A 60,500-nucleotide genomic window follows, 5' to 3' on the forward strand; every position below is an offset into this window, starting at 1 on the left:
ACAGCAGCCACAGACAACATGTACGTGAATGGGGTTGGCTGTGTGCCAATAAAACTTTATTTACAAAAACAGGTGGTGAGCCAGATTTGGCCCATTGGTCATAGTTTGCTGACCCCTATCTTATATGCTAAATATCAATAGATATAGCCAACTTAAAATCATTTTGGGATCTTCAACAACTGTAAGTGTAAAGGGGTCCTGTGACTTAAAAGATTGAAAAACCCTATTCTAACTGAAGTCTGAACACTTTGTCATCTTTACACAAGAATTCAGACATATAGAAAGGTTGTGGGAGGTATATTGGGGTGGGAGTCCTTCATCTGGAGGGCACCAGCTCCACCTTCACATGCCCAGACACCTCTGGAATGCACTTCATCTGCAAAAAGGATCAAGCTTTGACTACTGTGGCTACCGTGAGTCCATCCAAATGAACAAATAAGTGAAATCAACAAAAATCTCCCCGTCGACGACAAAAGTCAGGAGATGCCAAAGTATATCTGTAGGATAACCTCCAACTAGCTCCAGGAAAGCAACAGGGGGTTCTTCTGCCCAGTGATGAGAGTGGCCTACATGGAGGTGAAGCTAACAAGTCAGATCATCGAACAAACAAAACATTTCAGACCTAGTAGCACACAGAAGACTACAGACTGCTCAGGGCATGCCAGTTACAGAAGACTCATTAGGGTTGCTGAAGGGCTGGCTCCTCAGCCCTGAGCTTTTGTTGTATATTTTAATTCAGGAACTGAGCCACACCTGCAAATCCTGTGACAAATGATGTTGTACTAACGTTGAAGAGTGCCAGCTCATCTCCTGGGTTCCAAGCCAACCTGACATAATAGAGTCTTTTTAGAAACCCACTAGAAAAAGTTGGTGTAAGGTCCAAAATATTTCAAGGAATTAGCACTTCTTAATTTGTGAATAAGTTCTGTGTCAATCAGCTATAATAAGATAAAAGCCTATCATTAGAGACCCCAAGAAAACTCAGAGTGGCCACCATCGCCCCATTCTGTGGGACTTTCTGTCCTTGCCTGTATTTTTCCTTCTAGCAATGGTCTGGGAGACAAGCAGAATTTTCTGGTACCTTTCACACAGTTGGCTCTCCTGTCTGCCAATCTTCTGGGTGTTTTCATTTCAGTCCCTCGATGATTTTACTGGATTAACACACCAAGCTGTGAGGTTTTGCAAACATGAAATGTCAGTGCAAACACAGATATACCCAAAATAGCAGCACTCTCTATTTTATAGCAAACATCACCAGCTGCCCCTCAACACACATACACACATCCAATTTTCCTCAGTTGACAAAGCTGTCCAATTGGGCCTGTCTCTTCAGGATTCTGCTTTAGACTCACCAAGTAGCAACACAGAGAGGTTCCAGTGTTTCTTTTGCTCTTAAAGGAGCTAAGCTCATCGGAGAAGCAGGGCATAGGGTAAACACACCTGAGAGCAATAATTTAAGCATATCCTAAGAATGGCCCTATATGGCAGATGCCCCTGAACGTGTGTTCTGAGCTAGGGGATCCAGGAGTAGCCAAGTGGAAGATTCGTTCCTTATCTATGATAAAGATCTGAGCCCCTGGTGTCTCCCGTGGAAGATAGACCATTCAGGGGATTGAGGCCCCGAGTTTGGGTTAAATGAAGGTTGCCAGGTGTAGGTCGTTAGGAGGAGGGTTTTAGGTGAAAATGCTATATAGACTGCATGCTGTTTGCAGGTGGTTGTGGTTCTCATGCCCAGTCCGCTGCTGCTGAATTATCTCCCCTGTTTGTAAGCCCTTAATAAAACTCCATGCCTTGTTTGCTGGCTCAGGGTCTCTTCTTTGGCCTCTTGAACTTGGCGCCTTCCCTATTGGGGTGAATAGGGGTTCACCACAACACAGAGTGAGCAAAATTCACACATGCAAAGCAATGGTAATTGGCATTTAAGGGACAGACCAGGTGGCTTCCATCTGATTAGAGAGAATAAAAGCAGCCTCAAGATGAGACAGAACAGTTTTGAAAGGTGAGGGAGAGCTACCTCCCTAGAGCAGAGTGTCTGCGATGTGGTGCCTGAGCAATTCCTGGAGAAAGGGTGGGTTCATGGGGCTGGCACAAGCTCTAAATAGAGAAGGAGGAAACTGAGAGCCGTGCAAGAGCTTCAGAGCACCCCTGAACTGAGCAGGATAATATGACTCCTTCAAAATTGGATTTTGTGGAGTCAGGAGGTGACATCCAGAAAATTTGAAGCCTGGATCATTGAGGAAGGCTCAAAGGCCAAGTCCCTTGAGTAAGAGGTCCACGCTACTAAGATTCCAAATAAAAGGAGAAATTTAAACCCTCAGCCAACCAGGAAATCAAGGGCCTTCAGGTTGACAAGGCACCCAGGCCATAACCAAATCTACTCTGATGCTCACTAGTTTGGTGAAGCAGGACAAGTTCCTTGGTCTCATCACACAGTTGGCTCTTGGTCTTTTTGAATCTATTTTCTCACTGATAAAATGGGATAATAATTGTATTGTATTAGTTAGCTCAGGCTGCTGTAACAAATACAATAGACTGGGAGGCTTAGACAACAGAAACTTATTTCTCACAGTTCTGGAGGCTGGAAGTCTGAGGTCAGTTCCCAGCAAGGTGGGTTCTGGTGAGGGCCCTCTTACTGGCTTGCAGATGGCTGCCTTCTCTGACTGTGTCCTCACATGGCACACAGCTCTCATCACTGCCTCTTCTTATAAAATCATCAATCCCATCATGGGGTGCCACCCTTATGACCCCATCTAAACCCATTCACTTCCCAAAGACCCCACCTCCAAATACCATTATATCACGGCTCAGACAGAGCTTATGTAGTACAGTGCCTGGCCCATCCTTGGAATACATTGAAGGTGGCTGTTTTTCTTGTTCTTATTTGTTTTAGGGAGTGAGCAGAGGAAGCATGTCTACAGGTCAGCATCCCTGTTCACCCCATCAGAGCTATGTTTGGGCAAGTGGTTTCAATGACATTTCCAACAAAAGAGTTTGTTGCCTTTTACCTGAAGGTAGCCAGTCCTTGCTCCCTGGTCCCCAGAACCCTCCTTCCCAGTATCTATGTCCTAGGTTCTATAGAGAGGTCTGAGTTACAGAGAGGAGCAGTCTTCCTTTAGGGACTAGTATCAGGGCATCCTTGGCAACCAGGAGCCTGTGACTGGAGATGGAAGCATTCTCACTTGGTCTTTTCCACCAGAACATGGACCAGTGGTTCTCAAACTTGAATGTAAACCAGAATAACCTGGAGGGTTTGTTCCATCCCGGGTTGCTGGGCCTATCTCCAGAGTTTCTGATTCAGTAGGTCTGGGCTGCGGCCCAAGAATTTGCATATCTAACAAGTTTCCAGGGGATGGTATTGCCACTGGTTTTGGAACTACACTTTGAGAACCACTAACATAGAAGGTAAAGCAGGGGATGTAGTAGCTCACTTCCTATGACAGTCAAACAGTTTCATAAAACCCATGGATTGGAAGATCCTACTCATGAACCAACGCCACCAGGACCTACTGTCCCAACCCCAGAGCTGCACAGATTCTCAGCAGCCTCTCAGCTGGAATCTACTTTAACCTACCAAGCTCCTGGGGAGAGGGGCGACCAGCACCATAGCTGTGGCTGCCTGCTGTCTAAGCCATTTGAGCTCCTTGTGGGAGGGGCAGCAGCCAGCATTGGGGCTCACAACTGCCTAACACGCTAAGCTCCCTGGGCAAGGGAAGGACAGCACCCATTTCTATAGCTCCAGGCCACACTTTTCCCCTGCTGAAGCAAGGGAGGCTGTACGGCTTGGTCCTAAGACATGTCCCCCACAGCCCAACACACCAGCTGTGGCAGACTGTGGCCAGAGCGCCTCTTCAGGCCTGACCCTGACTCATCCTTCCTCACTGGGTAGGGCTTTTCTGCAGGAACTCCAGTAACTCCAGCCAGAGGTTCAGGGACAGAACCCAGATCTCTCTGGGCTTGAGCACCTAGGAGAAGGGTGGCTGCAATCTCTGTAGACCAGCAGACTTAGCCTTTCTCCTGGTAGTTCTGAGGAATCTGGCAGCCTAGATGAGTGGGTTTCCCCCCAGTAAGGTATACCCCGTCCACCAAGGAACAAAGCACTTCATTAAATAGGTTCTGTTCCCCATCCCACTCAACTGGCTGGGGCCCTCTAACAGGGGTTGTCAGACAACCTATACAGGAGCGATCCTACTAGCATCAGTATGGTGCCCATCAAGGTCAAAGATCCCAGAAGAAGGAACAAGCATTATTGCTGTTCTCCAGCCTCCTTGCATGACATCTCCAGGTGCAGGAGTGAACCAGATGAATAGGGCCTGAAGCAAATCCCCAGCAAACTGCAGCAGCCCTACAGAAGAGGGACCTGACCATTGAAAGGAAAACAAACAAACAGAAAGCAACAACAACAGCATCATCAACAACAACAAAAAACCCCCACAAAAACTCCATCCAAGGGTCAGCAGTCTGAAATATCCAAACTAGACAAACTCACAAAGATGAGAAAGAATCAATGAAAAAATGCTGAAAACCTGAAAGGCTAGAGTGCCTCTTCTCCCCCATATGATCACAGTGTCTCTCCAGCAAGGCCACAGAACTGGACAGAGGATGAGATGGATGAATTGACGGGAGTGGGCTTCAGAAGACGGGTTAAAAAAAAAAAAAAAAAAAACTACACCGAGCTAAAGGAGCATGTTCTAACCTAGTGCAAAGAAGCTAAGAACCTTGGTAAAAGGTTAGAGGAGCTGCTAACTAGAATAGCCAGTTTAGAGAGGAAAATAAATGACCTGATGGAGCTGAAAAACACAGCAGAAGAACTTCATGAAGCATACACAAATATCAATAGCTGAATCAACCAAGCTGAAGAAAGGATATCAGAGTTTGAAGACCACCTTGCTGAAATAAGGCATGAAGACAAGACTAGACAAAAAAGAATGAAAAGGAATGAATAAATACTCCAAGAAATATGGAACTTCATAAAAAACCAAGCCTATTGGAGTAGCTGAAGGAGACAGGAAGAATGGAAAACACACTTCATGATATTATCCAGGAGATAATTTTATCCAGGAGATAAAACCTAGGCCAACATGCTAATTCAGGAAATACACAGAACACCACTAAGATACTCCATGAGAAGATCAACCCCAAAACACATAATCATCAGATTCTCCAAGGTCAAAATGAAGGAAACAAAATTAAGGGCAGCCAGAGAGAAAGGCCAGGTCACCTACAAAAGGAAGCCCATCAGACTAACAGCAGTCCTCTCAGCAGAAACTCTATAAGCCAGAAGAGATTGGGTGCCAATATTCAACATTCTTAAAGAGAATAATTTTCAACCCAGAATTTCATATCCAGCCAAACTAAGCTTCATAGGCAAAGGAGAAATAAAATCCTTTCCAGATAAGCAAATGCTGAGGGATTTTGTTACCACCAGGCCTGCCTTGCAAGAGCTGCTGAAAGAAGCACTAAATATGGAAAGGAAAAACCAGCACCAGTCACTGCAAAAACAAACCAAAATATAAAGACCAATGACACTATAAAGAAACTGCATTAACTAGTGTGCAAAATAACCAACTAGCATCATGATGACAGGACCAAATTTACCTATAACAATACTAACCTTAAACATAAAGCTAAATGCCCCCATTTAAAGGACACACACTGGCAAATTGGATAATGAGTCAAGACCCATGGGTATGTTGTATTCAGGAGACCCATCTCATGTGCAAAGACACACATAGGCTCAAAATAAAGGAATGGAGGAAAATTTACCAAGCAAATGGAAAGCAAAAAAAAAGCAGGGGTTACAATCCTAGTCTCTGACAAAACAGACTTTAAACCAACAAAAACCAAAACAACACAAAGAAAGAGATTACATAATAGTAAAGAGAACAATTTAACAAGAAGAGCTAACTATTCTAAATATATATGCACCCAATATAGGAGCACCCAGATTCATAAAACAAGTTCTTAGAGACCTACAAAGAGACTTAGACTCCCACACAATAATAGTGGGAGACTTTAAAATGCCACTGTCAATCAACTGACAGATCAACAAGACAGAAAATTAACAAAGATATTCAGGACTTGAACTCAGCTCTGAATCAAGTGGACCTAATAGACATCTACCCCAAATCAACAGAATATACATTCTTCTCAGTGCCACATGGCACTTATTCTAAAATTGACCACATAATTGGAAGTAAACACTCCTCAGCAAATGCAAAAGAAATGAAATAATAAGAAACAGTCTCTCAGACCACAGTGCAATGAAATTAAAACTCAGGATTAAGAAACTCATTCAAAACCACACAATTACATGGAAATTGAACAACCTGCTCCTGAATGACTCCTGGGTAAATAATGAAATTAAGGCAGAATCAAGATGTTCTTTGAAACCAACAAGAACAAAGAGTCGCAGGGCGCAGTGGCTCACACCTGTAATCCCAGCACTTTGGGAGGCCAAGGCAGGTGGATCACGGGGTCAGGGAATGGTGAAACCCCATCTCTACTAAAATACAAAAAAATTAGCCCGGCATGGTAGTGTGTGCCTGTAGTCCCAGCTACTCAGGAGGCTAAGGCAGAATCACTTGAACGTGGGAGGCAGAGATTGCAGTGAGCCAAGATCAAAGGTCGTGAGACTGCACTCCAGCCTGGCAATAGAGTGAGACTCCATCTAAAAAAGAAAAAAGAACAAAGAGTCAACATACCAGAATCTCTGCTATGAGGGAAAGCACTGCTAAGAGGGAAACTTATACCACTAAATGCCCACATCAGAAGGCTAGAAAGATCTCAAGTCAACACCCTAACATCACAATTAAAAGAGCTAGAGAGGCGAGAGCAAACTAATCCAAAAGCTAGCAGAAGGCAAGAAATAACTAAGATCAGAGCAGAATCAAAGGAGATAGAGACAAGAAAAAAACCCTCCAAAAAAATCAGTGAATCCAGGAGCTGGCTTTTTGAAAAGATTAACAAACTAGATGGACCACTAGCTAGATTAATAAAGAAGGAAAGAGAGAAGAAATAAATAGACACAATAAAAAAATGAGAAAAAGGACATCACCACTGACCCCACAGAAATACAAACTACCGTCAGAGAATACTATAAACACCTGTATGCAAATAAACTAGAAAATCTAGAAGAAATTGATAAATTCCTGGACACACACACCCTTACAAAACTAAATCAGGAAGATGTTGAATCCTTGAATAGACCAATAATGAGTTCTGAAATTGAGGCAGTAATTGATAGCCTACCAACCAAAAAAAGCCCAGGACCAGACAGATTCACAGCCAAATTCTACCAGAGGTACAAGGAGGAGCTGGTACCATTCCTTCTGAAACTATTCCAAACAATTGAAAAGGAAGGACTCCTCCCTAACTCATTTTATGAAGCCAGCTTCATCCTGATACCAAAACTGGGCAGAGACACAACAAAAAAGGAAAACTTGTGGCCAATATCCCCGATGACCATCGATGTTAAAATCCTCAGTGAAACACTGGCAAACTGAATCCAGCAGCACATCAAAAAACTTACCCACCATGATCAAGTAGGCTTCTTTCTTGGGATGCAAGGCTGGTTCAATATACACAAATCAATACATGTAATTCATCATATAAACAAAACCAAAGACATGATTATCTCAATAGGTGCAGAAAGGACATTGATAAAATTCAACATCCCTTCATGTTAAAAAAAAAAAAAAAAACCTCTTAATAAACTAGGTATTGATGGAACATATCTCAAAATAATAAGAGCTATTTATGACAAACCCACAGCCAATATCATATTGGATGGACAAAAACTGGAAGCATTCTCTTTGAAAACCAGTACAAGACAAGGATGCCCTCTTTCACCACTCGTATTCAACATAGTATTGGAAGCTTTGGCCAGGGCAATCAGACAACAGAGAGCAATAAAGGTATTCAAATAGGAAGAGAGGAGGTCAAATTGTCTCTGTTTGCAGACAACATGATTTTATATTTAGAAAAAAACCATCATCTCAGCCCAAAAACTCCTTACACTGATAAGCAACTTCAGCAAAGTCTCAGGATACAAAATCAATGTGCAAAAATCACAAGCATTCCTTTACACCCACAATAGATAAGCAGACAGCCAAATCATGAATAAACTCCCACTCACAATTGCTACAAAAAGAATAAAATACCTAGGAATACACCTAACAAGGGATGTGAAGAACCTCTTCAAGGACAACTACCTAACCACTGCTCAAGGAAACAAGAGAGGACACAAACAAACAGATAAACTTTCCATCCTCATGGATAGAAAGAATCAATGTCATGAAAATGGCCATACTGCCCAAGATAATTTATAGATTCAATGCTATTCCTATTAAACTACCATTGACATTCTTCACAGAACTAGAAAAAAAAACTTTAAATTTTATATGAAATCAAAGAAGACCCCATATAGCCAAGACAATCCTAAGCAAAAAGAACAAAGGTGGAGGCGTCATGCTACTTGACTTCAAACTATACTACAAGACTACAGAAACCAAAACAGCATGGTACTAGTACCAAAACAGACAATACACCAGTAAAACAGAACACAGACCTCAGAAATAACACCACATATCTACAGCCACCTGATCTTCAACAAACCTGACAAAAACAAGCAATGGCAACAGGATCTCCTATTGAATAAATGGTGCTGCGGTAACTGACTAGCCATATGCAGAAAGCTGAAATTGGACCCCTTCCTTACATCTTATTCAAAAATTAACTTGAGATGGATTAAAGAGTTAAATGTAAATCCCAAAACCATTAAATCCCTAGAAGAAAACCTAGGCAATACCATTCAGGACATAGGCATGGGCAAAGACTTCATGACAAAAACACGAAAAGCAATTGCTACGAAAGCCAGAATTGACAAATGGGATCTAAATTAAACTAAAAAGCTTCTGCACAGCAAAATAAACTATCATCAGAGTGAACAGGCGACCTGCAGAATAGGAGAACATTTTTGCAATCTACCCATCCAACAAAGGTCTAATATCCAGAATTTACAAGGAACTTAAACAAATTTACAAGAAAAAAACAACCCCATCAAAAAGTGAGCAAAAGACATGTGCAGCCAATTCTCAAAAGACGACATTTACATGGCCAACAAACATGAAAACAAGCTCAACATCACTAATCATTAGAGAAATGCAAATCAAAACCACAGTGATATACTATCTATCTATCTATCTATCTATCTATCTATCTATCTATCCATTTATCTATCTATCTGTAATCCCAGAACTTTGGGAGGCCAAGGCTTGTGGAATGCTTGAGCCCAGGAGTTCAAGACCAGCCTGGGCAACATGGGGAGACCCTGTCTCTACAAAAAATTTAAAAATTAGCTGGGCATGATGGCACACACCTGTAGTCTCAGCTACTGGGGAGGCTCACATCACTGCATTCCAGGCTGGGTGACAGAGAGACACCTTATCTCTAAAAAAAAAAAAAAATATATATATATATATATATACACACACACACACACACACACACATATAAAACTTTATTATATATATTTGAGACAGGATTTCCCTCTGTCACCCAGGCTAGGGTGCAGTGGTGTGTGATTTCAGTTCACTGTAACCTTGAACTCGTAGGCTCAAGTGATTCTCCCATCTCTGCCTCCTGGGCAGCTAGGACTACAGCTGTGCACCACTATGCCTGGCTAATTTTTTTATTTTTTGTAGAGATGGGGTAAAAGAATACTTCAAACACCACACACACACACACACACACATATTTGTCTTTTTAGATCATATTTTAGACACTTTCATTCAGCATAAAATATATATCATTTTAACTAAAACCACTCATCCTCTTGAAATATTAACTATTCAATAGTTAATGTAAGCTAAATAAAAGGATTCTTTAAAAACAAACTGTGAGTGGATTATTTCTGCAGTACCACTTGAGAACTTAAAATATTGGATACATAATTGTCAAGTAAAGCACATACCAACAAAAATACACCTCATGAGACAGAGTTCTGAGGAGATGTTTTTTCCTGGCTCTTGCTTTGTTTGTTACCCACACCAGATACATAGGTTTCCCCATCTAAGAATCTACAGATAAACATGATCTAGAAGAATCCTCTAAGCCAAAACTTAAGAAAGACAAAATGACTTGTTGAGATGACTAACTCAAACTCTAAAATGAGAATATAAGCATGTTCTATGGCTGACCCGGAGGAAGCATACACAGCAAACATGGAATTCTGAAACAATAGATGCTGGCAAGGCTGTGGAGAAATAGGAATGCTTTTACACTGTTGGTGGGAGTGTAAATTAGTTCAACCATTTTGGAAGACAGCATGGCAATTTCTCAAGGACCTAGAACCAGAAATACTATTTGACCCAGTAATCCCATTACTGGGTATATACCCAAAAGATTATAAATCATTCTACTATAAAGACACATGCACACGTATGTTTATTGCAGCACTATTTACAATAGCAAAGTCATGGAACCAACCCAAATGCCCATCAATGATAAACTGGATAAATAAAATGTGGCACATATACACCATGGAATACTATGCAGCCATAAAAAGGAATGAGATCATGAAGCTGGAAGCCGTCACCCTCAGCAAACTAACACAGGAACAGAAAACCAAACACCGCATGTTCTCACTCAGAAGTGGGAGTTGAACAGTAAGAACACATGGACACAGTGAGGGGAACAACACACACCAGGGCCTGTTGGGGGGGTGGGGGGTGAGGGGAGGGAACTTAGGATGGGTCAATAGGGGCAGCAAATCACCATGGCAGACGTACACCTATGTAACAAACCTGCACGTTCTGCACATGTATCCCGAAGAAAAAAATTTAAAAAAGAAGAAGAAACCTCAGTGGGAGAGTGGAAAAGAGAGACCAGGAAGGGAAGGAAGGCATTAGAGGGTATGTTATCAAGCAAGTTAATACTGCAGGCAAATGAAGCTTTATCCCACTAGGGAAGGTCAGGAGAGAATATAGAACATTATCTTCAGTTATCCCAAACAAGACCCAAGGAAGCTGAGGTATGCACTCACACATCTCATCAGTCATTCATTGAGGGCTGGCCCCAAGGGATATTAATTCCCCAGTACTTCCAGCTGGCCCAAACAGGTAGAGTGGGGATCTCCAAGAAAGCCTGCAGGCAAAGCATCTCAGGTGCAGGTGGTTGAAAGTCAGACTGGTGTAAATGGAACTGATAACTGTGAGTATCTACAGATGAGGGTACCAATAGCATCTGCTACAATGGGATTTCGGGGCACATTCATTTGATAAATTGTATTTCTCTCATGTTTGAACATTTACAATTTCATTTATTACGCTAATATCAAGAATAAAACATTCATGACTAAAAATACCAGAGGGAAAAGTAAAAAGCAAAATTAAAAGATAGGATGAAATGTTGCTCATAATATCACTTAAACTGCCTAATACAAAACTAAGAACAAACAAGTTCAGAATCATATTTCGCCCAACTTGAAATAGAGGTTACCCACCATGTGGTGTTGGAAGCACGGTCACTGTGGATCTGTCACTCATGTGCCATGAAGTTTCAAATGGTGTGTGTGGGGGCCGTGGGGGAGGATCTTCTCAGTCATGTTCCTGGTGGCTATATGCATGCTCCTGGCAACAGGAAACAAAGGCAGGGGCCTTTCATACCTGGCTTTGGATCACCTCTCCAGAAAATTTGAAAAATTTGAACACTTATTAAAAAGTATTACTGTGCTGGGCACGGTGGCTCATGCCTGTAATCCCAGCACTTTGGGAGGCTGAGGTGGGCAGATCACGTCATGGTCAGGAGTTTGAGACCAGCCTGACCAACATGGTGAAACCCTGTATCTAAAAACACACACACAAAAATGAGCTGGGCGCAGTGGTGCATGCCTGTAATCCCAGCTACTCGAGAAGCTGAGGCTGGAGAATCGCTTGAACCGGGAAGCAGAGGTTGCAGTGAGCCAAGATTGCACCACTGCACTCCAGCCTGGACGACAGAGTGAGACTCCGTCTCAAAAAAAAAAAAAAAAAACTGCAAGTTTCAAGCAGAGACAAGACTGTTACAGGGAAATTAACTGATTTCACTCAACGTTGGACATATACAACATAACCAGGAAGTTTAGTCCTTGTCAGACATCAAATATTTTATTTTTAACCTTTTTCACTTTTTTTTTAATGCCCAATAGTCTAAACCTCCACTCCTGTAAAACAAACTTTTCAAGACAGATATGCGCATACCTACACACACACACACACACACACACACAGCCTCTAAACAATTTTGGGGAGGCCCAAAAAGAGACCAGTCTGTCAACTGCAAACACCATGCAACTTCTTTCATGTTCTTTTCCTTCTCTGAATCTTTACAATAAATTCCTACTTGTTGATGTGATGCCACTGATGTTGTTTAACTCACAACCATCTATTTGGGTTTAAATTATTACACAATTGACAATTTTAGTTCATTTACATTTGATGTGATGACTGATTCTTTTAGATTTAATGTAATGACTGATTATTTTAAATTTTAAGTCTGGAATCTTACTCAATAATTTTCGCTCAACCTACCTGTTCCATAGTTCTTTTTCTCTTCTTTTCCACTTTCCAAATTCAATTGAAAAATTGAAAATTCTATTATTCCAGCTTTTCTTCTATTCATTTAGAAGTTTTGTGTCCTTCTAGTTGTGTCTTTTGATAGCAATATGCATCCTTTGGCTGAACAAAATTTAATACTAATTTCTGCTTTTACCCTCTGATAGATAAGACTTTAGAATACTTTAACTCCATATATCTGCCCTTAAAAATGTACATGGCTTTTTTATATACTTTATACATTTTTATTTGTTTATTAAAGCCCCACAAGATATTATTACTATTGTATTCAATTAATATTTATTTAAATTTACCCGTATGTTTTCCTGTTTTTTCTTTTGATCTTCATTCTTCTCTTTATCTCCAACCCTTCATCTGGGTATTCTTTATTTTTAATTTACATGGGTACATAATAGGTGTATATATTTATGGGGTATGTGAGCTATTTTGATACAGACATACAACGTGTAATAATCACATTATGATAAACGAGGTATACATCACTTCAAGCATGTATCATTTCTTTGTGTTACAAACATTCCAGTTATACTCTTTTAGTTATTTTTAAATGTACAATAAATTATCGTTGACTGTAGTCACTCTGTTGTGGTAACAAATACTAGATCATATTCATTCTATCTAACTATATTTTTGTACCCATTATCCCCCCTACACTTCTCCCCACCCCCCACACTTCTCCCAGCCTCTGCTAACAATCATTCCACTCTCTATCTCCATGAATTCAATTGTTTTAATTTTTAGCTCCCACCAGTGAGTGAGAACATGCAAAGTTTGTCCTTCCGTGCCTGGCTTATTTCACTTAATCTCCTCCAGTTCCATCCACGTTGTTACAAATGACAGGGTCTCATTCTTTTTTATGGCTGAACAGTATTCCATTGTGTACAAGTATTGCATTTTCTTTGTGCATTCATCTGTTGATAGACACTTAGGTTGCTTCCAAATCTTGGCTACTGTGAACAGTGCTGCAACATGGGAGTGTAGATATCTCTTTGACATACTGATTTACTTTCTTTTGGGTATATGCCTAACATTGGGAGTGCTGGATCATATGGTAGTTCTGTTTTTAGTTTTTTGAGGAACCTCCACACTGTTCTCCACAGTGGCTGTACCAATTTACATTCCCACCAACAGTGTACAAGCGTTCCCTTTTCTCTACATCCTCAGCAGTATTTGTTATTCTGTCTTTTGGTTAAAAACCAATTTAACTGGGGTGAGATATCTCTTTGTAGTTTTGATTTGCATTTCTCTGATGATCAGTGCTGTTGAGCACCTTTCCACATGCCTGTTTGCCATTTGCATATCTGCTTTTGAAAAATATCTATTCAGATCTTTTGCCAATTTTTAAATCAGGTTATCGGATTTTTTCTTATTGGGTTGAGCTCCTTATGTATTCTGGTTATTCATCCCTTGTCAGATAGATGTTTTGCAAATATTTTCTCCCATTCTGTTAGTTGTCTCTTTGCTTTGTTGATTGTTTCCTTTGCTGCGTGGAAGCTTTTTAACTTGATGTGATCCCACTTGTCCATTTTTTCTCTGGTTGCCTGTGCTTGTGGAAATATTTGCCCAGACCAGTGTCCTGGAGAATTTTCTCCATGTTTTCTTTTAGTAGTTTCATGATTTTAGGTCTTAGATTTAAGTCTTTAATACATTTTGATTTGATTTTTATATATGGTGAGAGAGAGTGGTCTGATTTCATTCTTCTGCATATGGATATACAGTTTTCCCGGCACCATTTATCGAAGAAACTGTCCTTTCTCCAATACATGTTCTTGGCACCTTTGTTGAAAATGAGTTCACTGTAGATGTATGGATTTATTTCCGGGATCTCTATTCTGTTCCATTGGTGTATGAGTCTGGTTTTTTTATGATTTTTTTCCTTAATAGCAAAATAATATATGTCTTGAAAAACATGGAAAATGCAGGATAGAAAATACAGAAAATACAATTGAGCTTTATGAGCATTTTGATCATCAAACTACAAGTCGCAGTTGCCCTGTCTCTCTCTGTCTCTTGTATGCATGTAGGTATATAAATGGTGTATGGGCTTGTTGGTGTCATGCACAGGCAGTCTTTCTGGGATACTCTTAGGGGGGCTCAGTTCCTCGGGTGCCTTAGCTCTTAATGTCACCCTTGTGCATCGTCTTGTTCCTGAGGATAACCCTGAAGATGAGTCTTCATTGAGCGCCTTCTGGAGGTTGGGAGCTTTTAGAGCAAGGCTTTGCAATGTAGCAGGAGGTAGCTGTGGTCTTACTTGTTTCCACTAGGAACTAGGCTTCCAAGAGGCTAACTCACGACCAATGCCACACAGCTGGTAAACAATGATTCCAATGGTCTGGGGCTCCCTAGGCCTCGTTCTCTCTACCTGGGGCTTTCAGTTCCCTCAAGCCTGATTATCTGCCCTCTTCAAAGTGCTGCTCAGAGGGTCTGGGGCTCAACAATAAAAGGTGGGATGCCTCCCAGGGATAGATGAGGTGGTCACACCCACCAGTCCATGGACTCTTTGGGACAAGCCCTGACGATGACCCTACAGTGAAGCAGACCCTTACCCAGGGTCCTCTTGGCCTCCTGACTCTCCCACCCCAGCCACTGCAGCTCAAGGACTCTGAACTTGGACATGGTGAGGCAGGAGGAGAGAATTTCTGTGGAGGAGGGCATTTCCAGGGTGATGAGGAGACCCTGCCGGCACAGACTCTCCAAGAGCTGATACTCCCTCCGGGACAGCCAGGCCAGGGGAAGAGAGGCCCCTTAAGATCAGCGTGATCTTGCGCATGTCTCAGGGGTAGCGGCTGATGGCCAGCAGGGTGCTGTCGCAGAGAGGGTACAGCCCAGCACCTTAAGCCCCTGCAGGTAGCTGAGCTCCTGCAGGCCGGCGTCCAGCCACTGCTCCGTCACGCGGTAGGTGCCGCCCCACCAGGGAGCGCAGGGCCTGGAAGCGTGACAGGTTCTGCTGGTGCTCGTCGCTGAAGGCAGGGACGCAGTTCAGCATGATGCATTCGAGCAGGGGCAGCACGGTGGGATCTGGCTGCCTGAGGAGCCAGGCCATGGATATCTCGCAGCTGTGCAGCTCCAGAGTTCTCAGGGCGCTGGGCAGGCTGGTGATGGGCACCGTGCTCAGGTCGGCCGCATGCAGGCAGAGGAGCTTCAGGTTGGGGCACTTCTGGCCCAGGGCTCTCATCAGGAGAGGAGACAACTGGGGGGCCTGGAGCCAGAGAACAGGTAGCCGCCCATCTGCAGGGAATGGAGCCAGGATGCCATGTACCTGCCAAGCAGGTGCCGCATGACTTTAAATCGCACCGTGTAGAGCGTAAGGTCGACGTGTCGCCACAGCCACCGTCGTCCACCAGCAGCGGTGACAGGCCCTGAGGAAAGGGATCTGCGGTGAGAACGACCCAGGCCCCCGGGGGACCCGCATCTCCAGGTACCAGGTGCGCCCTCTGCCTGGCCTTCCCCGCCCCCACCCCGCCCCGTCCCCCGAAGGAGGAGAGGGGGATCTGGTCCCAGACCAGGAGGTAAGAAAAGATCTCTCGTGCTGTGTCTGTGTTGATGCCACTACTGTGCCCTTTGGGTTACACTAGATCAGTATAATATGAAGTCAGATAATATGATTCCTCCAGTGTTGTTCTTTTTCTCAGGATAGCTTTGGCTATTCTGGGTCTTTTGTGGTTTCATATGTGGTTTCACAGGATGTTTTTTTCTATTTCTGTGAAGAATGTCATTGGTATTTTGATAGGGACTGCACTGAATCTGTAGATTGCTTTGTAGCTTGGACATTTTAAAAACACTGCTTCTTCCAATCCATGAACATGGAATATACTTCCTTTTATTGTGTCCTCTTCAATTTCTTGCATCAGGGTTTCATAGGTTTCATTGTAGAGCTCTTTTACTTCTTCGGTTAAGTTTATTCCTAGTTATTTCATTTTTATTTGTTGCTATTGTAAATGGGATTACTTTCTTGATTTTGTTTTCAGACTGTTTGCTGTCAGCATATAGAAATGCTACTATTTTTTTGTGCGTTGATTTTTGTATCCTGCAACTTTACTGAATTTATTTATTAGTTCTAATAGTTTGGGGATGTATTTTTTTAGTTTTTTCAAATACAAGATCATATCATCTGCCAACAGGAATAATTTCACTTCTTCCTTTCAAGATTGGATTCCCTTTATTTTTTTCTCTTGTCTGATTACTCTAGCTAGGACTTCCAGTACTATGTTGAATAACAGTGGTGAAAATGGGCATCCTTGTCTTGTTCCAGATCTTAGAGGAAAGGCTTTCAGTTTTTGCTGTGCAATGTATCTATTTGGGTATTCTTTAGACAGAATGAAAATCTTCTATCTAGAATAATTTTCCTTCTTTCTAAAGAACAACCTTTAGAATTTTCATTTGTGTGAGTCTGCTAATGACAAATTTTCCAAAGTTAGTGCTTGCTTGAAAGGTCTTTACTCTCATTAAAAGAAAATATTTTCACTAGGCTTAGAACTTAAGGTTGGCCATTTTCTTTTACAGCACTTCAAAATATGATCCCGTTGTCTTCTGGTTTCCACCATTCCTGTCAATTGTGAGTTAAATTGTTCCTTCTTCGAAGGCAATCTTTTTTTTAACCTGATTTGTTTTTAAACTTTGGTTTTTGGTAATATTGTCATGATATACCTAAATGATTTTATTTATATTTATCTTGTTTTGGATTTATAGGGCTTCTTGTGGCTTGATGAATTTCATTACTTATGGGAAATTCTTATCTCTAATTTATTCAGATTTTGCTTCCACTCCATCCCCTTTCTCCTCTTTTTATGTAACTATAACTACTCATAAGGTAGAACTTTTCACTTCATCCTCATGGTTTTCCCCCCATTCTCATTTTCCATCCTTTTTGTACCTCCGTATTTCCTTCTGGATATTTTTTTTAACCCATCAGCCTGTTCCTAATTCCCTTATCAGTTGTGTCAATCTGCTCTTAAACCTGACAACTGAGATTTTCCTATTTCTATCATTAAATTTTCTCTACCAGATTTTCTGTTTGATTTTTTATTTATAGTTTCCACATCTGAAGAAATTCTCAATCTCATTCTTTGCCATCTTCACCAAAGTACATTTATTTAAAATTCTATATCTGATCATGTCAACATCTGGAGCCTTTGTGAATCTATTTCCATTGTGCTGTCTTTGTCAGCTTTCACTCATGCCTCCTATCTAGATTTTTTTTTTTTTTTTTTGTATGCCCTGAATATTGTATTTACAAAATTCCTTGTAGAAGTAACTTAAGGCCTTAAATGATGATACAATGTTTCTCCAGGAGAGATTTAATTTTCCTTAGCTGGTGCCTGGGGATCACCTGCAAGGATCAACTTCTCATTTGCCTTTCCATGCTTCTAGAGTGCAACCCTTTGTGGTTCCAACTCAAACTGGGGAAAAGAACTACTAGAACTCTTTCTCAACTTTAGTGGGCCCTGAACACCAATCCCTGTTGCTTTACCTTCATAGGGCATCAAAACCATTACACACTGCCTGTAATCTCAGCCCTTTGGAGGTCAAGGCAGGCAGATCATTTGAGGTCAGGAGTTCGAGACCAGCCTGGCCAACATAGCGAAACCCCATCTCTACTAAAAATAGAAAACTTAGCCAGGCATGGTGGTGCACACCTGTAATCCCATAATCCCAGCTACTAGGGAGGCTGAGACAAGAGAATCGCCCGAACCCTGGAGGCACAGAGGTTGCAGTGAACCGAGATCACGCCACTGCACTCCAGCCTGGGCAACAGAGTGACTCTGTCCACCCCCAAAAAAACCATTACACACCCACTTGACCTCTCAGACTCTATTCCCAGGAAAAGAGGAAAAGAAGCCCCAGCTACAGGATCATCTCTCTGAGCCTTGCCCCATCTCTAGATCCTGGCCTTGGGATAGTCACTATCTTGTTAGCTCTCTGGGATCTTTAAGCAGAAAGATGTGCTTCATTTGTTTGTTGGCTTGTTTTCAAATTGTACTGAGCAGAAGGGTCAACCAGAGTTACTTTCTCTACCATTACTGAAGGCAGAATGCACTTAAATATAATTATCTTCTTTATTTTTAATTTTAAATAAGAGGAGCTAGGAAAACAAAAAGCTTCCTAATTCTTCCTATTCCCAAATGGTTCCTCAATTTGTAATTACTTAATCTAGAGGAACTAAATACTCATTTGACCAAATTAATTTCTTTTATAACGCATTAATTCAAACAAGTGGTCGTGTCAGAATACTAATGTGACTTTCACTTCAATCAAAACTGTGCTTCATAGCCACAAAGTTTCTCATTGCTGATATAACCATAAGAATACTAGATATACACCCCATAAGAAAAATTTAACTTTAAGTTGTTCATTGAGATTATGATTTTTTTTTTTTTTTTTTTTTTTTTTTTTTGAGATGGAGTCTCGCTCTGTCGCCCAGGCTGGAGTGCAGTGGCCGGATCTCAGCTCACTGCAAGCTCCGCCTCCCGGGTTCACGCCATTCTCCTGCCTCAGCCTCCCGAGTAGCTGGGACTACAGGCGCCCGCCACCTCGCCCCACTAGTGTTTTGTATTTTTTAGTAGAGACAGGGTTTCACCATGTTAGCCAGGATGATCTCGATCTCCTGACCTTGTGATCCACCTGTCTCGGCCTCCCAAAGTGCGGGGATTTGAGATTACGATTTTAATAAAACCAATTAAAGATATTTCAAAGCTTGTGTAACTATTTTAAACTTTTCAAAATAATTACATAAGTATAGTAGCTCAAGCACTATCTAATTCGAAATTGCCATTCCTGTCCAATAATGAGTTTTTCCAATTTTACTCTACTCAAATTTTAACCATTTAAGAAAAGCTGATTTAAACAAAAAACACATTTTATGATCAGAAAACTTTGATCTTTAGAACCTCTTCAAGTTAGCATTTGAGACTAAGAAATTGCTTTTTAATCTTTCAAATTCATTCACCATTTAACAAACATTTGTTGAACACCAACTATATGTCAAACACACAAGTATATTACAAAATTCCTTTTAAAAATATATCAGACTCTTGCTCATTTACTTTGCTGATTTATGTGCCATGTTAAACATTACTGTCTGTAACACAATCAGTGAAAAGAATATTTCCCAGTTCTCTGTGTAATGTGTCTTTTTAAGACAGCCTTGAAATTTAATCCAATGTCTGCATTACCTTCCTCATAAAAGGGGACAAATGCAATTGATAGTAAATGACATCAACATTCTTTTCTACTCACCCAGCAAAAATTATGACCTGTGGTTGGAATATTTCTAAAGCAAGTCTATAGCTAATTGGAACTTGTCTCTACAGCAGGGTTCATTTGAGAAGTGGATAAGGATTGTAGAAGTAACAGATTAGGTATCTGGCTTGCCAGAGTCATAGATGCCCTTTTAATTGAGGAAATGAAAGTTGAATGAATGTTAGGAAAGTTTTAAGGTCCCAGCTAGCTAAGGCCAACTCAAGTCCAGAATCCATTTCTATCTCCCAGATCAATCTTTTTTGTAGCACACAATGAAATTGAGCATGTTGATTCTATAACTGATGGCTTCTGAATGTGTTTTCACTGATGTGTATATACAAATAATTTTGTTAAATTTTTTGAATGTTTTGAGGTCTGGGGGTTCTTTTCTTTTTATCATTTCAGACAGAATAGAGAAAACACCAATTTCTGAAGACCTATAATCATCAAGTAGGCTCGTGTTCAAGTTGGGAAGACTATTTTTATCATTTTGTGTCTATAAGAAATTCAGCAGTATCTGAGATGGTTCAGATGAACCTTATGTTCATTTTTATGTTTCTTTAATAGCATAATAAATAGGCTGGGAGGAAAGAGGGAAGCATCCCTTCCTTCACAGTGGTGCAGCAAAGTTAGGATTGTCCCAGAGAAGACCATGGCTAGCTGACAAGATTTTCAGCACTTCTTTCCTACTGTATTTTTCGTTTGTCTTCAAATTACAGGTCCCCTTTTGGAAAAGTAAGATAACACAAATAAGGACAAAGTAATGGATGTTAAAAAACGTTTCTGTTGTGTAAGCCTTTTGCCAAGTTATTCTCTACTGCAGTCTCTAGATCAGTGGTTCTCAACCTCAGAAGCACAATAACATATGCTGAGGAGCTTTAAGGAATGCTGATGCCTGGGCCATCCCCAAGAAGCCCGATTTCTTGGTCTGGAGTGGGGCCTGGTCATGGGGATTTTTTTTTTTTTAAGCTCCCGCAGTGATGTGGAGCTGGAGCTGACAGCTACTGCTCTCTGCGTTGCTCTAGTCAAGAGGGACAATTTCCATTAGTAGCAAAAACAGGGAAACTGTTCTTTATAGTGTGGGCTTCTTTCTCTAAATGAATTACAGAAGGGCTGATACTCTCTCATATAAGATAAAGTCCTTTTCTTTTGTTAGAAATTTTTCACTACCTGACTCCTTCAAAGATTGGTCCATGGTCTCAAACCACCTAGCAAAACCTTAGCTGTCCAAGCAGAATTGGTAAGACTCTAGGGTCAGGTTTCAGCCAAAGAAACTTACAAATGCAAGGTCTGAGAACTCTAACTTCCCCCAAACGACCCTTTCATCTATTAGCTCAGAAATCTTATTCAGGACAAAACAAAATAGAGAACAAACTAGAAGAGAAACTTTCATTCAATTTGCCCAGTTTTGATGTAAAATGTCACCTAATTTTACTACTACCAACCTAACATTTTAAATACCATTTTCTTCTGAAAACATGACTTCTTTTCATTTGAGTTTGCATAGGCAATGAAGGAAAATTAGCATGGTTGTATCCACTTTATAGATGGAGAAATGTACACCTAGTTTCTGTGATCTATTCAAAGTCACCAGTCACCGACAGAATGAAAAAGTCAAAGCTATGTTCTTTCTGATGTTCTACAATTCATACTAAAAAATATTCTACCAAGATATTTACCTGAAGATGTATTTTAGGAATCATGATTTAAGGCTAGATCACAAAATTCAGTGAAATTTAAAAGAGCCATAAAAAGAATAAATCTGGAACAAAATAAATCCTGCAACTTGATGGATAGGCCTCTATGGTCTGTAAAGACACATACAAATTATATGTGGTTTTACCCTTTAGTTTTACCATCACTGACTTTCAAAATGAATTTTGTCTCATTATATTTATAATTTCTCTTAACAGATAGCTAATAGAAATAATGTGACAAAATGATAAGTATGAGGGGAATTACAAGTGATTATTACTGAAGAAGGGCATCGAAATTTATTTTCTAGAAAATTTCCAAGAGGATTTACAGACTTCTGTCCCCAAATACTCTGAACTAATAGAGACAGCAAATTAGACTCTTTCAGCATAGTAACTCTACATCGTTTCTGGAGAAGAAACTAAATACGCTTCACACAATCTATCTTGCATTAAGACAATAAAAATGTTCCTCCTCCTAGCCCTCCCTCAAAAAAAAAAAAAAAATCCAAACAGAAGGAATGGTGAGAATAATTATTTATCTCTCCTCATTCTTGGTTTTAGTAGATACTGATGGACTACATTAGTTTCTTCTGCAGAAACTATGTAGTCCAAGCCCAGGAAGATGTTCAACTATAGTTTCAGATTGCGGGTCCAGGTCTCAGTACCTATAAATACTGCTGAAGTGTCTTGAGTACTATTAAGTGAAAGTGAACATCGAGGCTCTGGTGGCCATATACCTTATTGCAGGGCATTGGGGGAGGACTTACCTCTTTTCCCAAACTTTATTTCCATTAAGAGTCAAATAACATAAAGCCCACTGATCCATATCATACATACATCAAAAAGCAATGATAACGTTGCCAACAAGAAATAAATCAAGAAGTGTTCAGGCTCCAAGTAACCCAGAAGGCCCCAAGCTCAACAGGGGAAGAAACACAAACTCCGCTCTTCCATAACCCTCTGAGAATAAGCCCCAGAATGATAATACCTTGGCTGCGTTCAAAACTCAGCTCTCTGGACAAAAGCAACTTTTCCATTCCGCACTTATTTTTTGTAACTCATTCAGAGGTTTAAAGTTAGGCTAAATATATTTTTTTTCCAAAAATTAAAAGATTCTTTTAAAGTAAGCAAATAAGCTTGAAAAATACTTGGGAGAAATAGGAAGCTCTATTTTCAACTAAACAGATTTCAAATTTCTGTACTAAAATCAAACTAAAAAGTTTTTTACCTCATTGCTGCTTCATGACTATTTCCCCTTTGTAGTTTGAGAGATTTATTATATGTATTGAGATATATACAGTACTCACTTCGGAACTAAGCTATTGTACATTTATAGAAATGGTATGAAATCTTCAAAGAGGCTCACATTACTTAAAATCTGCTTGCTAAGTGATTTTTTAGAAGAAAAATGAAAAATTCTTGTCTATGAACAGGGTCTCTCCAAACTCTGATTCTTCTCTAAGAATGCTCTTTCAAACAGGCTATCAAAGGAAGAGACTCTTTTTCCATTGTCCCTTGTCATTAAAAATCTCTCTTCACAAGTTCTCACTAACTAGTTTTACTTAGTATCTGACTTGGATTTTTTTTTTTTACCATTATAAATACCATTATTGCATAGAAATCTTGGAAGATATTTTTGTGACCAAAAGAAACTGAAAAAGGAGAAATTTACAGTGTGGCTTTGGTAATAATAAAGCATAAATTTAACTTTTCATACTTAGGGTAACATATTAATATTTAGTCATGAGATCTGCTGGGGTCTCATCTGCTGTAGATAGCAGTCAAGTTTTAATCACTGTATCGTTTTCTTTCCACCACCCATGAAATACAAGGAATAGCTTTCACTTCATTTTTGTGTACACAAAAGCATGATAGAAAATCTTCTATGTTCTTTTGCTGCCATCCAGTGGTTCTGATTGATAAATGCAATGATGATAAATCTAACATGAGATGGAAAAATATGAGTCTGAAAGAGACACACATACACCTTCAAGAAAGCCTAAAGCATGAAAATCCAAATTGTTAAAAGTGATACATTTTCAATGGGATAGTTACATTATAAAATGTTCCTCTGTGTTGCATGAAGATTGAGGGAAAACCTCCCCTAGATTGTAAGTTCAAGCAAGAGTGGGAACACTGAACTTCGCTCTCCCATTGTCACAGACTAGCAGGGCATCAGCACTTAGTAGGCACTCAAGAAACACTTGCTTACCACAGCTTTTCTCTTAACTGATTCATTAAAATGCTAATTATAATCACGAGCGGGGGAAGCACAATGCAAAGATTTTTGCAGTTGAGTGTAATTTAGCCAATTGTCTCCTGGTGTGGGGATTTCTTACTTTCTATACAGAGCAGTTTTACATAGCGGCGAGCAGGAATTGGAGGGGGAGAGAGAGTTTGTAAGTTTAAGGAAAGAATTATTTTTAAGAAATATAACCAGGTGTATCAATACTATATTTCTTGAATAGTTTTAAGATGGTCTAAGCTGGAGGACAAACTGCCAAACATTATCAAAAATGGCTATTCAGGGCCGGGCAGGGTGGCTCATGCCTGTAACCCAAGGACTTTGGAAGGCAGAGGTGGACAGATTACTTGGGGCCAGGAGTTCAAGACCAGCCTGGCCAACATGGTGAAACGCAATCTCTACTAAAAACACAAGACTTAACCTGCCGTGGTGGTGCGTGCCTGTAATCCCAGCTACTCATGAGACTGAGGCACGAGAATCGCTGGAGCCCAGGAGGCGGAGGTTGCGGTAAGCGGAGATCAGGCCACTGCACTCCAACCTGGGCGACAGAGTGAGACTCTGTCTCAAAATTTACAAAGAAACTAACAAAAAAAAAAGCTAGTTGGAATTTTTCTATTGCTGACACTAGCAATAGAGCACACCATCAAAAATGTGATGTGGCTCCAAATTATGTAGTCGGTATGCAAGTGTAACACTGACACCACTCCAACCCAAACTGAAACCAGCAAGACAAGTGTTTGAAAATTCAGTGCAAGTTTGACCAATCAGCAAATAGAATTCATGACTGACCTAGGTCCTCTCCTCCGGTAAAACCTCCGCCATGTAGCTCCTCGGCCAGTAATTAGGCTTAAAGGGAAGACAACAGTGGTTAAGGCGCAGCCTCCAGAATGGCCCCACATCCTAGGCTCACTAACTGCATAATCTTGGACAAGGCCTAACCTGAGTCTTGATAACTTTACCTGTAAACAGAAAATAATACCCACCTCAATTGGCTTCTTGTGTAGATCACAAATGAGGAACACAGTGCCTGGCAAACTCAGTGTTAGCTGCCATAAATGCATATATACCACATGCACACATACATGGCCTTAACAGACACATACATAGAACAGATACTATTCAGAGCAGAGGGAATGATTGGAGAATCTTTCTACTCCGTTGTAAATCATTTATTAAATTTAATAACCTGTACTTTAGTTACAGAGACTAGTACAAAAAAAAAAAAACATTGTGCCTGGATTCCAGATGTGAAAATGACAATCCAGTGGGAATTTTAAGATCTCACTTATTCCACTTTATTCACTTTATCATAATAAAAGGCAAAAATTTAAAACAATTGAGAAGGGTATCAAAAACAAGACCTCAGTAAATTCAATTTTACTTCCCAACTCACATGTTAACAAGCATTTCTTATATATCTCTGACAAAAATATCTATCCGTGGAAGAGGATTCTTACTCTGCCTTTTAGGAAGTTGAATATATTGAAAATGTCTTCCAATGCGCCAGAGAATTCAAGGAATTTCAAGATGCATTTTAAGTTAAAGTCCGAGTCTTATTCCAAATGAAATATTCTATTTCCCAGCATCTCAGGAGCCAGACCCTAGCTCCTTTCCAATTTTCTCATTATGAAATTTAAGATTTTTCTACATCTCATTTGATTATTTACATCATATTTTTTAATCTCTACAAAAATGTATGGCAGAACCCATAAACAAAAGCTTGAAAAGCAAATTACACCACCACTGAATGCTGGTGAGGAGGGGGTGCAATGGCAACTCGCATTCACTGCTGCTGGGAATGCAAAATGGTATAGCGACATTGAAGGGCAGTTTGGCAGTTACAAAACTGAATATACTCTTAACATAGAATCTAGCAGTTACACTCCTTAGTATTTGCCCAAATGAACTGAAAACTTATGTCCACACAAAAACCTACACATGATATTTACAGCAGCTTTATTCATATTTGCCAAATCTTAGAAGGAACCAAGGTGCTTTCTGTAAGTGAAGGATAAATAAATACCTGGACAATGGAATACTTCTTAGTGCTAAAAAGAAATGAGCTATCAAGTCATGAAAAGACATGGAGGAAACTGAAATGCAATTATTAACTGAAAGAAGCCAATCTGAAAAAGTTACACACTGTATGATTCCATATGACATTCTAGAAAAGGAAAAATTATGAAGACAGTAAAAAGGTCAGTGGTTGGCAGAGGTGGGAGTGGGGAGAGGGATGAATAGGTGGAGCTCAGTGAAAATACTATGTGATACTACAACGGTGGGTACATGTCATTATGTATTTGTCCAAATGATGGAACATACAACACTGAGAGTGAACCCTAATGTAAATGATAAACTTTGGATGATTATGATGTGTCAATGTAGGTTCATCAGTTGTAATAAATGTGCCATTATGGTACATGATGTTGTTACCGGAGAAGGTTGTGGCTGTGTGGGGACTGGGGTCTATAGGAACTTTCTGTGAATCTAAAATTGCCCTAAAAATAAAGTTTACTAATTAATTTTTAAAATTATATACAAAAGGGAAGAGGAACACAGGCAAAAACAAAAAATCCCACACAATTATAGAATGGTTTCTGTAAATGTCAAGGCAGCATGTAACAATTAAGCTTAACAAACCAAGCTTTAAGATGTATTAAGCTGTACATAGTACCTACCACAAAAGAATTAACACGTACATTACCACTATTTCCAAAAGATGCTTTTAATATCTCTTTTCAATGTTACATATTTTAGGCTGGGTGCGGTGGCTCACGCCTGTAATCCCAGCACTTTGGGAGGCCAAGGCAGGCGGATCACCTGAGGTCAGGAGTTCGAGACCAGCCTGACCAACATGGTGAAACCTTGTCTCTACTGAAAATACAAAACTTAGCCATGCACAGTGGTGGGCGCCTGTAATCCCAGCTATTCAGGAGGCTGAGGCAGGAGAATCACTTAAAACGGGAGGTAGAGGTTGCAGTGAGCTGCATTCTAGCCTGGGAAACAGAGTGAGACTCCATCTCAAAAAGAAAAAAAAAAGTATGTATTTTAAATATGTTAAGTTACTGTAAGTGCCTAGCTGAAAGAATGAAATTTAATTACAGGTATTTCTAATGTTACGTATTTAGGCAACATCACATAGCTGGGAAACCTCAAATAACAACTTTTGCTAAAATAATTTTTTTTTTTTTTTTTTTTTTTTTTTTTTTTTTTTTTTTTGAGATACGTTCTCCTTCTGTCACCCAGGCTGGAGTGCAGTGGTGGGATCTCAGCTCACTGCAACCTCTGCCTCCCAGGTTCACGCCGTTCTCCTGCCTCAGCCTCCCGAGTAGCTGGGACTACAGGTGCATGCCACATAGCCTGGCTAATTTTTTGTATTTTTAGTAGAGACGGGGTTTTACCGTGTTAGCCAGGATGGTCTCGATCTCCTGACCTCATGATTCGCCCTCCTCAGCCTCCCAAAGTGCTGGGGTTATAGGCGTGAGCCACTGCGCCCGGCCTTGCTAAAATAAAATTTTAAGTGGTATCAATAACTAAGAAAGTATTAGGTTAGCCTTTATTAGTGTTGTCTACAAATTTTAAAAGGCGATAGATAAAATCTGGCAATTCCGATTATATAAACCCAAATTTCAATTGTTCTTAGGACAAATTCTAAAATGATGTTACATTTTGCCACATCTCTGATGAGGTATAATATTTAGTAATATTCAATTTCCATTATAATCCAGTTACGTTCCAATGAGACAACAGATTATAAACACATTTCCTACAAACTAACCTCCCCTGATGAAAATTAGGTACAATAAAAATCCCTTTCAATTTAGCATTATTAAGACATTCAAGCAAAGATCACACTATCACTTACATATGATAACCCTACGTTTGCCGTGTCTAAACTTACCTTGGTAAGATTTAGAAGTTTCAAAATACCATGGAAGGCAGATTTGAAAGAGACCTACTTCCAAATAAGAGTTCTTATTCTCTAACTTTATCTGGAATGCAACTTGTCTAAAAGTAAACTGAGCCTAAATTTAGGCAACATATTAAATGCCTACAGACTATATATATATATATACACACACATATATATGATAATGAAATATTTGCTACCACATTTAAGTATTCTTATATTATTTCCCCATCATTTAAATGTTGTATTGCTTAAAATTTCAGTAGCTAAATAACTCTTATTCAGGGGAGTACCTCATTGTCATGCTGCTTCTTTGAATGAATTTTGTTGCTGGTCAGTACAACTTTTTTTCTCTTTCGTTTTACCAAAGAAATTATGTTTATGACAAAAACAAAAACATCCACCATGAGAATCTGATGGGGGAAAAAAAATAGAAACAAAAAAATAGAAACAAAACGACCTACTTCACTCCTCCTGGTGTGAGGGACTCTCACTTGTAAACCTTTCCTGTCTTTAGTTCTGTGAGTCTTCCTAACACTCACCTACATTTGCTGTATCACTAGGATATCATCTACTAGCTCCCCAGTCTGAAAACTCAGGATTTAATTTATACTACTTTCTCCCAACTCCTTCCAATTTTTGATAGAAGAATTAAAAAGAATAAATCACCATTACCTTTGAAACTTAAATAATCGTAAAACTGTATTCATCCACCGGTTTTGTACAGCATCTGTGTTTCTTACCACGTAAGGATGCCCCTCTAATCTATTCTCTATTTCTAACTCACTTCTGCCTATTCTATACTTTACTTCTATACTGGCAAGGCCAATTTCATTTACTTTCTTGTTTTATCTATCATTTGATTCTAAACGCTGAAAACCAATAAAGCAACATTTACAATACAAAAAAATAAACTTAAACTGGGCCCAAACTATTAAGAGTATGAACCCACTTTGACCCTAAATCATTAAGGGTAAGAGCCCACTTCTGAGTTCTCGCTTTCTTTTTTTTAAATAGAGATGGAGTCTTCCTATGTTGCCCAGGCTGGTCTCAAACTCCTAAACTCAAGCAATCCTCCCTCCTTGGCCACCCACAGTGCTGGGATTACAGACATGAGCCACCGCACCAAGCCTCTGAGTTCTCTAATACCTAACTTACTTTTTTTTTCTTTCTTTCTTTTTTTTTTAAGACGGAGTTTTGCTCTTGTTGCCCAGGCTGGAATGCAATGACGCAATCTCAGCTCACCGCAACCTCCGCCTCCTGGGTTTAAGCGATTCTCCTGCCTCAGCCTCCAGAGTAGCTGGGATTATGGGCATGCGCCATCACGCCAGGCTACTAATTTTTTCTAATACCTAACTTTAAAGAAAGAAAACTAGGACAGGCGCCGTGGCTCACGCCTCTAATCCCAGCACTTTGGGAGGCCGAGGTGGGTGTATCACTTGAGGTCAGGAGTTTGAGACAAGCCTGGCCAACATGGTGAAACCCCACTGTTTGGACGAAGGGAGGCAAGATGGTGCACTTCCGGGTTCTTCATCGCCCCCCCCCAACTTTTCCTGTGCCCGCGAAAAATGCAACCGGCGACCCGGGAAGGTGCAGATCAACTGGGCATGCGCCAGGTGACGTCAATCCGAAGAGACCAAGATTTACCTGGTCGCACCTGCTGAACGCCCCCCGACAGGCCCGTGCCCCGCCTATTGCCCTCCCACTCCTAGAAAAGCCACTCTTTGGCCAGTGAGCCACACGGCCTTCTCACAGCCCTACTCCTGTCGGGATGTCCAGACTGTGGGAAGTCCGTCGGAGAGCCCCACAGGGGGACTCTGCCACAGACTTATCCCCCACACCTTAGGTTACCAAAAATAAACTTGCAGTTTTGCTCCTACCCTTGCCTGGTCGCTGGTTCTTTTGCGCCCGCTCTGGGCTGTCTTAGAAAAACAAATCACCCATCTCTACTAAAAATACAAAAATTAGCTGGGCGTGGTGACACGCCCATAATCCCAGCTACTCAGGAAGCTGAGGCAGGAGATAATTGCTTGAACCTGGAAGGCGGAGGTTGCAGCCAGCTGAGATCCCACCGCTGCACTCCAGCTTGGGTGACAGAGTGAGACTCCATCTCAAAAACCAAAAAAATAAAAAATAAAGAAAACTGAATACCACACTGTACAGTTAAGAATTTATATACACATACACATTTTTAAAGAAATCTCTTATCTGGATGAATCCAATACGAGATTTTTTAAGTGGTGTGTGCGCATGCAAGAGGACAAATTTCACACTTCTGGCAGATTTTTTCAGGATTTTCGTTATTTGAACCTGACTGTTGCATTACATTAGGGAAAGATCACATGGCAGATGATGATAACAGGCTTGGTGAAAATCTCCTCTCCATGGAAACCTGACAGGATTTTCTTTAAGTACATTTCTTCAAGCACGATAAAGATTAAGAGATGGCATACTCAACACTCAATCATAACTGACAATATCTGTCAGAAAGGACTGAACATTTTGGCTTCAGAAAGAGTATAACAGACCCTTGACATTTCAAGGTGTAAGTTCTAAGATCTTTGCCCAAGTTCAAAAGTATTCTTCAATAACTTTACCCAGGTCCCTGGTTGTCTTCAGAATTACACTTTCATCTTGTGCCAAAGGTTTTTACACATATTTTCACACCCAAATTATTAATCTTCTCAATAGTGTCAACTCATCTAATGGCCATTGTGTGTTTCCTAGGGCTGCCATAACAAAGTATCAATAAGTGGGTGGCTTATACAACAGAAATGTGCTGTCTTGCAGTTCTGAAGGCTAGCAGTCCAAAGTCACAGGATCAGCAAAGTTGGTTCCGTCGGAGGATTATGAGAATCTGCTCCAAGCCTCTCACCTAGCTTCTGGTGGTTGCTGGCAATCTCTGGTGTTCCTTGGCTTACAGAAGCATAATTCCAACCTCTGCCTTAACCTTCACAGGGTATTCTCCCTGTGTGCATGTTATTTGTGTCCCAATTTCCCAGTTTTATAAAGGCATATTGGATTAAGATCCACCCTAATGACCTCATCTTTACTAATAACATCTACTATGGCCCTATTTCTAAATAAGGACACATTAAGAGATATTGAGGCTTAGGACTTCCATGTATCAATTTTAGGGGAACACAATTCAAGCCATAGAAGCCATTTATCACATGATACAAAGTTTGACAACTCCCAACCACTACAACCATGTTTGGGTAACTGCTGAAATCTCCTATGCCTAAAACAGAACGTAGTACACAGGAGGAGTCCAATAAATATTTGTTGAATGAATGAGTGAATAAATGAATCAGGGGAAAAAAAAACTGTGGATGCTAAGAGGTTAGCCAAGCTAAATCATTAGCTGACTATGCCTTCTTGCATGGAATTTAGCAGGAATTAAGATTGTGTCTTGGCAAAATTACAAAATAACTGTATACTCCATGGACCTCTAAAAGTCACTCACAAATAGTAAAAATCACAAGTGTTAAAAGTCACAAATGTCAAAACCCACAAAATCCAGCAACTTTTAAATAATTATCTCTTTCTTAAGGAAAAACAATAAAGTATCAAAACTAGGGAAGCAAATCATTTGTTTAAATAAGTCAAGGAATGAATTATTAGTGAAATTAAAGGCCAGCAAATGAATAAAATACCAGACACACATTAGAAGATGGTCTATAGGCTCTAGCACTAAATCAGAGGTGATTCCTTGTTATAATTTTGCTATTTTAATAACTAAAGTTTTTTGAATAAGGTCCAAGACAAATTGTACTCTATAACGAATTGGGTATAACAAGCTTCTACTCTTTTTACAGTAATATTTTTCAACATAGCATCTCAATAGATAATACCTACATAACAAGAAATTGAAGGCATTCTTTCCTATTCCTCCTAATAATCTCATTCAAATCATATCACTATGAATTGCCTGGGTACTTGGCTTTAAAATATTGTATTACAATAAACTTGAAATTCAAGCTCTGGATAGGTCTACATTCATTTCAGCAGAAGCATCTTGAAATGCTGAATTATCATCTTCAATTTTTTTGTCATTTATTGCAGCTGCCAAACTGAAATTGTACACCTTAAAGGCAACACTAAACTGAAAAGCAAATAATAAAAGTCTCTTAAATGTTTCATTTATAAAAGCTTATTTTTCCCAACATCAAATTTTGTATACTGTCTGAAATATATCACTTTACAAAATTGACATCTTGCATGCAGTTATTCTGCTATGATAGATTTGCTAAACTTCAAGGCTTATTGTGGGGAGGGGGAGTAAAAACTAGCATCTCGTTTCAACCTTTTAAGAACAGATGACTAACACGGAGCTGGTTGCTTTAGGTTTCTACCTGGGCAGGGATTAGGGAGATATAAAGTTAAAAATTAAACCTCAATTGCCAGTAGCTATCACTATAGCTCTCTTTTCTGAACACTTTACTAATCTTTCTGGCTGTGTTAAAAATTACGCCATAATCTCAGACTTCTTGAGGGAATAATAAAAAGTTATGCCATAAATAAGCACTTTAAAAAGGCACATCAAGTCAGAGGGTGGCTATTCCAAAGAGTAGTCTATATGGCTGTATGCCCACTTTGATAGGAAAATCAATCTGCAAACCAAAAAACATTCAAACCATTTTCTTGAAATCCCGCTAACAGGTAATATAATAGCAAATTATTCAAATGAAACATATCTGCAGAATTCCATTATAAAATTCTGTATACTTTCTGCCAATATAATTGTTAATGACAACTATAAAATGCTAATATATAAACTAAACAAAATATGGCTTGTATTTCCAAAACTGGAGATCAGAATATAGGGAAAGATAAATGTTTATATTTGTAAATTATATTCACAACACATTGATATAAAATAGGTTGCTACCAAGATCATTCAGGAAAAGAGTCACTGAATTTATCTGAGCAGGTTTTCTAACTATGCCATTAAGGGAGAAAATGAGATGTCAGTGATTTTTCTTCCCTTTATATACCAAATTTAACTATTACATGAAGCTCAGAGTCACTGTTCACATCTTTCTCAGTTAATGTCACTTTGCAAAGCCAGAATTTCTAGTAATTTATTGAATAAAATTATAATTTTACTGTATGATAAACTGAGTGATTCCCATCTTTTTCTCCAGTGACCTACTTAAGAAAAAAGTATTTACGTTCAATACACTGTCCATTTTTGAAGTCTTTCCTACACTTCTGGTCAATTTTAAATACCTTATTTAGAAATAATGCCAATCCATTTCTTCTTTTTTTCTTTTTCTTTTTTTTTTTTTGAGACGGAGTCTCGCTCTGCCGCCCAGGCTGGAGTGCAGTGGCGCGATCTCGGCTCACTGCAAGCTCCGCCTCCCGGGTTCACGCCATTCTCCTGCCTCAGCCTCCCAAGTAGCTGGGACTACAGGCGCCCGCCACTACGCCCGGCTAATTTTTTTGTATTTTTAGTAGAGACGGGGTTTCACTGTGTTAGCCAGGATGGTCTCGATCTCCTGACCTCGTGATCCGCCCGCCTCGGCCTCCCAAAGTGCTGGGATTACAGGCGTGAGGCACCGCGCCCGGCCATGCCAATCCATTTCTAATCGCTAAGTAGAAGGATTCTTTAATCTATAGCGCGTCTTAAAAACTAATCAACCTGACATAACCTCCTAATTCCAGGAATGTAACATAATTCAAGCTTCAATTTTTCACGTAACATACTCTGTTTTACTAAAAGGATTTCCTACCTTACAACTATGAACAAGAAAAAAATTGTACTTAAAATAATATTAAAATGCAAGATCTCATTATTTAGTACAAGATTAATAGACTATAATTCTAATCTTAAAAATATCTATAGATGCAACTTCTCCAACTTGTTAATTCCCAAAGAGATTAATAAAAGATGTAATTAACACCTAAACTTAGAGCAGACTATCATGTGGAACAAACTGTTAACAATAACTGCACCATAGTCAAATAGATCAACCACACACATCATCCTTTATGGTTCTGAATAAGGTTAATGAGCACAATTTGTCATAAAATTTTCCATAACTCTAAGAAACTGAATTGAATAAAAAGACTATTTTTTTCTTAACACCTTATAAAAAAAGGATAAAGCCTGTAGTTATCATCTTTGGAACCTTGCACCTAGCACTGTATCTGGCAATATAAATGTCATCAAGTATATTTGTCAAAAGAATGAACAAACAAGCAAATAAGCAACCCAATGCACTACAGCCATTCAGCTCCTTCTTATGTGCTAAGTATTTAAAATTATACATAATAAAATGGAATATACTCAAACTTTTATTTCTACTAATAATGAAAGAATTACTCACTTAAGAATACACAATTTAATAGAATGTAGAGTTGGACTTCCATAAACCAATAACTCAGCTAAAACCAATAACGATTTTCTGCAACTGTATGACATTTTTCATTTAAGCTGTTTTTCTTTTATAAAATAGAAAATATACAGAAATCCAAATACATTTCTTTGCAATAACACAAAGACGTGTACACTACACTTGATCTTAACAGTAACACATTACTCATGTAGAAGTTATTTTTTAAAATAGCTAGAAATTTGGAGACAAAGGCAAAAAAAGGAGTAAAATAACTATAAATGTTCATTAATGTTCTTCCACTTCAAAAACTGTCTGACATCAGAGCTAGAAAAGACTTTCTGCATCTATCAGTGACTTCCTCTTCATGTGTCATAGAAAGAGTTCAACATGTTTTACAAAATCCATTACATTTTAAGACCATTTCCAATATCTGCTATCATAAATCAAGAAATCCATTTATTCAAGGTTACTTATGGAGAATTAATCACACAGAAAATTTTAACAACTCCTTTTTCAAAAATTAAAGTACTTTACTATACTTGGCATTCCTACACATAATGATATGGATTCAAACACTGAAAGCATTAAGGGTATGTAATAAAAATTCATGCACTTAGACATTTAAAAAAAGCTTTACTATGTAGTACTCTCTGTAACTAATATTCCAGAAAAATAAAGCACAATATAAACACGATGTAATCTCCTTTGGACTTCTCATCTGCTTAAGTGGCATTATGTAACATAAGACGTTGTTCCAAAACACTTGTATGTACTTGATACAGCCTCAAAAACATGAAATAAAAAAATCTGAAAAAAATGAGATGAAAAAGAACTGCGGACACCACGCATCAGGAACAAAAACTCATGAATTTCTCTATTTGTGGTGACTTCTAAAACCTATCTTCCTAATTTGGAAGGCAAATTTACTCAAAAGATAAAAATACACAGGTCAGTTATACAACATTTTCAGCCTTTATTGAGAGAGTATGGTCATCATGCCAAAATTCGTCCATCAACATACAACCTTATTTCCCATCTAAAGTTAATGAGAATGTATTTTATTTTAAATGGGACATAGAGGCAACATGCCAAGAATTAAAGTACAACCATAAAGTTTTAGTTTCACACTTTGAGTATCAACAAAGCAGTAATTCCTAAAATCATGAAAACATGATAAAATAACTACAGAAAAAAATGAACATTTAAGTCATTTCATGCTTTCTTAATGTCATATAGTGAGAACAGATAAACCTATAATTTCGGCCTACAGATAGCATACATCATAAGGTCATTATTCATTTAAAATAGTACAAATGTTTACAAAGAACATTTCACTTAAATTTCACAGCTGCTTATAAAATGGTATTTGCAAGATTGACCTATATAAAGAAATAAGAGTCTCATCAAAAGAGATGATAAATTATAAATATATAATATATCACAATGTTAAAATCCTCAGTGCAAATCAATAAAGATAACAATCTTTGGAAAGGGAAGTATTTAGCTTTACATATTTACTGTAAATTTTTACACATTAATTCAATAAGAAATACATTTAAACCTTGTCCTGCCACAGAATTATTTTGTGGGGGGGGAAAAAAAAGATGTACTTTTTGAATATGTGTACATCAAAACCAAAAAGTTAACTTTTACTTTTTCCTTTATTGGCAACTTTTGATGCATTTCTTGGTTTTGGTTCCCAGAGGGCATTTTTCACAAATCTTGAAGCTGCACCTCTGTCCAGCTTGCCAGCCTTTTTCTTGTCTGTTATTTCCTTGACTCTGTTCATATATACTCTGATTCTTTCCTTAAAGATAAAAAAGAAAGGCAATAGATTTACTAAGCTGTTCGCCACCACTAGATTTTATTATGCTGTACACCTCGGTTAAATTCAACATATATGTATTTATTGCCTATTAAAGTGCATGGTGCTAGGAAATGCAAATGAATAGGATAAATATGCTCCCTGCTTGCCTAAAGTTCACAGTTGGAGGGTGGGGAAAGACAGATGTTAAAAAGTCATTTCAGAAGTCTTCTGTTTCCAAAGAGGAAGAATCACACTAAGACATGACTCCACAAATAAACATTGAATTGAAAGTTTCTAGGTGGTTATACATTTTTTAAAATCACCATTAACACAAATCTATATATTAACTGTTTTGAATCTAAAGTAAAAAACCGGAGCTTTCACATACTTGCAAAATACAAACTAAATTATCCTGAAATTTTTCTAAACAGGAAATACATGAGGTAGTACTTAACTATCTTTTCATGCTACCATCTAGTGTAACAATTAGGAAGAATGAAAATACAAATTATTCAATTTTATAATTTTGATTGGTAAATACAAGAAATTTTCTACTAAAATATACAGTTCTAATCAGACTTTACAAGATGAGAAACATAATCTGTTGCTGTTTCACTGAAGCTTCTGAGACCATTAATCAGCATAAATGGCTCTTATGCTTCAAATGGAGAAATAAAGTTGAGGCGAGCCATAAAATAGCAAAGTAAAAGACTGATCACTGCTTAAAAACAAGCATCATTAAAATAATCAACAGTTACATAAACATATACAGAAAAATGCAGAATCTGATAATGTTTTCATTGTGAAAGACTGGCAACTCTGCTCCACACTCTCTAGTGACGCCCCATTTCTGTCTGAATAAAGGCACAGTGCTTACAATGGTAGATACTAGCTGCAGCACACACACATCAACCCTGCCTTGGGGTCTTTGCTCTGCTTATTCTTCTGCCTAGAAGGATATTTCCTCAATACCCATACAGTCACTCCCTCTCTTCCTTCTAGTCTACTCAAATGTTAACCTTGTCATTGAGGCCCTGACTTCAGCATTTAAAACTGCAGTCCTATTAAAGCACTCCAGTTCCCCTTACCCTACTCTTTTTCTTTGTTCCCATAACTTTCCAACATACTACATATTCATATATATTTCTTATTTGTTTACTTTATTATGTTTATTGTTTGTCTCCATTAGATACAGTCTGGTGTCTGCCACAAGGGCAGGGATCAGCATTATTCACAGAGGAATCATCTCACTTGGAAATAATGCCTACCTCCCAGTAAGCCCTCAAATATTTGTTGAATGAGTAAACTGACTTTTCCCATTTGTGATATATATGGCAAATAAGTTTCTTATCACACACTAAGTCTGATCAATTAGTATCATTTACACAAGGTCAGAAAAGGGGAACAGGTTTATGCATGCTTTTTATTCGCCAACCCTTATCTAGAATATTAACGTACTACTTCGTAAAGTAGATTCTGAGGTAGAAAGAAAACAAATGACCTTGTCTGTTCACAAAACAGTATCAAGTACTCCAAATAACTTCATATTAATGGAAAAAAGAGAAACTGCATGTAAAGTCCATATTATGAAGTTGAAAACAGATGATACAAGCCATTATTTTCAGATCTGTATATCATATTGCTTTACGCTTTTGCTTTAAATATTTTTTCACAATTGTTTTATTTAAAAATAAATTTATTTCCCCCTGCAAAAACTTTAAAAGAAGGAAATGTCTTAGACTACATGTTGAAAAACTGAACACAACAGATCTGGTTTACTCATTTTTAAAAAATAAATGACCAAGTGCTTCACTAAGTTGTAAATAACATACATATCAATTACCCTAAGACTTGAGAACAAGAATACAATGTCAAGTGTATTTCATATCTATATCTGCCTTATATTTTATAAACACAAAGAATCAATTTATTAATATTCTTATTCATAAAACCAAGTCAAGAAGGTAACTGTAAGTTTGATTTCTAATTTTTCTCTTCAAATTGAATGATTTGATTTAATTTTTGAAGTCAGCAAAAACTCCAAGATACCAGATCTTACATACTGTACTTATACATCTAAATGGAATACAAAGACAAACCTAGAAGATTTATTACAGGTTGTAAATATGTCTAATGCAGAATTACTGGACAGTACACATACAGCTGGTGCCAAAAAAGCTTTTAGCTTTGTTGCTGAACTGGATTCTTTACTGCTGAGAAAATGAATTAATGGAGGAATTGAAAAGGTGGGGGGAGAAACTTTCCCGTCTTTGCTAGTAAATCAACTAGAATATACTTTTAAGAACTATATAGAAGTTTTTTTTTTTAAAGTAGTTCTAGAGATAAACAGGATTTCAAGAATGTATACGAAAAATAATATGTAAGTTATAAATAATTACTAGAATCATAACATTTTCCCATTCTGAGATTTATATAATATATGGAATACCAATTATCTGAAAAAGGTAAGAGAAAAAAAATCTCAAAGATAGTAAGGTCTGGCTCACTTTCATAATTTCAACTCGAATTCTGTTCTCCCTAATTTGTGTGACAAAGGTAGTGTGACAAACTTCAGGAATACAACAGCAAACACATAAAATAAAAATAAATAAAATCTTACCAATTCCTGTTTTACTGGATGTTCCTTAGGATTAACTCCTTGAGTTGCCAAATAAACTAAAATAGAAAAATTTCATGGAATAAAATGGTGAATGTATTAATTTAAAACATTCCAATTAAAGAAACTAGTTGTTCACAAAAAAGGAAAGTCCTACAAACAATTAAACTTTAAATTATTCAATCTCCATGTAATGCTAAATCTATGTGTAGCTCACTGGCATCCAGATTTAAAAATAAATATCTATTAAAATTGTTATGAAGTATAATTGTATGTAAATTGTTAGCATTTTAAAAATAAATCATCTTTCACACAATAAGTAATTTGCTTTCTAATGAATTCCAAAGTAACACACATACCCCAAAACATTGAATTTAATGTGTATGCAGAAACCAAATCCACTTTCGCTTGTTCAAGTGGGTCCAACTGTTAAAAAAGAAAAAGAGAGAGAAGGAAAGACAGAAAGTGAGACAGAAACAAAATACACAAACTTGGAACACCATCTGATAACATTTTAAACTTTTACCAAGTACGACGTATCAAAGAATTTTTTTCACTTCATATAATCCAATAACCAAATGACCTGAAAATAATTTGTAAAAAGAAGTTTTCTTAATGAGTGACTTTTGCCCACAAATTTTCACCTTAGGGTATCATCTTTAGTTAGACAAGGAAAGTGTACAACCCAAGAAAAATTCTTTTGAATTATTTTAATTTCGAGAGTTACGATCTGGGTTTTGTATGTCAAAAGTAATTTATCAATATAAACATTGTACATGATGCATTTATGTATAAGAAGCAGGCTAAGATGCTTAGGCAATACCAAAGACAGAAGAAACATAATGAGATTTGTTTTAGACTGTCAAAGTCAATTTACTGTTTTTGTCCTATAGGGTTTCCAGAAACCCTGATCACATCATTGTAATACTTAAAAGGTCAAAGACAGAGTCTGTCAAAAAGAATACTGTGAGTGCTCCTTTTTTTTCCAAAACCAAGTTAAAAACACAGTCAGGAGGTTATTTCCTAAGGCTGGAGTTGTGTTTTGTTTCCCCCCTAAAAATACCCAAACACTAATAAAATTGAAATAAAGGGGAAAAGGGGCATAGGTCATTAATCTGTTTCTTCTTCCACATGTTTCATAAAATAGCACTCTGTTTTATGAAATTCATTTTTAGGAAATTACATTTTTAAAATACCTTCTGCAACAACTCATTTCTAGAAACAGACATCATGGTCTTCAGCATCTCATCCACAGCACCAATGGAATTCTCAAACGCTGACAAATACTCGTGAATTTCTACTGGATAGTCTTCATTAATTTCTTCACCTGCCATTATGGCTGACTGGAAAAAATTAAATTCTTTGAATTCGTATTAGAGACAGAGCTTGTTCTTTAGTTTATTTAAAAAAAAAAATCAATAGGTCATATCATGTATTTCAAAGGCACTAAGAGTTAAAACCTGAAGATAAACAAATCTTTTTAGAATTTAATTCTAGATTAAATACATTCCAATTTGTCCCCTTCTTAAGTTTCCCGCTGTGGAAGAAGAACCAACCGAAGCCCACTAATGCTATGCACACCAAACTCTCAACATTTTTGTTTTGTTTTGTTTTGTTTTGTTTTGAGATGGGGTCTCCCTCTGTCGCCCAGGATAATGCAATCACTACTCACTGCAACTTCCACCTGCCGGGCCCAAGGGATTCCCCCCACCTCAGCCTCCCGGGTTGCTGGACTACAGGCCCATTGCCACCATGCCCAGCTAATTTTTTTGTATTTTTAAAGAACTTTTAAAGAACTAAAGACATGATTACCAAACATGAGATAGCAATAATCAAAATCCTACATTTTAAAGACTGTTGAATTAGCAAAGCAATTAAAGTTTGATAAACAGATCTCCTAATGATTGCTGAAGAAATGGCAAGCAAAGCACTTTTTTAAGAAAAATATGTATTTCAGTCCTTCTAAATACAGGTGTCGATCTAAGAGCATGTTATATTAAACAAAAAAAGTAAAAATACTAGGTCTAAAATATGTATCACAGAAATCATTTTTCAAGCCTATACATATTTATATTCCTTAAGCTTCTTTAAAATATTAATAAGAAATCCAAAGAGTCCATAAATCATATAAAGCCCATAAGCAGAAAAGAGGAAACTTGAGGCAAATAAACAATATGGTTTTCATTTGTGCTAGTGTATACTCTGACAGCCCATACTTTAAAAATTCACCTATATCAATGTATTATTAAAGTATCTAAGTCCAAATTTTAGAAGCAATTCTAAGCCACAGGTAACATCTTTAGAATAAAAAAGAAATTGTATTAACAGAAATACCTCTTTATCACATAGGTAAGGAGAACAGCATGAATGTGTATGACAGCAAATAGCATAGCAGAATGGAAGTAAAGAGACTCGGGCTTTCCGTCTTGATCACCGACTTTGTCACCTGAGATAAATCATTGAATCTCTCTCGGCCTCAAATTCCTCATCTATAAAATAAGGCAGTTGTTCTAACGATCTGTAAAGTCCCTTACAGTTCTAAATGTCACGATTACTTTTAAGTTTGAAAAGTACTATTTGAGTATTCAGTGACAACATATCAACATTTCTTCTGAATGAGTATATTCCACTAAGACATCTGGTTTCATTAAAAAAATAAAGTGAAGTCTATCTATTACTACTTGAGTTGTGAAGTTACTATCCAACTATTGTGCAACCAGCAATTAAACAAGGCAATAAGAAAACTACACAGAAAAGAATTGATTTCCAATTTCAAAAGGTTAACTGAACATATGCATTTGCCTCTCATCCCTCCCCAAATCCCTACAATATGACAGAAGAAATATAAAAACATGAAAATAAAAATGCTGGAAACCAAGAAAAGCACAGATCTACCAGCAGACTTCAACAGTAGAAACTGTGTAAGCTAAAGAGCAAACTGGGCTGGACATGGTGGCTCATGCTGTAATCCCAGCACTTTGGGAGGCTGAGGCGGGCAGATCACCTGAGGTCAGGAGTTCGAGACCAGCCTGGCCAACATGGTGAAATCCCGTCTCTACTAAAAAATTAGCCAGGCATGGTGGCGCACGCCTGTAATCCCAGCTACTTGGGAGTCTGAGGCAGGAGAATTGCTTGATCCTGGGAGGCAGAGGTTGCAGTGAGCCAAGACTGTGCCACTACACTCCAGCCTGGGCCACTACACTCCAGCCTGGGCAACAGAGCTAGACTGTCTCTCAAAAAAAAAAAAAGAGCAAATGGGATCAGACTGGAAACAGGAAACAAAGCCAAGAAACCTTACAAACAAAAGAGAATGAGAATTTAGAAATATCCCTAAGAACAGAGCCATTAAGGGCTGAAAATAGCTAACCTAATCTCCAGATCTGTGAAAGGACAGCTCCAGCATTTATTGCCTAGATATTTCCTCACTTTATGTAGAATTTTGAACCAATAAATTTGAAAATGTAAATGAAAAAAATGACGTTCTTGGGAAGATATCAATTACCAAAACTAAAAAGAAGTACATAAAAACCATACAGATCATTAACCACAGAAAAAGAATTACACAGTAGTCAAAGACCTACCCTCCAAAGAGGCTCTAGTCCTAGAAGATTTTATAGGTAATTTCTTTCAAACCTTCAAGAAACAGTTAACTCCTATGGTATTTAGCTGTTTAAGAATATAGAGAAAGATGGAAAACTTTTTTCTTAACATACACAAAAATAAACTCCAAATGAATTAAAAATGTAAATGTATAAACATATTAGATTATATCAAATATTTATATCTAAATGAAACCCAAATGCTATAAAAGGAAATGGCTGACAAACTACATAAAAACTTTTTTGAAAAGTCGTACATGGTAAAAGGATACCATAAGCAAAGTTAAAAGGCAAGAGACAGCTAGGAGAAAGTATCTGACAAAATATCACAAAGAATTAGACAGACTAAATAAACAGTTCCTAGAAAGCAATAAAACAAATTAAAATAATGAAGATATCATCACCTATCAGATTGGCAATAATTTTGAAGATTAAGAATGTTCAGTGTTAGAAAGGTTATACACTGAAAGTGGAATATAAATTGGTACAGGTTTTTAAAATGCACATACCCTTTGACTCAGGAAATCCTTTTAAGAATCTAGCCTATAAAAATCCTTGCACATATGCATATAAATTAAAATGTCCTCCTTAAACTTGTCTCTGAATTTCCTCCAGTTTGTCTTGTATCAAATTGTCCCTTTGCTGGACTATTACCCGTAAGTTTAAATGTTTTACTTCTCCATCTAAGAAAGAAACCAAAAAAAAAAATAAATCTTGACTTCATATCACCCCCCAGCTAAGGCCCCATTTTCTCCCTTTTACAACAAACTCCTCAAAAGAGGTGCTTATACGAAGTCTCTAATTCCCCTCCTTCCATCCTTTCTCAAATCTCTTACAAACATAAGACCTTACTTTTCTCTCAAAACTGTACTTAGCAAGGTCACCCACACTGCCACATGGTTAAATTCAATGGTCAATTCTCAATTCTCCTTGAGTGACACTGTTGACTCCCTTCTCTTGGTTTTCTTGGTTTCCCTTCTATCTCACTGGCTCCTTTCTTGGTCTCTTAGATGCAGCCTTCTCACATTCTCAGCCCCTTAACCAAGCTTGAAGTGCCCAGAGGCTGTTCCTGACTCTTTCTTCTCTAATTCACTCCTAGGTGAGCTGAGGATTTTAAATTGCTTTAGTAAACTGAAGGCTCCAACATTTGTTTCTCCAACCCTGACCTCTCCATTGAAATTCATATTTACATTTCCAGCTGCAGAGATACTCAGTGTCTCTGGTAGGATGTCTAATAAATTCTCGAATGGAACCTGCCCAAAGCCAAATTCCTAACCTTGCCTACTGCAGTTTTCATCATTTCATTTCATGGCAACTCCAACTTTCCAATTGTTCAGTCCCAAAATTTCAGAGTGATCCTTGACTACTCTCTCTCACTTCATCTTTAATACACACCCAGAATTTAACCATGTCCTACCACCTCTACTGCTACTATCCTGGTCCAAACCACCATCAAACCATGCCTGAATGCCCTCCTAAATAGCTTTCTTGCTTCTGGCCGAAGTCTATTATCAAGAATATAGAGAGATCATTAAAAATGTAAATCAGATTACGCCATGCTTCTGCTCAAAAACTTCCAAAGGCTTGTCACCTCATTCGAAATAAGACAAAAATGCTTACAGTGCGCCCGGCAAGGTGGCTCATGCCTGTAAACCCAGCACTTTGGGAGGCCAATTCCTCGAGCCCAGGAATTCGAGACCAACCTGGGCAACATGGCAAGACCCCATACCTATAATTAAAATATATATTTATAGGTTGGGTGCGGTGGCTTATGGCTGTAATCCCAGCACTTTGGGAGGTGAAGGTGGAAGGACTGTTTGAGCCTAGGAGTTCAAGACCAGCTTGGGCAACACAGCGGGACTCCAATTCTATTTTTTAAATTTAAAAAAAAAAAAAAATTTATCTTTTAAAAATCCTTACAGCGGGTTCAAAAAGCTCAATACAATTTGCCCTGACTCTCTATCACCTTCTGTGACTGCATCTCCCACTCTCCCTTGCTTATTTCACTCCAGCCACAATAGCCTCATTGTTCTTCCCCCATGACATCAGGCACATGCCTACCTCCCTTTGGACTTCTCTCCTTCCTAGGATAACCTATTCCTCTCTTCCTCCCTTACCAACACCTTCAGAGCTTATTATGTTACCTTCACCAGATCTCCACTCAAATGGTATCTATTGGTATCTCCCTCCCAACCACCCCATTTTAAAATGCACACCACTCCCCCTCACTCCCTATCTCCTTCCCCACCTTACATTCCTCAATATCAACTAACATGTACTTACTTGTTGCCAGTCTACCTCCAAAAGGCAACTACATGAGAGCAGGAATTTTTGTGATTTGTTCACAAGCACTGCCTGACAGTCAATAAACGTTTGTTGAAATAAACTATAACAAAATATTGGAAATAATCTAGATATTCATCGACAGGGAAACAGTTAAATGAATTACAGCATATTCATCCTTGAGAATATTACCTGTCTTCTAAAAATAAAGAAGTAAATCTATATATAGTGACACACAATGAGAAGGAAAAAGTCAGAGAACAGAGAACATTGTATATAACACATAATGTGCCTAATATATGCCATTTGGCTTTAAAAAAAAAAAAACTATATACATACATGTAGAAAAAAGTCTGGAAGGAGCATACAAAAAATAGACATTTTTTTCTGAAAAGAGACAAGGATTAGGGAATAGGTTCAAAGCAGACTCATTTTTTTAACTCTTCATTCTTCATTGTTTATATTTTATTTCAAAAAGCACATATTAAATTTTTAATAAAAAACATTTAAATAAAGGCACAATAAAGTATTTTGGCTTTTAACAATTACTGTATGTATTTTTTAAAAACACAAAAGGTCTTTATTTAAATGTGAATTTTTTCATCAAATTTTCCTATTAGAAAACATTTCTTTTCTTCACAAGAACATAGTAGAGATTTTTCCTGCAATTATTCCCTGTCCCTAAGCCCCAATAAACAAGCAGTTATTTGTTGTTAGAAAAGGCAAGGGGGACTAAAAAATAAAGGCTCTTCTATTATGAGAAATTCCTCCTAATTCAAGCGATTTCTACTAATATTTTATATAGGCAGTTGCTGAATATTTATTCCTTCCACAGAAAAAGTGCAGAAATTTCCCTCCATCCCCTTAGCTACTCTGACCCCAGGATCAAGCAATGACTCTACGGTATCAGCAGCAAACACCTGAATAGCACTGATTATGTGCCAGGCACTATTCTAAGCATTCCACATGCACTTGTTCATCTAACCCTCACAGATGAAGAAACTGAGCCACAATGAAGTTAAAGAACATGCCTAAAGCTGTACATGTTAAAACTTCCAAAGAAGAAAATAACTCACCCAGCTCTGCTCCTCACCTTCCTCCTGGGTTCTATAGGTACTCCTCGCCCTTCCACAGACTCCTTCTAAAACACTGGCTGCAGAGGTAGAGACAGACGGAGAAGGCGTGAGAAAACTTGCTTCTCTTCACCACTCAGGAGAGTGTGGCTGAGACTAAGGACCTGGGTTGGGGGGAGGCTGCCCAGTAACCCTAACAGATGTTACTGCCACTCAGTCCCTCCTCTCACTGGTTATACAGAAGCCAAAGTACCGATAGCAGAAAAGAAGAGTGCATAGCATCACATACAGAACCGAAGTCATCAGCTACCTCTTTTCTTCAATTCTCCACTTTAGGGTGGCCAATCGAGGCAGAAACCTGGGAGGCACCCCAAATCCAATCAGTCCTGGCAATATGGCTTCCTTAATCTCCTCACACCACAAGCTTTCCTCCATTCTCACTGACTAGATTATTTCAACAGCCCTTGAGTAGTGTCCCTATTATCAATTTTTCTCCACTCCCAGTTTTAGAATATTACAAAACATGCTTTAAATAGTCTGGTAATGGTACTCCTCTGTTTAAAATTCTGCAACAGTTCCCTACCACATGGAAGATAGTTCCAAACCTCTCAGCATACAAGCAAGGCCCATTATGACGTGGCCCTTGCTTGTCTGCCTAACCTCATCTCTCATGGCTCCCCTCTTTGAATCCTAGAGCTGTGGCCATGATGGCAGTTTTCCAAATGTGCCATGCTCTCTCACTCTCAACTTGCACCTGTGTGACACTCTAAGCCTGAAATGCCCTTCCAACTCCACTTTGTTCAAATCCTGCTTATCTTTGGAGGTAAAAAATAGGTTTCAGTTCGGCCAATGAAGACTTCTCTGCATGCTCTCCTATGCTCTGTCTGGACAAATATAACAACTATAAGCTGTCATGTCACTTAAAACACTATCTCTTAATGTATTTTTATTTACTTGACTTCCTTTTTGACTACAAGTTCCTTGAGGGGCTGTGTCATGTTCATATTGTATCCCCAGTGGCTGACACACAAGGTGACTGTATCTCTCAATTTGCCCAAGACAGTTCCACCTTATGCCTGTTGTTTCAGCTTACCATCAACTCGGCTCCTTTCTCCGAAGTCCCAGTTTGAACAAAAAATTATATGGTTACCCTAAACAACGTAGGTTCTCTGACCACTTCCCACCCCATTTAGCTGGAGAATAGGAGCATCAGAGGAGTTACCCTTTGCACCAGTCAGGTTTCAACTAGAGAAGCAGAACCAGTAGGAGATATGTATTAACAGAGTTAAGGCAAGAAACTGGTTTACATACGGCAAGCTATCAAGGAAGGAACTCATGCTGGACCTCTTGGCTACTAGCTGAAACTGCTGTCTACAAGTGAAATTTCTTCTTTTGGGTCAGGGAAACCTCAGCTCTGCTTCTAAAGCCTTTCAACTCATTGAATGAGGCCCACCCAGATTATCTAGAATAATCTCCCTTACTTAACTGATTATAGATTTTAATCATAGCTTCGAAATACTTTCACAGCAACACCTACATTCATGTTTGACTGACTATCTGCGGGCTACAGCCAAACCAAGTTGAAACATTAAAAAGACAATCACAGCCAGGAACCATGGCTCACACCTGTAATTCCAACACTTTGGGAGACTGACAGGAGGATCACTTGAGCTCAGGAGTTCAAGACCAACCTGGGAAACACAGACAGATCCATCTCTAAAAAAGAAAATATTTTTAATTAGCTGGGCATGATGGCATGCACCTGTAGTCCTAGCTACTCAGGAGGCTGAGGTGAGAGAATCACTTGAGTCCAGGAGTTCGAGGCTGCAGTAAGCTATGATTAACTACTGCACTCCAGCCTGGGCAACGAAGCAACGCCTGCACCCCTTTAAAAAAAAAAAAAAAGACTATTTCACTAAGATATATTCCTGGCATCACAAATACTATTGCTCTGACAATACTTTCCCACAATAAGCTTGTTATTTTGATTATCAGGTTCCCAAGTAACAGAACTGACTTCAAATTCTAGCTAACAAATGTAGAAGACATGACAACTTAAAAAAGAATCATGACTTTGCAACCCCTAATGAAATTATAGGTTTAGGCAATGACCACCAATAGATCACTAAAAGTAGGTGAAACACATATATTATGAACCTCCTGATACGAGGCAATATAACACACACAGCACCATCTGCAAAGTATTCCCAGCTCCCAAAAAAGCTGAATCTGAACAATTAAGCCTACAGAGCTAACTTCCATTTTACAGGAAATATAAAGGATAGAGGAACAAATTAACACCACAAGAAAGCAAACAAATATGGAGTGAGAAATACGGTACTCTATAGGACAACTGATCAGGTTTCTATAACAAGTCAATGGCATGAAGCAAAAAAAAAATGGGGGAAGAAAGAGGAAGAAGAGATTGAAGAGATTTAAGAGACATAACAACCAAATGAAATACGCAGACCTTGTTTGGATCTTGATTCAAATAAACCAAGTGTAAAAAGATAGTTCTGTGAGAAAGAAATCTGAACATGGACCAAGTATTAGATGACACCAACAAATTATTGATAATTCTGTCATCTATGATAATAGTAATACAGTTATATAAGAAAATTTCCCTGTCTTTTGAGGATGCACACTGAAGTATAGAGGGGTAAAATTACGTAACATTTTGAATTTGCTTTAAAAAAAAAAAAAAAAAAAGTAGCCTCCACGAATTATTACAACTTTTGAGAGAAAAGATAAGAACCTATGTACATTATCTCTATAGTGAAATTAGATGGCTAACTCACAAACTAGCCTTTAGAATACAACTCAGTTCATATATAGGGGAATAACTAAAGAGAAGGTGTCATCCAGAATATTTAAGCAGCTCCATTATATCTCATTTCAATTCCAGACATAACTAGGGTGAGGAAGAGGAAGGTTACTGGGTGCTCACTATATCTGTGATACTTGCTGAACATATAGTCTCAAATGAAGTTTGTATTACTAACACTTCCAACAAAAGGCTGACATTCTAAAGTGTCTATTTATTTCAAGAGTATCACAAATTCCTTATTTTTTTTTTGAGGTAGAGTCTTGCTCTCTTGCCCAGGCAGTGGCTCAATCTCAGTTCACTGCAACCTCTGCCTCCCAAGTTCAAGCAATTCTCCTGCCTCAGCCTCCCAAGTAGCTGGGATTACAGGTGCACACCACCACGCCCAGCTAATTTTTGTATTTTTTTAGGAGAGACAGGGTTTCACCATGTTGGCCAGGCTGTCTCGAAATCCTGACCTTGTGATCCGCCCACCTCAGCCTCCCAAAGTTCTGGGATTACAGGTGTGAGACACTGATCCCAGCAAATACCCTTTTTAAAAAAAAAAAATCCTAATTTCTTATATTTTTACCTGTCCCTTAAAAATGTGTGCAAAATAAACAAATAAATAAACACCCAAGAGTAATGCCAAATAAAAAACTAAAAGAAGACATATGCAACACAAAGATTTTTTAAGCCTCTATGAATCAATTTAACAATAACAAAAAAAAGTACACACAATCGAAAAGAAAAATGGGCAAAGAAAATCAACAGTTCACAAATAATCCAGATGACCAATAAGCATAAAGAAAGCTATTCAACCTTACTGATAATTAAGGAAACATAAATTGCTAGAATATGATGCCATTTTAAAAATTAAAGAGATTAATAGTACTAAAATGGACAAAGGTGAGCTGAGAACAGCCTCCCATTCACTATTAGTCAGGGTATAAATTAGTTTAGCATTTTTGTGGGGTAATCTGCACTATGCTTCAAAATCACCTATGTACACCTCCTTTGACCTAGCAATTTTACTTCTCAAAGTATATTTTAATGCAAGATAATGTTTAAGGACTTCCACTGCAATGATCTTTAAAACAGTAAACTTTAAAACAGAACAACCCACACATCCATTATTAGAACCTGGTTAAATAAATTATGGTATGCCCACCTATTAAAATACTATGGAGTAGTGAAAAGGTACGAGGTACAGCTTAGAAAGATTCCTAAGATATATTAAGTGAACAAAAGTTGAAGAACATCATGTATAATACATCCTATTTATTTATTTATTTGAGATGAAGTTTCGTTTCTGTTACCCAGGCTGGAGTTCAGTGGTACGATCTCAACTCACTGCAACCTCCCCTACTGGGTTCAAGTGATTCTCCTGACTCAGCCTCCCAAGTAGGTGGGATTTCAGGCATCCACCACCACGCCTGGCTACTTTTTTTTTTTTTTTTTTTTTGTATTTTTAGTAGAGATGAGGTTTCACCACGTTGGCCAGGCTGGTCTCAAACTCCTGACCTCAGGTGATCTGCCCGCCTCAGCCTCCCACAGTGCTGGGATTAGTGGTGTGAGCCACCATACCCAGCCCATCCTATTTATTTTGAAGAAAATAAGATATATGAGTATGGAGGCATATTTGTATGGTATATGCATACAAGTTTTCTTAAAGGATCCAAAAGAAGCTGTTAACTGTGGTCACTTCTGGGAAACAAAACGCAAGAAAGTGAGGAAGTACATTTTGTTACACTCTCTGAATTACAATTTTTAAAGAAAAAAATATGTAACATAATACTTAAGTTTATAAATAAAAACTTCAATCATCTCAAATTTTGAAATTTACTTTATTCTCAAACATACCAGATAAAAATGTCATTTCCCCCTACTTAGCAGCAACAATTAAACCTACGTTCTTTACCACTATTACATTCAAAGAACCATATAAATGTTTTTTCTACCCCTAAATTGTCTAGCCACCAAGTGGCTATTTTCCTCTATTCTCATGGTACAAAAGCCTCCTCTGGCCTGCTTGCTACATGGCTAAACATCCCAGTCAACTGGTTTAAAGATGCTTTTGCAAGTTCTCATCTTCTCTTCCCGCCCCCTAGCCAAACATTCTGGCTCTAGGCCTACTGAACATTCATTCCTAACGAAATTCACAAAAGACATAAATTAATGCTACCCAACCTCAACAGGTCCTCTGTCAGTTGCCTGACAGTTCCTTTATTTATCCCTGATACCTCCTCAGCACTTACCGCACAATGTCTTATGAATAATATTTACTGAGCATTTACCACATGCCAGTCACTAAGGACTCTCTTATTCAACAGATATTTAATTAGCCTCTATGACAGGCAGCCCTGATACTTGGAAGATAATAGTAAGCAAAAACTTGAATGCTCTGCACTTACTGTTTAGTGTGGATGATAGACACTAATCAAAGAATCACGGAAATATAAAATTACAACAGTAATATGAAGAAATAAATTGTGCTATGAGATAGTGGACATGACTTAATCTGAGGGAAGACAGAATGCTTCCTCAAGAAAGCACTCGATGACAGAGACAAGTTAAGCAGACAAAAACTGTAGTGCGGGCGAGGAGAGTTCTCACAACTCTACGACTGGGCACTAAAATTAGCTTCACTTTACAGATGGCACAACAGAAACAGGTCACAGGGCTGGTAAGTGGTAAAGCTCGGCAGAATGGAACTCAAATCGAATGGAGGAGGAGCATCCCTCACAAATCTCATCAGTGGATTTGTGTGGGATGCTCTCTGGACAAAATCTTTTATACAATGTAAAAGGTTTGTTCCTCCCTGAAAGTCTATTCCTGTAACCCTTCCAGCCTTAACTCCCATCTTTACCCTATTCCCCAACGTCACATTCAACTTCTGTTCCTGTCACTACTCCACGTGACCAGAATCTCCAATTTCCTTAGCAATGTTCAGGAGGCCTGGAGCAACGTTACACTCAACTTCTGTTCCTGTCACTACTCCACGTGACTAGAATCTCCAACTTCCTTAGCAATGTTCAGTAGGCCTGGAGCTACTGAACATGGGGCATTAGCAAGTGGCCACAGAGGAAAGAGGACTGGCAAAAGCATCTTTATAACAGCTAACTAGGAGATGTGACCATGAAGGAAGGGAACTGAGGTGCTGTCATAGTCCTTTCCCTCTACTTGGAATACCCGTGTTCCTCCGTTTTGCATTGCTATGCAGGAATACCTGAGGCTGGGTAATTTAATGAAGAAAACAGGTTAGATTTGGCTCCCGGTTCTGCAGGCTTCACAACAAGCATGGTGCCAGCATCCGCTTTTGGTGAGATAAAGGGGAGCAGACATGTGACATGGCAGGAGAAGCGGCGAGACAGAGGAGTTTCCATGCTCTTTTAAACAACCTGCGCTAGGAGTGAACTAACAGAGTGAGAACTCAACTCATTACCTCAAGGACAAAACCAAGACATTCAATCTGCCTCCAAGACCCAAATATCTCCCACTAGGCCTACCTCCAACACTGGAAGTCACATTTCAACAAGAGATCTGGAGGAGACACACGCCCAAATCATATCAACCTCCTCTTCATAACTGTCTCCATTTTCTTGGCCTATCAATCCTTTAAAACCCACATCAAATGGTCCCTCCTCTATAAAGGTGTCCATACCTCCCAAACAAAGGTAGTCTCTTCTTCCTCTTTGCTCCCAAGTTTCTCTGAATATAACTGTAATACAGTTATCACACTGCCGTGCAACTATCTGCTTGACTTAACGTAATCACATATCTATCAATAACACTCAAGTTCTTGATAAATCCAAAGGTGTCAATCCTCATTTCACCCGATCCATCAGCTGCACCTGACAAAACTGAACATATTACTCTACTCTAAATTCCACAACACCAGACTCAAAATTGTCCTTGTCCCTCACTGGCTGCTCAGGCTGTCTCATTTGGTGGTTATTCCTCATTTTCCTAACTTGTTAATGTTAAAATGCCTAAGGACTCAGGCCTTGTGCCCCTTCTCTTTTCTGTCTACATTTACTCTTTTAACGACTGTCTCCGGTCTCACAACTTTAAATACCATCTGTTCACTGACAACTCCCAAATGTCTGTTTCCAGCAATGACCACTCTGAAGTCCAGAATGAACATACTTAACTGCCTACTCAATATCTCCGCTTAGATGACTAACAGACATCACAAACTTATCATGTCCTTAACTGAACTCCGAATCTTCCCACAAACCTGCCCCTCCCACAGTTTTCTACTTCTCAGTTAATGGCAATTTCATTCTTCTAGTTGCTCACGCCCCAAACTTTGACAATAAGCTTATTCTTACAATTCATTTTCAATCTGTAAGCAATTCTGTTGACTTTTCCTAGAAAATACATCTGAAATTAAACTGCTTCTCCATCTTCACTTCTTTCCAATTAAGATGTTATCATCTGAACTACAACACCTCCATGATTAGTCTCCTGGTTTTCACCTACCCCACCCCACAACAAACTATTCTTAACACAGAAGCCAGAGAAGATTCTATTAAAACCTAAGTCAGGCCAGGTGCAGTGGCTGACGCCTGTAATCCCAGCACTTTGGGAGGCCGAGACAGGCAGATCACCTGAGGTCACGAGTTTGAGACCAGCCTGGCCAACATGGTGAAACTCCATCTCTACTAAAAATACAAAAAATTAGCCGGGCGTGGTGACACGTGCCTGTAATCCCAGCTACTTAGGAGGCTGAGGCAGGAGAATCGTTGGAACCCAGGAGGTGGAGGTTGCAGCGAGTTGGGATTGCACCACTGCACTCCAGCCCGGGCAACAGACCCAGACTCCGAACGAAAAGAGGAGGGTGGGGTGGGGTGGGGTGGGGCAGCACGGGGCGGGGCAGGGCAGGAAAGGAAACAAAAGAAAACAAAAGAACAGACAATAAAGTAAAGTAAAACAAAATAAAAAATAAAGTAAAATAGAAAAAACCTAAGTCAGATCATGTCACTCCTCTGCTCTTACCTTTCCATTGGTTATTTACTCACTGGGCTATTCCTCAAGGTAAGATTCATGTCGAGGTACATTTTGAACTCCACATCACTAACATAATGTCTTGTCATGTATTAGGTATTTAGCAACTATTTGTTAACTAACTAAAACCAACCTAGGTAACCTAAGACCTAATTTTGGAAACTCTTAATATCACATTACAGTTTGAGCTTACAGATACTAGAAAGTCACCACATGGATCCAAACAAACATATGATCATGTACGTTCTGGGGCTCTTCCCATCTCTACACCAAATAATTATACACAGGTATGAACTAAGCCCGGGAATAAATCCAACATGATTGTGTTTTGGAACTTGAGAGCCACTTGCTGTTGCTGCACCAGGATTCTATCACTCGTAATGAATTACTGGAATGGCTTTTTTGCACTGCATTATCTCAGGAGAAAATAACAATGAAATGTACACACAAGTTCTCAATAAATATTGCTGTCTTGGGCAAACAGTGACTCCATGTTAGTATTGTCTGTGACTCTCCTTCAGTATCACAGTACAATTCCTGAGTACATACAGACTTCTTCCTTTTCTAAAAAAGATATTAACATCTAAAAATAAATTTATCCAGAGGTCTAATAATAGAGGAGTATATAAATTATGGGATATTGCTCAAGATTGAGATGAATAACTACATTTGATTAAATTTACTTCTATTCAATGTTCAAATCAAAGCATTTCCAAAATTACATCGATCAAGCAGCAAAATTACCTTCCAAAACATATGGAAGTGGCTTATTACAATCACCTCATTTCTGAAATAACAGTATATGGGGTTGCTGCATAGATTAAATAAATAATATAGATAAAAGCCATCAGAACAGGGCCTGGCTCAGCACTCAATACATTAGATAGTATTTTACTAAAAGTGAAAGTTATCAAATACTCTAATCCATTGTGGACTATGTAGAGCCATGCTTGAAGGGTCAACTGGTTGGAAACAGTAGTTGAGATAATATATACGAAGAGCCATTTGAAAAGGTAAAAGCAGTTAAGAAAAAAATTGCATTACTTCTGAACTGTGATACATACAACACAGCTAACTGAAGGCAGCTGCAGTATCTTTTGACTGAGAATTTTGTTTTATTTTGAAAAATCATTATTCACACTTATCATTACCTTTCAAAAAAAACAATGAGTTCTATCATTTCCACTAAACACAACCATTTCTCTGTACTTCAGTAGGGCTAATCTGTTATTTCTGAATCAAAAATACAGGGTTAAATAACTAAAAGTATAATTGGATTGTTTGTAACACAAAGGGTAAGTGCCTGAAGGGATGGATACCCCATTTTCCATGTGATTATTACACATTGCATGCCTGTATCAAAACATCTCGTGTACCCCATAAATACATACACCTACTATGTAAGCACAAAAATTTTAAATTTAATTTTTTAAAAAATCACGGTTAAGTCTTGGTTCAGTCTACCATCAGGCAGTCCTAATGGGTTAATAAGTGGATAGCAGACATCTCATTGCGACAAATACGTCTGTATCAAGCCAAAACTGAATTGTATTCAGCAAACATGAAGACATTAAAGCTATTTTCAAACAAGTTTTAGTTACACTGAACTTTCCCGGGTCATCAAGAAAAACTGCTCTCTTGGATTACCCACTACAGATTTCAGCTCAAGGTCGAAATTAGCCCACTATCTCAGATGGGCTAATACTGCAGCGGCAAGCAGTCTGTGAATGTGAATGATAAACGGAGCTAACACAGTAAAGTTACTCCCCTAGACGTCCCACTTTAGCCTCTCTCCCTAAGCAAGATTTGAAGACAGCTGAAAATTGTGAAGTCATGTTTTTTTATTTTTGTTTTTAATTTCTTCGTCTTCCAAGATTTGAGAAGGGGGTGGTTAACAAACTAAGAAAAAGAGAAAGACTGGAGCAAGAGAGAGAAATGAGGGGCCGGGGTAAGCCAAAGCCTGCAAGCAGCCCCAAAACAAGCGGAAGTGGGGGACCTGCAGCAACGCTGCCCCAACGAAGAGCTGTGAGAGACTGCATTCCTGGAAGGCTATGCAGCCAAACTCCGATTCTCTCAGTCTGCCCAGAGGATTACAGGGGAATCCCAGGAGAGGAAAAGCGCAGTTAAACAGGAGCAGGAGACAAACTGAAAGTACAACTTTGAAAAATACCTCACGGCCTTCGACTACAGTCTCCCGGAAAGCGGTCCGGCAACGATGACGACATTCACGCGCCGGCTGTGCACGCGCCGCGAGAGGCGCTTTCTGATGATCTCACGCTGCTCGCCACGCCCCCGCTCCTTCACTCTTCTCTAAAGGCAGATCTCAAATCGAGTAGTTCAGAGCCATGTTGTGGGAGAGGATTGCGTGGCACTCTGGAACCTTTGTCTACATTTGTACACGGCCAACACTCACCCCAAATACAGGTTGAGTGTATTTAACCAGGAAAGAAATCTTAGTTACTGAAACTTTGTTTGGGTTTTTACTTTCCCGGAAGCTTTTCCAGGGCCCTCACTGTTCCTAGGCTTTTATTGTCTGCCTCAAGATCAGCCTCCTAGAGCAGCTTCCCAGATTATCCGTGGGGAAGAATGGGTTATTTTTCCAATCTGTCAGTAAAAGATAATTCTATAAAATACAGTAAAAATGAATTAGTACAAAAATGGGGAAAATATGTGCAAAATACAAGCCCAAATTTTTTATTATTAGTTTCAATAAATGTAAAATTGCATTTCAATGTATGCAATCAGAAGAAACATAATATAAAATAAAGTCATTAACAGAAAATGCACATACTGTTCATTGAAAGTTTAGTATAAGCGCTTGAGCATTGTCTTAACATTTGTAACTTGTCATTCCACAGTCGTAATTTGATAAAAATTTATGCCTGAAAGAGTTGTCCGTATATTAAATGCACGTAAAAGCATTTTGAACAAGTACCCTGTATGTAATATTTAAAGTTTTGGAGGAGGTTACAAGATGGCCGAATAGGAACAGCTCCAGTCTGCAGCTCCCAGTGTGAGTGAAGCAGAAGACAGGTGATTTCTGCATTTCCAACTGAGGTACCAGGTTCATCTCACTGGGGCTTCTCAGACAGTGGGTGCAGCCCACAGAGCAGGGCGGGGCATGACCTCACCTGGGAAGCACAAGGGGTTGGGGAATTCCGTTTCCCGGCAAAGGGAAGCTGTGAGAGAGGGTACCTGGAAAATCGGTACACTCCCACCCTAATACTGTATTTTTCCAACAGTCTTAGCAAACGGCACACCAGGAGATTATATCCGGTGCCTGGATTGGAGAGTCCCACACCCACAGAGCCTCGCTCACTGCTAGCACAGCAGTCTGAGATCGAACTTCAAGGCAGCAGTGAGGCTCTGGGAGGGGCGTCCGCCATTACTGTGGCTTCAGTAGGTAAACAAAGTGGCTGGGAAGCTGGAACTGGGTGGAGCCCACCTCAGCTCAAGGAGGCCTGCCTGCCTCGTAGACTCCAGCTTTGGGGATGAGGCATAACCAAAAAAAAGGCAGCAGAAACTTCTGCAGACTTAAACGTCCCTGTCTGACAGCTTTGAAGAGAGTACTGCTTCTCCCAGCACAGAGTTTGAGATCTGAGAACGGACAGACTGCCTCAAGTGGGTCGCTGAACCTTGAGTAGCCTAACTGGAGACACCTCCCTGTAGGGGCCAACTGACAACTCATACAGCTGGGTACCCCTCTGAGATGAAGCTTCCAGGGGAAGGATCAGGCAGCAACATTTGCCGTTCTGCAATATTTGCTGTTCTGCAGCCTCCGCTGGTGATTTCCAGGCAAACAGGGTCTGGAGTGGACCTCCAGCAAACTCTGACAGACCTGCAGCTGAGGGTCCTGACTGTTAAAAGGAAAACTAACAAACAAAAACGACATCCACACCAAAACCCCATCTGTATGTCACCATCATCAAAGACCAAAGGTAGATAAAAACCACAAAGATGGGGAGAAATCAGAGCAGAAAAACTGAAAATTCTAAAAATCAGAGTGCCTCTTCTCTTCCAAAGGAACACAGCCCTCGCCAGCAACGGAACAAAGCTGGATGGCAAATGACTTTGAAAAGCTGAGAGAAGAAGGCTTCAGATGACCAGTAATAACAAACTTCTCCAAGCTAAAGGAGGATGTTCAAACCCATCGCAAAGAGCTAAAAACCTTGAAAAAAGATTAGATGAATGACTAACTAGAAAAAACAATGTAGAGAAGTCCTTAAATGACCTGATGGAGCTGGAAACCATGGCACAAGAACGACGTGACACATGCACAAGCTTCAGTAGCCAATTTGATCAAATGGAAGAAATGGTATCAGTGATTGAAGATCAAATGAATGAAATGAAATGAGAAGTTTAGAGAAAAAAGAGTAAAAAGAAATGAACAAAGCCTCCAAGAAATATGGGACTATGTGAAACAACCAAATCTACATCTGATTTGTGTACCTGAAAGTGATGGGGAGAATGGAATCAAGTTGGAAAACACTCTTCAGGACATTATTCAGAAGAACTTCCCCAACCTAGCAAAGCTGGCCAGCATGCAAATTCAGGAAATACAGAGAACACCACAAAGACACTCCTTGAGAAGAGCAACTCCAAGACACATCATTATCAGATTCACCAAAGTTGAAATGAAGGAAAAAATGTTAAGGGCAGCCAGAGAGAAAGGTTGGGTTACCCACAAAGGGAAGCCCATCAGACTAACAGCGGATCTCTCGGCAGAAACTCTACAAACCAGAAGAGAGTGGGGGCCAATAGTCAACATTCTTAAAGAAAAGAATTTTCAACCCAGAATATCATATTCAGCCAAACTAAGCTTCATAAAGGAAGGAGAAATAAAATCCTTTACAGACAAACAAATGCTGAGAGATTTTGTCACCGCCAGGCCTGCCTTACAAGAGCTCCTGAAAGAAGCACTAAACATGGAAAGGAACAACCGGTACCAACCACTGCAAAAATATGCCAAATTGTAAAGACCGTCAATGCTAGGAAGAAACTGCATCAACTAACAAGCAAAATAACCAGCTAACATCATAATGACAAGATTAAATTCACACATAACAATATTAACCTTAAATGTAAATGGGCTAAATGCTCCAATTAAAAGACACAGACTGGCAGATTGGATAAAGAGTCAAGACCCATCAGGTGCGGTATTCAGGAGACCCATCTCACGTGCAGAGACACACATAGGCTCAAACTAAAGGGATGGAGGAAGATCTACCAAGCAAATGGAAAACAAAAAAAAGCAGGGGTTGCAATTCTAATCGCTGATAAAACAGACTTTAAACCAACAAAAATCAAAAGAGACAAAGAAGGCCATTACATAATGCTAAATGGATCAATTCAACAAGAAGAGCTAACTATCCTAAATATATATGCACCCAATACAGGAGCACCCAGATTCATAAAGCAAGTCCTTAGAGACCTATAAAGAGACTTAGACTCCCACACAATAATACTGGGAGAGTTTAACACCCCACTGTCAATATTAAACAGATCAACGAGACAGAAAGTTAACAAGGATATCCAGGAATTGAACTCAGCTCTGCACCAAGCAGACCTAATAGACATCTACAGAGCTCTCCACCCCAAATCAACAAAATATACATTCTTCTCAGCACCACATCACATTTATTCCAAAACTGACCACATAGTTGGAAGTAAAGCACTCCTCAGCAAATGTAAAAGAACAGAAATTATAACAAAGTGTCTCTCAGACCACAGTGCAATCAAACTAGAACTCAGGATTAAAAAACTCCCTCAAAACCACACAACTACATGGAAACTGAACAACCTGCTCCTGGATGACTACTGGGTACATAACAAAATGAAGGCAGAAATAAAGATGTTATTTGAAACCAATGAGAACAAAGACACAACATACCAGAATCTCTGGGACACATTTAAAGCAGTGTGTAGAGGGAAATTTATAGCACTAAATGCCCACAAGAGAAGGCTGGAAAGATCTAAAATTGACCCCCTAACATCACACTTAAAAGAACTAGAGAAGCAAGAGCAAACAAATTCAAAAGCTAGCAGAAGGCAAGAAATAACTAAGATCAGAGCAGAACTGAAGGAGATAGAGACACAAAAAACCCTTCAAAAAATCAGTCAATCCAGGAGCTGGTTTTTTGAAAAGATCAACAAAATTGATAGATTGCTATCAAGACTAATAAAGAAAAAAACGGAGAAGAATCAAATAGACGCAATAAAAAATGATAAAGGGGATATCACCACCAATCCCACAGAAATACAAACTACCATCAGAGAATATTATAAACACCTCTATGCAAATAAACTAGAGAGTCTAGAAGAAATGGATAAATTCCTGGATGCATATACCCTCTCAAGACTAAACCAGGAAGAAGTTGAATCCCTGAATAGACCAATAACATGTTCTGAAGTTGAGGCAATAATTAATGCCTACCAACCAAAAAAATCCAGGACCAGACAGATTAACAGCCGGATTCTACCAGAGGTACAAACAGGAGCTGGTACCATTCCTTCTGAAACTATTCCCATCAATAGAAAAAGAAGGAATGTGGCCGGGCGTGGTGGCTCACGCCTGTAATCCCAGCACTTTGGGAGGCCGAGACGGGAGGATCACAAGGTCGGGAGATCGAGGCCATCCTGGCTAACACGGTGAAACCCCGTCTCTACTAAAAATACAAAAAATTAGCCGGGTGCGGTGGCGGGCACCTGTAGTCCCAGCTACATGGGAGGCTGAGGCAGGAGAATGGCGTGAACCCGGGAGGCGGAGCTTGCAGTGAGCCAAGATCACGCCACTGCACTCCAGCCTGGGCCACAGAGCCAGACTCCATCTCAAAAAAAAAAGAAAAAGAAAAAGAAGGAATCCTCCCTAATTCATTTTATGAGGCCAACATCATTCTGACACCAAAGCCTAGCAGAGACACAACAAAAATAAGAGAATTTTAGACCAATATCCCTGATGAACAATTGATGTTAAAAATCCTCAGTAAAATACTGGCAAACCGAATCCAGCAGCACGTCAAAAAGCTTATCCACCACAATCAAGTTGGCTTGATCCCTGGGATGCAAAGCTGGTTCAGCATACACAAATCAATAAACGTAATCCATCATATAAACAGAACCAAACACAAAAACCACATGATTATCTCAATAGATACAGAAAAGGCCTTGGCAAAATTCAACAGCCCTTCATGCTAAAAACTCTCAATAAACTAGATATTGATGAGATGTATCTCTTTTTTTTTTTTTTTTTTTTTTTTTTTTTTTTT

The 60,500-nt window shown here is 38.9% G+C and overlaps 1 protein-coding gene and 1 pseudogene across 7 annotated transcripts; both read right to left on the minus strand.

Moving 5' to 3' along the window:
* Positions 1-15,086: 15,086 nt before the first annotated feature.
* Positions 15,087-22,584, minus strand: LOC111550513 (annotated as a pseudogene).
* Positions 22,585-34,992: 12,408 nt separating this feature from the next.
* Positions 34,993-55,505, minus strand: C1D (C1D nuclear receptor corepressor). Of its 7 annotated transcripts, none has more exons than XM_023224048.2 (7): positions 55,406-55,487; positions 45,426-45,502; positions 40,802-40,956; positions 39,664-39,810; positions 38,827-38,893; positions 38,471-38,526; positions 34,993-35,850 (listed from the first exon to the last, which is right to left on the minus strand). In XM_023224048.2, the coding sequence occupies exons 4-7, from the start codon at positions 39,799-39,801 to the stop codon at positions 35,686-35,688; spliced, it is 426 nt and encodes a 141-aa protein (XP_023079816.1). In that variant the 5' UTR covers positions 39,802-39,810; positions 40,802-40,956; positions 45,426-45,502; positions 55,406-55,487; the 3' UTR covers positions 34,993-35,685. The 7 variants fall into 7 exon arrangements, with proteins under 7 accessions (XP_023079816.1, XP_023079818.1, XP_023079814.1 ...); XM_023224050.2 differs by having other exon boundaries at positions 45,443-45,502; positions 55,406-55,440; XM_023224046.2 differs by lacking the exon at positions 40,802-40,956 and having other exon boundaries at positions 45,443-45,502.
* Positions 55,506-60,500: the final 4,995 nt, after the last annotated feature.

This window comes from Piliocolobus tephrosceles, chromosome 15 (assembly GCF_002776525.5).
Source record: "Piliocolobus tephrosceles isolate RC106 chromosome 15, ASM277652v3, whole genome shotgun sequence".
NCBI lineage: Eukaryota > Metazoa > Chordata > Mammalia > Primates > Cercopithecidae > Piliocolobus > Piliocolobus tephrosceles.

What these genes read in the sequence shown, in the direction of transcription:
- C1D (XM_023224044.2), bottom strand. Translation starts at nt 39,801, where the DNA reads ATGGCAGGTGAAGAAATTAATGAAGACTATCCAGTAGAAATTCACGAG. An exon ending in GAAATGAGTTGTTGCAGAAG is followed by an intron (nt 38,894 to 39,663) that starts GTATTTTAAAAA and finishes CTTTTTTAACAG; the next exon opens with TTGGACCCACTTGAACAAGC. An exon ending in ATCCAGTAAAACAGGAATTG is followed by an intron (nt 35,851 to 38,470) that starts GTAAGATTTTAT and finishes TTTATCTTTAAG; the next exon opens with GAAAGAATCAGAGTATATAT.